This window comes from Triticum aestivum, chromosome 7B, assembly GCF_018294505.1.
Source record: "Triticum aestivum cultivar Chinese Spring chromosome 7B, IWGSC CS RefSeq v2.1, whole genome shotgun sequence".
Lineage (NCBI taxonomy): Eukaryota > Viridiplantae > Streptophyta > Magnoliopsida > Poales > Poaceae > Triticum > Triticum aestivum.
Window position 1 is genome coordinate 457,592,202 of NC_057813.1, and position 72,089 is coordinate 457,664,290.

Below are 72,089 nucleotides of genomic sequence, written 5' to 3' on the forward strand. Positions count from 1 at the left end.
CATCATGCTTGTTGTGCATCATGTCTTGTCTATGTGTGGTGTGTTTACTATGTTGTGTGCTTCTTCTCGATAGTTCCCGTTTCGTTGCGATCGTGAGGATTCGTTCGTCTACGTGTGGTTCGTCTTCGTGGCTTCATCTTCTTCATGGACTCGTTCTTCTTCCTTGCGGGATTTCAGGCAAGATGACCGCTACCCTGGATCTCACTACTATCATTGCTATGCTAGTTGCTTCGTTCTATCGCTATGCTGCGCTACCTATTACCTGTTTATCAAGCCATCCCAAATTGCCATGAACCTCTAACCTTTGACACCTTTCCTAGCAAACCGTTGCTTGGCTATGTTACCGCTTTGCTCAGCCCCTCTTATAGCGTTGCTAGTTGCAGGTGAAGTTGAAGATTTCTCCATGGTGGACAGGGTTATGTTGGGATATCACAATATCTCTTATATTATTAATGCATCTATATACTTGGTAAAGGGTGGAAGGCTCGGCCTTATGCCTGGTGTTTTGTTCCACTCTTGCCGCCCTAGTTTCCGTCATACCGGTGTTATGTTCCAGGATTTTGCGTTCCTAACGCGGTCGGGTGATTTATGGGACCCCCCTGACAGTTCGCTTTGAATAAAACTTGTCCAGCAAGGCCCAACCTTGGTTTTACCATTTGCCTCACCACCACCTACCTTTTCCCTTGGGAGTAATTAACCCAAGGGTCATCTTTATTTTAGCCCCCCCGGGCCAGTGCTTGTCTAAGTGATTGGTCCGAACCGAGCCACCTGCGGGGCCACCTCGGGGAAACTCGAAGTCTGGTTTTACTCGTAGCCTGTCTCATCCGGTGTTGCCCTGAGAACGAGATATGTGTAGATCCTATCGGGATTGTTGGCGCGTCGGGTGGCTTTGCTGGTCTTGTTTTACCATTGTCGAAATGTCTTGTAAACCGGGATTCCGAGACTGATCGGGTCTTCCTGGGAGAAGGTCTATTCCTTCATTGATCGCGAGAGCTTGTCATGGGCTAAGTTGGGACACCCCTGCAGGGTTTAAACTTTCGAGAGCCGTGCCCGCGGTTATGTGGCAGATGGGAATTTGTTAATGTCCGGTTGTAGATAACTTGACACCAGATCCGAATTAAAACGCATCAACCGCGTGTGTAGCCGTGATGGTCTCTTCTCGGCGGAGTCCGGGAAGTGAACACGGTTTCTGGGTTATGTTTGACGTAAGTAGGTGTTCAGGATCACCTCTTGATCATTGCTAGCTTCACGACCGTTCCGCTTGTTTCTCTTCTCGCTCTCATTTGCGTATGTTAGCCACCATATCATGCTTAGTCGCTGCTGCAACCTCACCACTTTACCCCTTCCTTTCCCATTAAGCTTTGCTAGTCTTGATACCCATGGTAATGGGATTGCTGAGTCCTCGTGGCTCACAGATTACTACAACAACAGTTGCAGGTACAGGTTTATGCGATGATCATGACGTGAGAGCGATGCTTGCTTGCGTTGAGTTCTTCTTCTGCTTCTTCTTCGATCAGGGGATAGGTTCCAGGTCGGCAGCCTGGGCTAGCAGGGTGGATATTGTTTGAGTTTCTGTTTATGATTCATCCGTAATTGGATGTTGTTCTTGTATGTTGTATTGTTGTATTCATGTGACATTGTATGTATTGGATGTATCCCCACTATTATGTAATGTTGATGTAATGATATCCACCTTGCAAAAGCGTCTTCAAGATGCGCTTCTATCCTTGGTGGGACCTTCGAGTTCCTTTAGGATAGGGTCGCATCTTGGGCGTGACAAGTTGGTAATCAGAGCCTCGACCGACCCTAGGAGCCCCCTTGATTGATCGTGTAGTTTGGCCGTTGTTGAGTCTAGAAGAAAACTATTTTCGGAGTCTAGTTATATCGGAGAGTAGGAATTCTTTTTACTCCTCTGCCCCTTGGTCGCTCTTGTGAGGAATCTTGACGTAGGTGTTTTGAATTACTCCTCTTCCCATTCAAATTTTTCTTTAGGTTCACGCAGTTGGTTTTCCGGTAGTTGTTCCCCAGCTCTTTTATCTGGTGCATTTCTCGTCAAGTTGACTCGAGTCTCTTCATCTTTGAGTTCAATCCTCAGTTGTTTTTTTCCCACCCGCCCTCCCTTCTTCTTATTGGAACCGGAGTACGTAATCGAGTATCCTTCCTACTCGTGCGAAGTCTTTGCTTTCTCTCCTCAATGATTTCAACCGGTGTTTCCCCTTCAAGTTATTCGTCGGTTCTCCCTTCCAGTTGCCTGTGTTTTCCCGCCCTCCCACCCTTTTTCTTCCCGGAGTCTGACTCTCTCGACCATCAATTCCATTCGTGTGGAGCCTCTTCAGTCTTCCCTCAATTATTTCAACCGGTGAATTCTCGTCCCGTTCATCATTCTTCATCCCTTTCTTTTTCCGGTGCACTCGATTCAAGTTTTCTGGGTTGATCACATTCTTTTCCTTGGATCAAGTGTTTCCTTGCTCGTTCGCCTCTCGCCAGTTTATCCTTTCGGAGTGTTCAAGACATCTCAGAAGATTCGTCTGTGTTCCAATTAATTCGAGGTTGTCACCGCATTCGAATATTTCAATCGTTCCGGTGCATCTTCTCTCTCTTCAACAATCCTTTCCAACGGTGTTTTTTCTTTTTAGTGCGCCCTAACCCACAGGTCTTTTTCCAGGATCTTACCTGACTCTTCTAATTTCCCCGGAGTTATTCTCAATTCTTTTCAAGTGTGATGTAAGAATGAATTTCATCAGTCACATGCCTTTTCCAAGATCGATTTTAAATCATTTCATTGTTGGCTCAACCTCTTTGTTTTTCATTCTTCCGGAGTATCTCAGTAATTTCGGTGGTGTTTCTCGTCGTCATTCTCAACTTTGAACACCGAAGAAGAGGTTTTCCTCTAAATCTTGCCTCCTCTCCCGAAGATTCGTGGTTCCAGCTTCTTGTTATCATCTCGAATTATTCCATTTGTCAGTTATTCTTTTCATCCATCCGGAGTATGTCAGAAGCTGTTTTTCCTTTTCTTTTCACCGGAGGCCATCATTCTAGTTATCGTTCTCTAATTATCCCGATGCTTCATTCAAGTGTTCTTTTATCAGCTCAGGATCTCTTCGTTCTTTTGCATCTAAATTCCCTCAAGCATATTTGTTCTTCTAATTCTTCCCGGTGATTCTTTCTCTTTCATCAGTCATTTTCGAATTCTTACGGTGGTTCGTTCAAGATTCTTTTTCCTTCATTATCATTTTTAATCCATTCGTTCTTTTCAATCCTACCGGTGATTCATGAAGACCTTCTCAAGTTTGCGATATATCACTTCTCAATCCTTTTCAGAAGAATAAGTAATATGCAAAATCCATTGCTTGTCATCAATTTAATTTGATGAAGGATAAGCATACAATAAATCTTATTCTTATCTCATCCAAGTGGTTAATCCCTTCCTTCGGAGTTTGTTCTTGATGAATAAATTCTAGTTTCAAGTGTTTCATCTTTTCTTTTCCCGAAGTTCAAATTTCCTCGGCCATCTCGTCGGAACCTCCATCTAAATCACTGCAAGGCTCATCTTATTCTTTCTTCCTTCTTTCTATCTCATCATCCTTTTGTCATCGGAGTTCTTCATGGTGGTTCGTCATGATTTAATTCATTCCTCAAGAGTTCATCAAGTATCATTCCATCCTCTCAAGCTCGTGTTCTATTCCCCCATGTTTCAGCCGAAGTGCTGCCTAAATCCTTTCAGTCTTATTCGTTTCTTATCTCGTTCTACCCAAAATGGTTTCATAGTCTATCTGATTCCGTGAGCTTTCGATTCTCGTCATTCTCGTCATTCCTCTCTTCTTCTCGAGTGCTCTCGATTCTTTGCTTCTTCTCTTGAGTTCTTGTTTCACCTCATCCCTTTTCCCTTCCGTCTCGGTCCTAAGATCTCGGGACGAGATCTCTTGTTAGTGGAGGAGTGTTGTAACGCCCCGGATTTGATGCGCCAGGTGTCTGCCAGTTATTCGCCGTCGTTGCCATGTCATTTGCTTGCGTGTTGCACTTTGCCATGTCATCATCTGCATTTCATATCATGTCATCATGTGCATTCATTTGCATACGTGTTCGTCTCATGCATCCGAGCATTTTCCCCGTTGTCCGTTTTGCAATCCGGCACTCCTATGTCATCCGGCGTCCCCTTTTGCCTCTTTCATGTGGCGGGTATTAAACTTTCTCGGAATGGCCCGAGGTTTGCCAAGCGGCCTTGGTATAGCACCGGTAGACCGCCTGTCAAGTTTCGTGCCATTTGGAGGTCGTTTGATACTCCAACGGTTAACCGGGTAACCGTAAAGCCCTCTTTTGTTGCAGCCCAACACCCCTTCCAAAGTGGCCCAAAACCCATCAAACTCCCCTCCATGCTCTCGGTCGTTCGATCACGATCGCGTGGCCGAAAGCCACACCTCATTTGGACTCTCCTAGCTCCCTCTACCTATAAATATGTGGCCTCCCCCAAAATTCCCGCAGTCCAACCCTAGCCCTCTCCCTCCTCGCGCCGCCGGACGCGTCCGCCCGCGCCGGACACGTCCAGCCTCCACGTCGCTCCGACAAATCGGAGGCCGCCACGTCACCCCACTGGTCGCTCCCGGCCAACCGGAGCGCGCCACCTCAGCCGCGCCGACCCTCTCTCTCCTCCGCCGCCGCCAGGGCCCGCGGGGCCCAGATCCGGCCCGCGGGACCCGAGCCGCCACCCGCCGCCGCCCGTGCGGGCCCGCGTCTCTCGCGCCGCTGCGCCCGCGGCTCCGGCCGCCGGCGACCCCGCTCCGCCCGAGCGCTCTGCCCCGCCGCCTGCTCGCCGCCGCCGCCGCCCTGCCCGGCCGGCGTCGCTGCGCGCCCGCTGGCCGCCTGCACCGGCCTGCGCCGCCGCGCCCGCGCCTCGCCGTGGCGAGCCGCCTCCTCCCGCCGCCGTGGGCACCGCGCCTCCCCAGCCCGACCTCCGCCGTCCGCCTCGCCGGAGGCCAGAGCTCCGGCCGGCTCAGCTCCTCCGCCCGGCCCCGTCGTCCCCCGCCCCGGCCTCCTCCAGATCTGGCGCCCCCGCGTCGACCCCGGCCGGATCCGGCCGTCTCCATCATCTCCGGCCTCCTCCAAGCCATCTCCGGCGAGATCCGCGCCGCCTCGGCATCCGTGCCCGGAGGTTGATTTTCCCCTTCCCCGAATCGCCTAAGTCCCCAGTTTTTCACATAATCATGCCATGTTTGACCTGCTGTATCTCTGCATCCGTAGCACTGTTTTGCATGTGTAATATGTCAAATTGTTCGCCTCGACGAGTACTTCATTTCATTCCATTGCATCATTTTCATTTGGGCTCATCTTGATGCCCGAAATGCTGTTGGAAGAGTGCATGTTGATGTTAATCTGCTGAAACTGTTATAACTTGCTCATTTATCATTTTTGCCATGATTGATGTGTGCATCCTATGAGGTTGATGTCTACATGTATGTTGATCTATGCCATGCCATCTTTCCAGGGGTGCCAACCATGTATTTTTGTGAGTTGTGTGCTGAGTGCATCAAGCTTGCTAAGTAGGGTAGTTCATGTTGCTGTTTTCCTGACAGATTCTGTTATATTTTGTTGCCATGTTAACATGCTTCTACTAATCATTCTATGCATAATCTGGAGATGTCCTATAAATATGTTTTGATATACATGTAATGCTCTATGCATTCATGCCCTTGGTTGCAATTATAGCCTGCTGGATCATGTTCATATCTTGCTCCAAAGTTGCTTGATAATGTTGCTGTCAGCCTGTTAACATTAAGATCACTTATTCCCATGTGTTTTCCTAGTGATCCATGCACCCTATGACCTTGCTCTTGCCATGCTTAGCTTCATAAACATGCCTTCTTACTGTTGGTTGCCTTTCCATGCCATGTATTGCTCTGTAGTGAGTGGTTCAAGCTCACGAACATGCCTACTTATTGTTGTTCCTGCCATGTATGAATCTGTAATATAACTTGCCATGTTTACATGGGTGCCATCATATTTTCCGTGCCTTTTTGGCTCATGGTCAGTAAGGGACTCTTGTTCTATGCATTTAGTATATTCATGCCATGCCTTTGTTTGCCATGATATGTTCCTGTAACATGTTGTTTGTTAGCTCTAAACATTGCAACCTGATGTTATTTCTGCTAAAGTCTGAAACTGTTATTATTTGCAATCTTTCCATGTCTTTTTGAGCATGTTCTAGTTGTTTCTGGAGATAGCTCAGTGTTCATGTTTTGTTATGCTTTACGTGTACTTCATGCCCATGCCTTTTGTTGTTATGTTGGGATGCTGTAGCTTACTGTTTTGATGCTTGCAAGATGCCTAGTTGTTGTTATGGACAGATTGTTGTTATGACTTGTATAGAGTGTATGTGTCGCACCGTTGCTCCGTTTTGAGTGTGCTCTATATGAAACTTGCTTGATTTTGCATGTAGTTCCATATTATCATGTTGCATCCTTGTTTTGAGGTGTTTGCTTGATGTTTGTATACATTTTGCATCAATGCCATGTTTAACTTGTTTTGCTCATATCTTTTAGGCCGTAGCTCCGAATTAAATGAACTTTATATGTAACTTGACTAGAATTTCGTGTAGATCCTCTTGGTGCTCTTTAACTTGCTGTTTAACAACTTCAACTTAATGTTTGTTCAGTTCTGGACCAATTTCGAAATATGCATATGAGGACTTACCGGAATTGTTATATGTTGTTCCCGGCCTCATTTAAACTTGCCTTGATGTGTTGTTCTTGTTTGCATCATCTCTCTACATGAGTAGCTTCATGTAGCTTGGTCATGCATCATGCTTGTTGTGCATCATGTCTTGCCTATGTGTGGTGTGTTTACTATGTTGTGTGCTTCTTCTCGATAGTTCCCGTTTCGTTGCGATCGTGAGGATGCGTTCGTCTACGTGTGGTTCGTCTTCGTGGCTTCATCTTCTTCATGGACTCGTTCTTCTTCCTAGCGGGATTTCAGGCAAGATGACCGTTACCCTGGATCTCACTACTATCATTGCTATGCTAGTTGCTTCGTTCTATCGCTATGCTGCGCTACCTATTACCTGTTTATCAAGCCATCCCATATTGCCATGAACCTCTAACCTTTGACACCTTTCCTATGCAAACCGTTGCTTGGCTATGTTACCGCTTTGCTCAGCCCTCTTATAGCGTTGCTAGTTGCAGGTGAAGTTGAAGATTTCTCCATGGTGGACAGGGTTATGTTGGGATATCACAATATCTCTTATATTATTAATGCATCTATATACTTGGTAAAGGGTGGAAGGCTCGGCCTTATGCCTGGTGTTTTGTTCCACTCTTGCCGCCCTAGTTTCCGTCATACCGGTGTTATGTTCCCGGATTTTGCGTTCCTAACGCGGTCGGGTGATTTATGGGACCCCCCTGACAGTTCGCTTTGAATAAAACTTGTCCAGCAAGGCCCAACCTTGGTTTTACCATTTGCCTCACCACCACCTACCTTTTCCCTTGGGAGTAATTAACCCAAGGGTCATCTTTATTTTAGCCCCCCCAGGCCAGTGCTTATCTAAGTGATTGGTCCGAACCGAGCTGCCTGCGGGGCCACCTCGGGGAAACTCGAAGTCTGGTTTTACTCGTAGCCTGTCTCATCCGGTGTTGCTCTGAGAACGAGATATGTGCAGCTCCTATCGGGATTGTCGGCACATTGGGTGGCTTTGCTGGTCTTGTTTTACCATTGTCGAAATGTCTTGTAAACCAGGATTCCGAGACTGATCGGGTCTTCCTGGGAGAAGGTCTATTCCTTCGTTGATCGCGAGAGCTTGTCATGGGCTAAGTTGGGACACCCCTGCAGGGTTTAAACTTTCGAGAGCCGTGCCCGCAGTTATGTGGCAGATGGGAATTTGTTAATGTCCGGTTGTAGATAACTTGACACCAGATCCGAATTAAAACGCATCAACCGCGTGTGTAGCCGTGATGGTCTCTTCTCGGTGGAGTCCGGGAAGTGAACACGGTTTCTGGGTTATGTTTGACGTAAGTAGGTATTCAGGATCACCTCTTGATCATTGCTAGCTTCACGACCGTTCCGCTTGTTCTCTCTTCTCGCTCTCATTTGCGTATGTTAGCCACCATATCATGCTTAGTCGCTGCTGCAACCTCACCACTTTACCCCTTCCTTTCCCATTAAGCTTTGCTAGTCTTGATACCCATGGTAATGGGATTGCTGAGTCCTCGTGGCTCACAGATTACTACAACAACAGTTGCAGGTACAGGTTGTACGATGATCATGACGTGAGAGCGATGCTTGCTTGCGTTGAGATCTTCTTCTGCTTCTTCTTCGATCAGGGGATAGGTTCCAGGTCGGCAGCCTGGGCTAGCAGGGTGGATATTGTTTGAGTTTCTGTTTATGATTCATCCGTAGTCGGATGTTGTTCTTGTATGTTGTATTGTTGTATTCATGTGACATTGTATGTATTGGATGTATCCCCACTATTATGTAATGTTGATGTAATGATATCCACCTTGCAAAAGCGTCTTCAAGATGCGCTTCTATCCTTGGTGGGACCTTCGAGTTCCTTTAGGATAGGGTCGCATCTTGGGCGTGACACAGGAGTAGGGTTTTACCTCCACCGAGAGGGCCTAAACCTGGGTAAAAACATCGTGTCCCTTGTCTCCTGCTACCATCCGCCTAGACGCACAGTTCGGGACCCCCTACCTGAGATCCGCCGGTTTTGACACCGACAGTATGTACTCATTGAAAAAACTTATCAAGCGTCTTGATCTATCTCTATAGATCTTGATGCTCAATATGTAAGAAGCTTCACCAAGGTATTTCTTTGAAAAACTCCTTTCAAACACTCGTTTATGCTTTCCAGAAAATTCTACATCATTTCCGATCAACAATATTCCATTCACATATACTTATCAGAAAGGCTATAGTGCTCCCACTCACTTTCTTGTAAATACAGGCTTCACCGGAAGTCTATATAAAACTATATGCTTTGATCAAGTCATCAAAGCGTATATTCCAACTCTGAGATGCTTTGCACGAGTCCATGGATGGATTGCTGGAGCTTGCACATTTTGTTAGCACCTTTAGGATCGACAAAGCCTTCTGGTTGCATCATATACAACTCTTCTTTAAGAAATCCATTAAGGAATTTAGTTTTGACATCCATTTGCCAGATTTCATTAAAAGTGGCAATTTGCTAACATGATTCGGACAGACTTAAGCATTGCTACGAGTGAGAAAATCTCATTGTAGTCAACACCTTGAACTTTTTCAAAAACCTTTTTTGACAAGTCTAGTTTTGTAGATAGTAACACTACTATCAACGTTCGTCTTCCTCTTGAAAATCCATTTATTTTCTATGGCTTGCTGATCATCGGGCAGGTCAACCAAAGTCCACACTTTGTTCTCATACATGGATCCCATCTCAGATTTCATGGCCTCAAGCCATTTCACAGAATCTGGGCTCATCATCGCTTCCTCATAGTTCGAGGTTCGGATCGTACTCTGGTTGACCTACGAGGTTCGGTAGTAACTTGATCTGGAGTTACATGATCATCATAAGTAGCTTGTTCACTAATTGGTGTAGGAATCACAGGAACAGATTTCTGTGATGAACTACTTTCCAAGAAGGGAGCAGGTACAGTTACCTCATCAAGTTCTACTTTCCTCCCACTCACTTCTTTCGAGAGAAACTCCTTCTCTAGAAAGGATCCATTCTCGGCAACGAATATTTTGCCTTCGGATCTGTGATAGAAGGTGTACCCAACAATTTCGTTTGGGTATCCTATGAAGATGCACTTCTCCGATTTGGGTTCGAGCTTATTAGGTTGAAACTTTTTCACATAAGCATCGCTGCCCCAAACTTTAAGAAACGACAGCTTAGGTTTCTTGCTAAACCACAAGTCATACGGTGTCGTCTCAACGGATTAGACGGTGCCCTATTTAACGTGAATGTAGATGTCTCTAATGCATAACCCCAAAACGATAGTGGTAAATCGGTAAGAGACATCATAGATTGCACTATATCCAATAAAGTACGGTTACGATGTTCAGACACACCATTACGTTGTGGTGTTCCAGGTGGCATGAGTTGCGAAACTATTCCGTATTGTTTCAAATAAAGACAAAACTCGTAACTCAAATATTTTTCTCCATGATCAGATCATAGAAACTTCATTTTCTTGTTACGATGATTTTCCGCTTCACTCTGAAATTCGTTGAACTTTTCAAATGTTCCAGACTTATGTTTCATCAAGTAGATATACTCATATCTACTCAAATCATCTGTGAAGATCAAAAAATAACGATACCCACCGCGAGCCTCAACACTTATCAGACCGTATACATCAGTATGTATTATTTCCAATAATTCAGTTGTTCGCTCCATTGTTCTGGAGAACGGAGTCTTAGTCATCTTGGTCATGAGGCATGGTTCACAAGCATCAAGTGATTCCAAAAGCCCATAAGCATGGAGTTTCTTCATGAGGCATGGTTCGCAAGCATCAAGTGATTCATAATCAAGTGATTCCAAATTATTCTCTGACTTTAAATGAATAACTGTATTGCAATAAACATGATCAAATCATATTCATGCTCAATGAAACACCAAATAACATTTATTTAGGTTCAACCCTAATCCCGAAAGTATAGGGAGTGTGTGATGATGATCATATCAATCTTGGAACTACTTCAAACACACATCGTCACTTCACCCTTAACTAGTCTCTATTCATTCTGCAACTCTCATTTCAAGTTACTACTCTTAGCAACTGAACCAGTATCAAATACCGAGGGATTGCTATAAACACCAGTAAAGTACAGATCAATAACATGTATATCCAATATACCTTTGTTCACTATGCCATCCTTCGTATCCACCAAGTATCTAGGGCAGTTCCACTTCCAGTGACCATTTCCATTACAGTAGAAGCACTCAGTCTCAGGCTTAGGTCCAGACTTGGGCTTCTTCACTTGAGCAGCAACTTGCTTTCCGTTCTTCTTGAATTTCCCCTTCTATCCCTTTGCCCTTTTTTTGAAACTAGTGGTCTTGTTAACCATCAACATTTGATGCTTTTTCTTGATTTCTACCTTCGCCAATTTTAGCATCACGAAGAGCTTTGGGAATCGTTTCCGTTATCCCTTGCATATTATAATTCATCACGAAGTTCTAGTAACTTGGTGATAGTGACTAGGGAACTCTGTCAATCACTATCTTATCGGGAAGATCAACTCCCACTTGATACAAGTGATTGTAGTACTCAGACATTCTGAGCACATGCTCACTCGTTGAGCTATTCTCCTCCATCTTGTAGGCAAAGTACTGTCACAGGTCTCATACCTCTCGGTATGGGCATTAGTATGAAATACCAATTTTAAATCCTGAAATCTTATATGCTCCATGGCATTCAAAACATTTTGAAGTTGCGGTTCTAAGCCGTAAAGCATGGTGCACTAAACTATCAAGTAGTCATCATACCGAGCTTGTCAAAAACGTTCATAACGTCTGCATCTGCTCCTGCAAGAGATCTGTCACCTAGCAGTGCATCAAGGACATAATTCTTCTATGCAGCAATGACGATAATTCTCATATCACGGACCTAGTCCGCATCATTGCTACTATCATCTTTTAACATAGTTTTTCTCTAGGAACATATAAAAAATAAACGGGAAGCTACATCGTGAGCTATTGATCTACAACATAGTCATGCAAATACTATCAGGACTAAGTTCATGATAAATTAAAGTTCAATTAATCAAATTACTTAAGAACTCCCACTTAGATAGACATCCCTCTAATCATCTAAGTGATCACGTGATCCATATCAACTAAACCATGTCTGATCATCACGTGAGATGGAGTAGTTTTTAGTGCTGAACATCACTATGTTGATCATATCTACTATATGATTCACGCTCGACCTTTCGGTCTCAGTGTTTCGAGGCCATATCTGCATATGCTAGGCTCGTCAAGTTTAACCCGAGTATTCCGTGTGTGCAAAACTGGCTTGCACCTGTTGTATGTGAACGTAGAGCTTACCACACACGATCATCACGTGGTGTCTCGGCACGACGAACTTTCACAACGGTGCATACTCAGGGAGAACACTTATACTTTGTAATTTAGTAAGGGATCATCATATAAAGCTACCGTCGTACTGAGCAAAATAAGATGCATAAAAGATAAACATCACATACAATCAAAAATACGTGACATGATATGGCCATCATCATCTTGTGCCTTTGATCTTCATCTCCAAAGCATCGTCATGATCTCCATCGTCACCAGCATGACACCATGATCTCCATCATCTTGATCTATATCAATGTGTCATCACATGGTCGTCTCGCCAACTATTGCTCTTGCAACTATTGCTATCGCATAGCGATAAATTAAAGCAATTATTTGGCGCTTGCATCTTGTGCGACAAAGAGACAACCATAAGGCTTCTGCCAGTTGCCGATAACTTCAACAAAACATGATTATCTCATACAACAACTTATATCTCATCGTATCTTGACCATATCACATCAAAACAAGCCCTGCAAAAACAAGTTAGACGTCCTCTATTTTGTTGTTGCAAGTTTTACATGGCTGCTATGGGCTAAGCAAGAACCGTTCTTACCTACGCATCAAAACCACAACGATATTTATTCAAGTATGTGGTATTTTAACCTTCACAAGGACCGGGCGTAGCCACACTCGATTCAACTAAAGTTGGAGAAACTGACACCCGCCAGCCACCTATGTGCAAAGCACGTCAGTAGAACCAGTCTCGCGTAAGCGTACGCGTAATGTCGGTCTGGGCCGCTTCATCCAACAATACCGCCGAATCAAAGTATGACAAGCTGGTAAGCAGTATGACTTGTATCGCCCACAACACACTTGTGTTCTACTCGTGCATATAACATCTACACATAAACCTGGCTCGGATGTCACTGTTGGGGAGCGTAGTAATTTCAAAAAAAATCCTACGCACACGCAAGATCATGGTGATGCATAGCAACGAGCGGGGAGAGTGTCGTCCACATACCCTCGTAGACCATAAGCGGAAGCGTAATATCAATGCGGTTGATGTAGTCGTATGTCTTCACGATCCGACCGATCCAAGTATCGAACGCACGACACCTCCAAGTTCAGCACACGTTCAGCTCGATGACGTCCCTCATACTCTTGATCTAGTTGAGGCTGAGGGAGAGTTTTGTCAGCATGACGGCATTATGACAATGATGATGATGCTACCGACGTAGGGCTTTGCCTAAGCACCACTACGATATGATCGAGGTGGATTATGGTGGAGGGGGGCACCGCACACGGCTAAAAGATCAACTGATCAACTTGTGTGTCCATGGGGTGCCCCCCTCCCTGTATATAAAGGAGTGGAGGAGGGGAGGGGCCGGCCCTCTCTATGGCGCGCCCTGGGGAGTCCTACTCCCATCGGGAGTAGGATTCCCCACCTTCCAAGTAGTAGGAGTAGGAGAGAAGGAAGGGGAAGAGAGAAGAGAAGGAAGGATGGGGCGCCGCCCCTCCCCCTAGTACAATTCAGACTAGGCCTTCGGGGGCGTGCGGCCTGCCCTAGGCAGCCCCTCTCTCTGTCTTCCCTAAAGCCCAATAAGGCCCATATACTCCCCGGCGAATTCCCGTAACTCCCTGGTACTCCGATAAATACACGAATCACTCGGAACCTTTCCGATGTCCGAATATAGTCATCCAATATATCGATATTTACGACTCGACCATTTCGAGACTCCTCGTCATGTCCCCGATCTCATCCAGGACTCCAAACTACCTTCGGTACATCAAAACACATAAACTAATATTACCGATCGGCACCGAACGTTAAGCGTGCGGACCCTATGGGTTCGAGCACTATGTAGACATGACCGAGACACGTCTCCGGTCAATAACCAATAGCGGAACCTGGATGCTCATATTGGCTCCTACATATTCTACGAAGATCTTTATCGGCCAAACCGCATAACAACATACGTTGTTCCCTTTGTCATCGGTAAGTTACTTGCCCGAGATTCGATCGTCGGTATCCAATACCTAGTTCAATCTCGTTACCGGCAAGTCTCTTTACTCGTTCCGTAATGCATCATGCCGCAACTAACTCATTAGTTGCATTGCTTGCAAGGCTTATAGTGATGTGCATTACCGAGAGGGCCCGGGGATACCTCTCCGACAACCGGAGCGACAAATCCTAATCTCGATCTATTCCAACTCAACAAGTACCATCGGAGACACCTGTAGAGCACCTTTATAATCACCCAGTTACGTTGTGACGTTTGGTAGCACACAAAGTGTTCCTCCGGTATCCAGGAGTTGCATAATCTCATAGTCATATGAACATGTATAAGTCATGAAGAAAGCAATAGCAATGAAACTGTAACGATCATAATGCTAAGCTAATGAATGGGTCTTGTCCATCACATCATTCTCCTAATGATGTGATCCCGTTCATCAAATGACAACACATTTCTATGGTAGGAAACATAACCATCTTTGATAAACGAGCTAGTCAAGTAGAGGCATACTAGGGACACTTTGTTTTGTCTATGAATTCACACATGTACTAAGCATCCGGTTAATACAATTCTAGCATGAATAATAAACATTTGTCATGAAATAAGGAAAAAAATAATAACTTTATTATTGCCTCTAGGGCATATTTCCTTCAGGCACAACCCACCTGGGCGCGGCTGGGGCCCCAGGCGCGCCCTGGTGGGTTGTGCCCCCCTCGGGGCACCCCCAAGTTGCTGCTCTGGCCCATTGGTGGTCTTCTGGTCCATAAAATATCCACAAAAAGTTTTGCGGTGTTTGGACTCCGTTTGATATTGATTTCATGTGATGTAAAAAAACAAGCTAAAAACAGCAAATGGCACTAGGCACTGGGTCAATAGGTTAGTCCCAAAAATGATATAAAGTTGCTATAAACTGATAGTAAAACATCCAAGAATGATAAATAACAGCATGAATACTTCATAAATTATAGATACGTTGGAAACGTATCATTGAGCAGTCCATCATGCACTGTCCGCTTGTTCACTGTTTGCATGCGAACCTTGCCTCAACTGTTCAGAGCAATCTCCCTGGCTGTCGCACCTCCCATCCTTCTGCCTTTCCAAAACAGCACCTTATTATCGTCCCCAAGTTTCCAATGAACCACACTGTCAAAGGCCGCCTGTCTTGTGGATCCTTGGCCATCGGGAGCCCATGCCATGGTCGGCTTGAATCAGTGCACCTAAGCCACTCCCAACACAATATTAAGGCCAGGCCTTGACAGTTTAAGTCTAGAAGCCCAAGACCACCTAGATCCTTCAGCCTACACACTCTTTGCCAGGCCACTAGGCACTTTCCTCCGTGGATCGCTTCTGATCCTTCCCAAAAAAAATGCTCTGCATCATTTGTTCACTTGCTCGATAGCCCATTTGGGAGCTTCTGCTATAATAAGGTGGTGAGTGGGGAGCGCCATCACCACGTCATGCACAAGCACCAGCCGTCCTGCTCTAGTGATTAGCCCTTTCTGCCAGCCTCGCATGAAGTTGAGCACACTGTCCATTACCGGTTGCCATTCAGAGCGCGTCAGTTGCCAAATTGAGATTTGTAGCCCCAAGTATTTGCAGGGAAAGGACTCCATGCTCCACGACATTGCACCCTGAACCAGCTCCTTATCGCCATCCTCATCTCTGATCATGATGTCCATGGATTTTGTATAATTGATGTGCAGTCCAGATGCAATCCCAAAAATGTACAGGGCCTCCATAACAAACCTAAGATCCGAGAAGGTGGGCCCGATGAATAAGATGACATTGTCTGCATAGATAGAGAGTCGTTGCATGGGGGTGCAGCCCGACATTCTACTCAACATGCCACACTCCTGGGCTTTAGTGATGAGGGATGTGAGGACATCCATGGCAATGACAAACAGTAGCGGCGAGACCGGGTCTTCCTGTCGTAGCCCTTGAGCGTGTGAGAATTTCTGCCCCATATGTCCATTAACCACCACTCAAGAAGAGGCCATGGAGAGTAAGGTCGCTATCCAGGACAACCAAGTATCTGAAAACCCATTGGCACGTAGAGCCTCAAATAGGAACGGCCAAGACAGAGTGTCAAACGCTCGCGAGATATCCAACTTGAGGAACGGCCAAGACAGCATGACTACTTCCGGCGGTGGAGTGATCGAGCCACCTGTCTGACGAGCATGAAGTTGTCGTGAAGATTCCTCCCCTTGATGAACGCCGGTTGATTGGCTTGGACGAGCTCATTCATACGTGGCCGCAATCTGTTGGCGAAAAGCTTGGAGCCAATCTTGGGCAAGCTATGGACCAGGCTAATGGGTCGGAAGTCCCCCACACGGCATGTGCCAGCCTTTTTGGGAATAAGCGTGATCAGGGCCTGATTTAGTCTTCCAAAACCGCGACCATTTCCTAGAAACAGATGGTGGAGGGCTGCCATCAGATGGCCTTTGATGATACTCCACGCCTTCTGAAAGAAAAGGCCGATAAAATTGTCCGGCCCTGGAGCACGATCCGCAGGCATATCGTTGATCATGGCCCACACCTCATCCTCTGTGAACAACACGTCCTAGTACATTAAGTTTATAGGCTGGATCTCAAGGAAATCCAAGTCAATAGTGTTCTCACGCCTTCTTGCCGTGCCCAGTAAGTCTTTGTATGTTTGTAAGAAGATTTGCTCCTTGCCGAACTAGTCCGTGATCAGATTGCCGTTGTGCATGATTGACGGGATGAAGTTTCTCATCTTTCTTCCATTAGCCACGAGGTGAAACAGCTTGGTACCGGCATCACCCTCCCGCAGCCATCTTATGCGTGACCTTTGCCTAGCAATCATGTGCTCGAGCGAGGCCAGGCCTAGCGCAATGAGCTTAAGCGTTCTGCGCAACCACCTCTCCCCTTCCGTGAGCAAGCGTCGTTCCTGCGCCACGTCAAGCTGGAAGATGATCCAATTAGCCATCGCAATCTGCAGCTTGACGTTGCCAATCCTCTTTTGTCCCCAGGCAGTTAGATGCCGAGCAACATTCCTGAGCAGGACATCAAGTCGTTTAAAGGGATCATGTATGTTAGGGTCACAAACCCAAGCCTCCTTGGCCGCATCTTCAAATCCGTCGAGCCTAGTCCAAAACACCTCGAATCTGAAATGTCGCTGCAGGTGTATGTGCTCGTTCAAGGCAAGGTGCAACGGGCAGTGATCCGAGGCCGACATTGACATAGCTTGGAGCAAGAAGTCCGGATAAGCAAGCTCCCAATCCACCGAAACAAGCGCCTTATCTATTTTTATAAGCGTGGGAACCTCCCTTTCATTGCTCCATGTAAATGCACGCCCATGCATATACACCTCTTTGAGCCCATTGCCATTAACAAACTGAAGGAATCTATGCATCATCCTCCTGTCCAGAAGCGAGTTATTCTTGTCTGAGGCTTGTAGTATCATATTGAAGTCACCGATTACCATCCAAGGACCCGGGCACAGCTCCCTCCTAGCTGTGAGCTCCTCAAGGAACAACATCTTTTCCTGATCCTCCTGTGGCCCATAGACCGTTGTGAGCCACCAAGGCGTACCATCAATCGGAGAGATGTACCCTGTGATGCAATGTGTGTCTCTGACACAGTTCGTAATGTTAGCCAGCACTGAATTCCAAGCTAAGAGGATCGCACCCCTCGCATCCGAAGCCGGTAAGTCATAAAACCCATCATACGACGGGCCAAGGCATTGCATAACCGTAAAAGTGTCAATACAAGCTAGCTTAGTCTCCTGGATACAAAAAATAGCCGGGTGCGCCGAGTCCGCAAATTCACGCAACGCCTTCTTCTTCGCCGGGCTGTTCAAGCCGCGCACATTCCAACACACCAACTCCAGTTTGATCGACGATATGATGTCGACATGGAACTCTAGAGCTTGCCATTTAGGCAAGCAAAGTAACCCTCGGGGCATCCTCCTGGCCAAGGTCGAACGGAATAGCGTTGCCGAATATGGACGCAATCGCGCGTAGCTGAGGCTCCTGGATTGGTGAATCAAACATCTGTCACAGCTGTCCAAGGGCCTCATTAGTAATAGCCAAACCCTCCGGCGAGATGCCAAGTGCTTTGAGAAGAACCGTCTCTACCGCCATCACTTTAGACTTCCTTGGCGCATTCACTGTCGCGGATCGAGTGTTACGGCGAGGCGTGTACTCTGGCCCTGTGCTCTTCCCACGTACTACTTCAATCTCCTTAAGCAGCGGCAGTGCTAATTTTTTCAACAAGCCCGCGTAGAAGGCCTTAATATTGGCTACCGCGATCTGCTCCTTGGGTGGAAGGATAACGTCACTGGGAGCGTGGGGTACGTGCATGTGCACGTCCACATCCATGCAAACTGCACGGTCCACTAGGCGCGTCCCCTCCATGCAATATGTCTCCTCCCCGCCAAACTTTCCCTCCCTCACATCGCTGTTTCCAGCTGGGGCCCCAGGCCCCACCTCCGCATGCGAGGTAGGGGGGGAGGGGGCAGCAGTTCTTCCACCAGGTCCCACCCAGGTGCCGTCTCATGGCCCGAGGATAAGGATACCGTGCGCTTCGAACTTCGTGCCTCACAGACTGGCCCACTCTCCTGGGGCTGGGATTGACCGGTCTCCACAACGGTCAGAACTCCCACTTGATGTCCCGCTAGGCCTTCCTCCAGGCCTGCTGTGGCAGTCGAAGCTGCAACCTCAGCCAGGATCGTCATCGCATTGGCTGGCCTGCTCTCCAAGGGCATGGACAAATCAGATTCCTTGGTGATCCCCACGCCCTTTCCCCATGCTACCTCGTTGGGCATCTCTTGTCTTCCCGATGCGACCACCTCGGAATCCGCCGAAACTACCACGAAAGCATCTGCTGCCTCGCCCTGCTCGCCAATAGGAAGGGGGAGACTGGTCTGGTGCATGGGAGAGCAACCGTGGGGCCTCTGCCACCACCAAATCCTGGCCCAAAGCAGCAGCCCGGCAGGCCGCTTTGTCCGCTCCCATCTGAGCTAGGCGGCCGCAGCCATCCCTGTGGCCCGGCGTGCTCTCTGACCCTGCCAATATGAATGATTGTCTTGTGCTCCAGCAGCTGACAGGAAGTTGGTTGGCGAGCCGCCGGGATGAACTCCGTCTCTGGCTCCGGCACCCACAGCGTTCTCGTAACCGGCACCTCATCAGGGTCAACGCACCATGCCTGTAGCATGAACATGGAGAGGTCCTCGTGGTTGGCTGTCTCCGGTGCCAACCTCTCCACCAGGCTGCCTGAGCCCAGGAGCTCCGCGGCTGTGTCCCTCGTCCAAACATGGGACGACACTCCCTCAATCATCAGATCCACCTGAGAACGCATCATTTTTGTCACTGCTTGGGCTTGCTACAGCCAAGGCCTAAAGAACATCTTGAAGAAGCCATGCTCGATGGAGTCCGCCGCCAGGGCCTGGTTCTTGAGCTCCGGAGCAGCAAAGACCACAAGAAAATCCTTCGGGAAGAACTTATGAACTGAAAAATTGTGCCTGGGAATATCCAACTGAGCCGCGATGGCCTCGGCCGCCTCCACAGACGAAACCGCCGGCCTGGAACCACCAATGCACGCAACCACCGCCATCCTGAGACGCTGCTCCATGTCATCCATCTCTTGCGTCCGCGAGATGACGCAGATGTCCATGGCCGCTGGAGCCGCGGCCGCCGCAGGCAGCCCCAGCCAGGCTCCCGCAGGTACGGTGTCGGCCGGGACTAACGAGGGCCTCCCCTGAGGAGAGACCTGCCGAGTCGTCGGCGACAGCCTGCGCGCGAGCCCTGCTGGCGGCTACTGCTGACCAGTCCGCGCCACCTTGTCCATGGCCTCACGCCGGAGCTCCTCCTCCAGCCGCGGGCTCCGAGGACGCGAGCACTCCGAAGAGATGTGTCCCTCAAGCCCGTATCGGAAGCGGAGAGGCTTAAAGGTGCAGTCTTCCCTGCGGTGCCCTTCCCTGAAACACTTGAAGCAGAGACCAAAAAGATCTGACGGGATTTCACGCCTCTCCTGCGACGAAGCCGGCGAACGCGACCTGGGACGCTCCGCCGCCACCAGCTGCCTCTGCCTGAGCTCCCACTTCCGGCGACGCCAAAGCGCCTTGCGCGAGGGGGCTGGCCTTCTCCACGGAGCCGCCGCAGCCGCAGCCGCACCCGCAGCGGGATCTGTGGCCACCAGGCCGGCAGGGGGAGGCGCGCCCGTGGAGCCCGGCAACTCGGAAAGGCCGAGGCCGGACACCACAGGCTGCAAGCGGGAGGAAATCAAACCCGGGCTGCCCGGGCTGGAGGCCATGGTCAGGCGAGGAACCGGGGCCGGGAGGTGGGCGCCGGTGCGAGGGGGTGGACGCCGGGGCCGAGTGGCCGCCGGCGGGGGAAGCGGGAGGGAGTGGGGGAGAAGCGTTCCGGGCTTCCCCTTCCGGCCCGGCCTTCCTTCAGCAGTTAAAAAGTGAATATGGCGCGATCGCGCCGCACTGGCCAGAGGGCGGTACAGCCTCTGCATCGAGAGGATCAAAGGAATTACGTAACGCTTGGTAAAACATTACGTAGGTGTAGCATTTTTGGCATCGAGATTCGAGAGTCATGCATATGAACCAACAGCAATGAGTGCGTTCAGGCTGGAACCCAAAAATCCAATATCAGGGCATGTACAATGGTACTATCTTAGGAGTGCCACGTAGGATAGATGATGAGGTGGAGGAGAGAGAACTCGTAAGAAAAGGCTTGTCTTCTCTTATTTAAGAGAAGACAAGAGGTGATCTCTTAGCATAATTTGTCTCACCATATTTTTAGGAATTGCTAATTATTGAAGATAAGGCTAAGAGATGACCCATTGTAGACAATTTTTTTTGTCATATCTAAATCACATGCAAGACTTAAGATAAAACTATCTTATCAACCATTGTACATGCCCTCAGATTTTTATTGTTCCGATAAAAAAAACTCATCTTTAAAAGTAGAGATACCTTGTGCATAGCCAATTTAACGGCACAATAACCCTTATTATCAGATTTTTGTCAGGTAAGTTACATACACATGAATCAACCTGATAAGGAATTAAGAAAGTGCGACTTGAACGCGTCCATGTGATCCGGGTGCATGCACACGGATGCCTGCACGCTGCCGCCGCCGGCCCTGGCGGCCACGAGTACCACCTGCCCGCAGTTGTTCATGGTGATCAGCTCCGTCCTACTCGGGGCGCCCCACCCGAAGTCGGCCACCTCGTACGCCGGGTACCGAGGCGACCCGGAGATGTTCACCAACCGGTCCATCGGCATCCACGACAGCAGGTCCATCCAGTCCCAAAGGGCGAGCGGGTCCTCGGCCGCTCGGCGGACCTCCCGCTGCACCGCCGCCGTGGCGGCTGCGAAGCCCTCTACGGCGAGGAGGTCTCGCGCCGTGGCCTTGGCGAGGCACCCGGTGATGCACGTCCCGAAGTAGTTCTCGCTCACGGGCGGGTCGATGCCGCGCCGCCCGCGGCAGTCGATGAAGAAGAAGACGTAGACGTCGTGGTCGGCGGAGATGACGGCCGGGTGCTTAGCCCGGACGAAGGACACCCAGGCGAGCGCCACGACGGCCACGAAGCTGGACGGCGCAGGCGTGGAACCGGCCTGCGCGGGGGTAGTGTGGCCGGAAACGCATTGCTTCAGGCGGTGAATCTGCTGCGAGGTGACGGTGAACGTCCGGCGAGGGAGATTAATTTGGGCGCTCGGAAACAGGTTGATGTCCTGCAATGTGGAGTGTCCGAGAGTGTTAGTATGAGAGCAGGCCTCGACGAGTAACACAGGTTGCAGGCTTGCAGCTAATTTGAGAGGGAAAAGGGTAAAATACAAATGAAAGCTACTCCCTCTGCAAACTTTTATAAGACTGTTTTAGATCACTAAAATATATTGTATAAGTATATAATATATAATATATTGGTAGAGCCATTGGCTCTGGATGAAGATCTACTGTCACGCCGACTATTCATAGCTTCAGACTGTCAATCTGTGGGGAGAGATATTTCAGAGAATTCAGGTGGACTGTCAATCTGTCATCCGGGACATTTTGAAGAATGCAGGTACAGCCATGAACCTCACAGTTGTGAGTTGTAACATTGAAATCTCATAGTTTAGCAAAGTTTGTCTTATCTCTTAAAGGTTGGCCGTCATGTTTGGGTTGGAGTGCCACACGATATTGTAATCATCCCTATGAATGCAGTTATTTGTCAATAAAGCATAGCATGTTCTCTTAAAACAATTACTCCCTCTGTATCACGATACTTGTTGTCAGGGAACTTGTATTAGTTTTCCTTAACTACAAGCATTTTGGTATAGAGGGAGTGTGTTAGTAGAGCCTTAAAAAGTCGTATACACCAAGGCTGTGCTTCGGTTAGACCCCAGGATTGTACTTATAGGCTCGTGACCTTAGCATAGCATGTTCTCTTAAAACAATTACTCCCTCTGTATCACGATACTTGTTGTCAGGGAACTTGTATTAGTTTTCCTTAACTACAAGCATTTTGGTATAGAGGGAGTGTGTTGGTAGAGCCTTAAAAAGTCGTATACACCAAGGCTGTGCTTCGGTTAGACCCCAGGATTGTACTTATAGGCTCGTGACCTTAAAGCATAGCACGTGAAAGAGTTTATATCAATTGGATACGCTAAGCCAGTACTGGGTAGAATAGCTTGTGAGTTGTGCCTTGTGAGTCATCAGTGTATGATGAACAACTTAAAACGAGTATGCCTATATGTGGCTTTACAATTTTAGTAGAGCATAGCCTCACCCTCCTCCTCGGGCGACACGGGGAAACCTAGCCGCCACACAGCAGGACCCCCTCCACCGCCCTCTCCCGCGTGCCGCGCCGGACCCAAGGATTGTGGCGGCGGGCGGATCTGACGCGCTCCCGGAGCTCCCACCCATGGCGGCGCGTGCTTCTTCCCCGAGCTCCTCCCGTGGCCACGCGAGCACACACCCCCTTGGCCGCTAGCTGCTCCGACGGATGCCGTGCGGCTGCCTTCAGGGCCCCTCCTCGCGCCATCATGCGACCGCGTCCCTCCCCTGGTCGGGATCTGGAGTTTGTTCCCCGGCCGGGTGCGATGTTCCCCGGCCAGATGCGGCTCCTCCGGCGGCCGGGCGCACCCACTGCCGTGCGGCTCCTCTCCCCCATCCCCTCGCGAGCATCGGGACGGCCCCCCTCGGGCGGCGGCCTTGGAGGCACGGGCGGGATTTGGCTGCGCGCGTGCTCACCACCACCACCCCCCACCCGGCAGGGGCGAGTTCTGCCCGCCGGACATTGACTTGCGCCCCTTCCGGTGTCCATGGCCGGCCGGGGCGGCTCAAGGCCCGGCGCACCCTGGGATCTGCGCTTCTTCCGGCTACCTTGGCTCGCCGGTTCCCCCTTTTTGGGAAGCCATCCTCCACCCCTTCATCCACCCTACTCCACTATAAATAGAGGTGGAGTGGTGTTCTCCAACTCATCTCAAAGTTTTACCACAGAGGCACACAATGATCTGCACACCCCTCTCTCTCTCTCTCTCTCTCCAAGAAATAGTTTTGTTCTGCGGGAAGGCTGCCTAATCTCCGGTATCGATTGGTTCTGGATGGTGAAGCGCCACTAGATAGGTGACAACATATGTGTGCATCCGATAGAGATATCGTACATTCGATCTTCTGTTCGAGGGAATGTCCAAGGTTATGTCCGAGGGACTGTTCGAGGAGAAAATTCTCATGGTTAGGAGGTTGTAAATCCTAGCCGCGGGAATCTGCCCCAACGATCTTCATCAACTATTCTTTCGTTGCGCCACGAGTTGGTGATGATCAGATCGAACCTTGTATGCATCTTCATAATGGTCCGGGCTTGGTGCGCAGGATGGAATTTTATGTTTTCTTCAGCGTTACCCTACAGTCCTCCCATGCTAGCCCTTGCTTTGCGTCCGCACCCTCCTCATCTGACGCTGCCACTGTACCTCTCCGGCCGTCACCCAGGCATCGTAGGATGTCCATCCCCACCAACGCCACCGCCACCCTTAGACTGCGTTGCCGTCCACCCAGGATCCCTTCGTAGATTGGTACCCTTCGCCCCACTGCCGACGACGTCGATGGTGTACACCATGCCCGGAAGGTGTTCGGTCAAATGCCATTGTGCTTATTTTTGAACTTCATGTTATTTTCTAGAGTAAGCATGATGGTGGGGTAGTCTAGAAGGAGCAATATCTGCGGACTTGTAGGTAGGAACTCAAGGGGCTCAGTCTTTTGGCGGCGCGTTCATGGTTCATTTCATGTGCAAAAGCACTTTGCGTCCTACAACATGACATCATACATGAATGCAATGTGAGCTCGTTAGGGCATCGATGGTACACCATCCAGGACTCCGACCTGAAGTTGTGCAGTGCGGTTGAAAGCGTGGAGGCAATGTGGCCATTACGCGAGTCAACCATGAAGATCGTAAGTTTTCCTTCTTGTTGCTCTACATGTTTGTTAATTCATTCATTCACTTAAATGTCACTCTACACGTTATATACCTTGCATGCTCTGCGGTGACGTACTACAGGACCGAGGGCAGGCCATTCACGCACATGCATTGTTGGATGAACCTCAAAGGGCAACCTGTGTGGGAAGACATGTGAGCTCTGGTTATTCTAGTATCGTTGTATTTGAAATCAAAAAATGAAAAAAAACTTGTTGAACATCTGGTTATCTCGTTGAATTTAAACTATTGTTGTACTAGAGATATTTGCATGCTATTTATGGGTGAATTGTGCTATTTTCTATAGTTACTATGAGTGTGGCTAGCTTGGTTTAGTTAGACGAACAAAATATCATCTGTTTTATGTAAATTATATCCGAACTATGCTAAATTCCGTCGCGTTTGATGAATTTCGTCCGCTTCCTTCAAATTTGTTTTGAAATGTATGCGGGCATGGTTGGATAATCGGCTTCCGCATCACTGTCCTCGGTCTAGTACCCACCAGTCTACGAAGGATACGATGTCCGATTTAGGGGTGTATGTTTGAGATGCTAGGGGTGGAGTTAGTGGTGTCGGCCGACTCCTCCATTTCTCCTCGACAATTGGGGCCAAAAAGAGACATGCATCAATGAAAATGTGTTTGCGGATAATTAGGCGAAAAAGGGGGGATTTTGACGACGGGCCCGCATCGGCATATTCCCACATCGACAGTCTTCGGCGCTAAGCCGAGTGCAGGCGCAAAGTGTCATCTTCCATAGTTTTTTCGCGGGAAATCTTCCATATTTTTTCCATGTAGTGTCATCTTATATTTAATATATATCTAGTAATAAAGGAAATAGGTACACTTGGTTCGTCATGCTATTTTGCAGAAAACCACATTATGTTTATGATAATCAACCCGCAGTGCAGTTTAAGTCGGATTTTAGCTTTTGCAGAAAACCCCCTGTTATTTTTGGTAATTAACCCGTGGGCTAGTTTTAAGTCAAAAATCCACTTTTATAGAAAAACCCCCAATAATTGGGACAATCAACCCGCAGTATATATCAAATGTTTTTTAAAATATCCATATCTTTTAAGCCCTAACTTAAAATTTAACAAGTTATATTTGGAATTTGATTACAAAAATGTGTAAAATCTGAATATTTTGTTATTTTACATGTTAACCATGTCAAAAGTGCTATTTAGGGTGCAACCTTAATCAATAGGGCATGATTCATTTTTCTTTCATGCCGATGCCGATCCAGATTGGAAATGAAACCAAAACCAGGATTGGAGACGAAAGAAAGCATCACATGCACGGCTCACCAAAACCTCACAAAAAAAGTTGATTTCTTATCTTATACCGAGAGAGGCGTCTCAGGATTGAAAACATTCAGACGTGTTATGATTATGTGAGCACTGAGGCCAATGTTGATGAGGGTGGAAAAGAGTATAAGTGGCAATACAGATGGGATGCCATGTGTTAAAAAGAAAGTACATGGACCTATCGGGGTCTTGACTCATGCTTATTGTGTTAGAGTGTGGTATTTTATTCACTCATTGCAACGCACATGCTCTTTTGCTAATTTATAATTAAGAATGTTTTGCTATTTATAAAATAAAATTTTACTCCTCTAACCCGCACCCAGCCGATCCCCTAAACCAATAGTGGAGTAAATTTTTTTACTCCTCCTGCTATCCGACACCTAAAAATACTCGGCCGCGACCGCGCGGAGTAAATTTTCTGGCCTCTTTTGCACCTCCCCATCCCCACTGTCTCGTCGTCGACGCACCTCCCAGCGACCGCCCGCCGCCCCTGATCCTACCTCGTCGCCTTCCTTGGCCCTTGCCGCCCTTCAACCCAAGACTGCGCCCTTCGCCAGTCATTGTCATCGTGGGAATCGAGGTGAAATGTTGTTGCTACCGCCTTAACCGATTCATCGGATTGCTCTCGAGTCTTCTTACTCGTTGACAGCCGTCACATCGGACCGTGCTTACGCACCGTTGCAGGTCATTCCCACGTGTCGACGCCCGCTGGTATGGCCTAAACGTCGCATGCTGGCCCGTCACCGCCACCGCCTTGCAAGTGTTCGACGATTTGCGTGGGTGAGTTTTTATTTATTTATTTATTTTCTTTCATTCTGTGTTGTTCTGTACAATTGAATTGAACCGAGCCGTTTGAATTGAAGATGAAGAGGTTAAGAGAGATGATAGGACTCACTAACACCCAAAGAGAAAGGAGACGACGAAGACTTTGAAACTCTTGTTGGCAAGATTTTAGTGATGATATGCGGCGGTTGATGAGAAGATCACAGTTTGGCCACATACAACTCAACCGTGATAAAGCGGAGGGTCATGCCAAGATCATGAGAGATTACTTGATCCGAATCCAACCTATCCAGAGAAGTACTTTCACCGACGCTTTCGGATGCGCACAAGTCATTTTCTCACCATTGCAAAAGTCGTTACAATGTTACGTGTGTGTGTGCGTGTGCGTGCGTGCGTGCGTGCGTGCGCGTGTGTGTGTGTGTGTGTGTGTGTGTGTGTGGTGTGTGTGTGTGCGCGCGCGCCCGCGCGCCATTATGTAGTTGCAATGTAATCTAGTATTGCATAAGTCGAAAAAACAAGTATACTCCGTTATATTTAGGGGATCAGCTAGGTCCGGCCAAAAGTTACTGAAGTAAAAGTACTTCACTAAGAGCATCTCCCAAAACCTCTGTATATTTGCACTCAATTGCTATTTTGTCAATCTTGACCAAAAAAAAACTTCTCCAACAGTCTTTGTATAAGTCGCCCCCCCCCCCCCCCCCCCCCCCCCCATTTTTTTTACAAAGCTGCTATACTTGCATCTAGACTTTGTATATTTGCAAAGTGGAGAGGCCACTTGTTATAATTTTACAAATCCTCCTAAGGTGGTTTCCTTCATATTTTTGTCTCAATGACCGGTGGGTCATGTATGTGCTGTGCACGTGTGTTGTGTGCACCTGTACTTGTACGTTGCGGTGTGCGCGTGTCCGTGTGCTGTGTGTACCTATTTTTGCATGGTTTTTTTGTATGCCACGTGTGTGTTGTGTTGTGTACGTTCTTTTTGCATGGTATTTTCGTGAAGTGTATACGTGTACGTGTACGTGTACGCGCGTGTGTATGACGGTGAGTTATGGCAGTATATATATATTCATGAACGTAAACTAGTGTTTAGTGTGTATGACAAACTGTCTCCACATATCATTGTGTGTTTTGTCCAAATATATAGCAATCCAATATATAAAGGATGCGGAACTTGATTTTCCTTTTTGAAAAGGAGGAGGACCCCCGGCCTCTGCATCTAGAACGATGCATGCAGCCACTTTAATAATTATTCACACAAGACCTTACAAAGTCATACAACAGTAAGACTAAAGCCACCGTCTAGGCAACATATGTCGCCACTCCTATCCTGTTGATGTAGGCATGCTGATAGTCTGGGCCTAATACCAAACAAACCTTGTAGCCAAACCTAACATCTAAGACCTGAGGTCCCAACCAGGACGTCTGCCGGGTATGGGCACCCACCAGTCCGGCACACTCCTCAACCAGGACGCCTGCCGGTTATGAGGCCGCCGCAGCCACCTGCCATTATCCATCTTTACTGTTGTACTGCTGCATCTACCTTGCCCGGTCTAGCTGCCGTCGACGCCACCACGACGCCAGACAACGCCACCATCCTGCGCTCGTCCATCATCACACGCCCACCGGCGAGACCCCGCTGCTCCATGCCGCTGAGACCTGCCGTTGTCGACGTGCCAGATGTCACACCGCTCCTCCGACGCGAAACACCACCTATTGCCACTAGTCCCATCCCCTCCGCCTGTAGTTCCTCAAACCGAGCACCCAAACGCCCCAGGCGGCGCCTCCAAGAAGGGTACTACACACACAGTGCTATTGCCGCCCAATCTAAGAAGATTTAGGGTTTTCATCCGGGCATGAGGTCAGGGTGGAGGGCAGGGACCTCGACGGCGCCTGCAAGGAAGAGAATGGCGACCCTGGTTGTTGCCACCGTCGGGATGAGCGAGTCATCCAATGTTTCCTCCGGCCGATGTCACCTCTACCAGCCCCCGCGAACGCACCGAGGCCGACGACCGCGATCATAAGCCACCAAGTGCAGCGGGAGAGAGCCTGCAGCGCGGAGGAGATCCACCGACAACTCACCGCCCACACGGTCAACACGCCGTCCATCCACCCCCCGTGAACGTCGCCAGCCGAGGGTGCCGTCGCCATGCCTAACGCCATGCAGAACTTGATTTGGATTGTTAAACCTTCTCTCCTCTTTTTATCACCACTTTTTAGCCATCAAATACACAAAGGCTGAGATGCTCCAATATATAAAGGATGCAAAACTTGGCAACACTGTTTTAAAAAGCTATAGTAATTCAAAACTTTAGTTTTACAATATGTGGACAATGAATACTTCGGTTTCCAAAGACTGTAGTTTTTCTCTGTTTTGACAAAACAGCCGATGCGTTTGGCAAATGCTATTTTACCATAGTTTTGACTCATTGCACCAATCTCAGCTACAATCAATTAGATGATTTGTGTGTAGAAACACTCGCCCAATACAAACATCGATGCCATGCACGTTTGGCCGCATAGAACCGACAACTAGCTAGCTTTTAGCCTGCTGCGTACGAGTGTGCTTGATCAACCACGAATTGATCTACTCCACGAGCGAGCTTCGTCCGAGTCATGTGTAATGGGCAGACATCGACCGGATATAAGGGTACAAGATCGCTAGAAAAGTAACATGTGCCCGGCCGCCGCCGACAGCGGCCATAGGACTAATGACCTAACTAAAACACTAATAATCAGAAGATAGATTAAACTTCGTTTAACGGATATACAACATATTGAGGAATCGAAAGAGGCTAAGCGCTCCCCCAAATTCTTTCACCTCAGTCTAGAAAAAAGAGGCCGGGGTCTCTTTTCTAGATACAGCAAAAAAACTGCAGTATGAGAGATACTAGGGTATTCTAGACTGGAGTATTTGTTCCACCCAAGCATCTCAAAGTATTTTATACCAAAGTTTTTAAGAAACCACGGTATTCTAGAAAAACTGCAAAAATATTTTGCATCCAAACGCACCCTAAGTTTTACTCGGCCCGATACGTCTGTATTTTAGCTGGACTTGCTCTTAACGTATAAATAGGTGTCATTTGACTATCGATCGACATGGATTTTGATTTTGCCCGAACATGGTCTCAAAAAAATGATTTTGCCCGAACATAGAAAGTTCGGTCGCTTTAGATCTATGTGAAAATCGAAAAGGAAATATGGTTTCCTTATGTGTGTTTCATCCGTGGAAATAGACGTTGAACGTGGTGCGATGGCATGTGAAGAGCGATCATGCAACTTCCCGAAAAACAGAAGCGATCATGCAACGACGTGCCGCCTCACGTGGTGCTCGGCTAGACACGGCTTCGATAGATTCGCCTGCTTTGTTTGTTTTTTTCGAAGCAAACGCACGCTGCCAGCTTAGTTTGACCGCGCACTAGCTTGCTCGCCGGCCGGCGGCGGCCGAGACGAACGGACTGAGCAGGGAAGTAAGGGGGAAGGAACATACCAGCGGCAGATTGGGCGCGTACTTACGCAGCGTGCTCCTCGCGCCGGGGAGCGCGATCACCGCGCGGTCGAACGTCAGGCCGGCCACAACCGCCTCTGCGGCAGCGTCGTCCCCGCGGCAGGCCGCCGCCCAAGCCTGGAAGAACCTCCACACCGACCGGCCGTCGACCACTGCGTGGTGCATCGCCACGCCGACCGCTACCCCACCCTTCAGCCGTGTGACCTGCACAGCCAGCACCTCCGCGGGGAGCGAGTCGACCTTGAGCTTCGGTACGAACGCCTTGAACGCGTCCACGTCGTGGTCCGCGTCCCCGGCGAGCCGCCCTGCGTCCGCCTCGTCGCTCTCCGCGACGATGAACCGCACGCCGCTTCCCTCCGAGGCGGAGCAGTCGATTGCGGCGTCGCCGGTGGACGGCAGGAAGACGATCCTGCCGGCGAGCGGGGGAAGCCGCGCGAGCGTGGCCGCTAGTGACGCGCGGAGGGAGCCGACGAGAGATGCGAATGGCGGGTGCTGGCCGCCGGCGTCGTCGAAGAGGAACACGCGCTGGATTACCGGGAGCACGATCCACGGTGCTTCCAGCGCGGACAGCCTGAGTAACAAGTCCACCGGCGGCGAGGCGACGCTGCCGAATTCGACGATCTTGACCGTCGGCATGACTAGCGACGAGAGAGACGACCTTGGTGGAGGTGCGACGCGGTGCGTGCCGATCTGCCCTGAACTGGAGGTGGCAGCGCCTAGATAGTCTGAACGAGATTAATCGACGCCCAGTGGTAGTGGAGGGGAAAAGTAAGCGTTGGAAATAGGGTAGATATCAGGTGCTGCCACACTTGCGCTTCGTTTGTTTAAGCTTTGGTTACGTGGGGATTCGCTTAAGTGCATATGATAGTATTGTACACCCCCCGTCTGAAAATAAATGTCTCAACCTTAGTACTAATACTTTCTCCGTCTTAGATATATAAGTCATCTTACGAAAACCAAATAATCACAAAACGCTTAGGCATGATGCATTAACTCCATCGTTGTTTCTTGTTTTTTGACATATCAACTAATAAAAGATGTGAGACGTGTATGTTTTCAATGACTCAAGACTATACCAAACACGACATGCAGTGGTTAGTTTATTGCATGCAATGCTATTAATTAGCAAATAAACATTAAGTTTTCTCGTTTTCCCTTCTTCTTGGTCACGGTGCACAATCTAAAATGAATTATTCACCTAGACGAAGGGAATACAACTTTTTACTAAAATTAATACAAACTTGAGACACTTATTTTAGGATGAAAAAAATACTACTTTCATAGTGCATATTATCATACTACTTCCGAAGATAATAAATATTTGACATATACCTAGACCGACGGAGAATAAAAACTATTTTGTGTGGCAATAAGTATTACCTAAAGTAGATTAATACTACTCCCTCCGTCTAGATGAGTAAGTCATCTTACGAAAACCAAATAATTCCAAAACACTAAGGCGCAGTGCATTAACTTCTACCTCGTTTCTTATTTCTTCACATATAAACCAATAAGAGACGAGGGATGTGCATGCTTTTAATGACTTGAGACTACCAAACACGACATACACTGGTTAGTTCATTGCATGCAATGCTATTAAATAGCAAATAAACATTAAAGCCTCTCGTTTTTCTCTCCTCCTTGGTCATCGTGCACAACTAAGATGACTTAATCACCTAGACGGAGGGAGTATAAATGATTATATTTATTTCTATGCATGACGCAAAGTAACACAATATTTAACATGATACAATATTTATCTATGTTATTCTATTTTTTCTTTAATTCTCTATTACATCATCATGTTTGGTATTTTCGAATGCATAATGCTCTCTCCGTCCGATTCCTCTGGGCAACAGGAGGGTGTCCCTATTTACAAGGACCCCATGCAACCGCATTATTTTCTCGACGCCTCGTTTCCATCATTAGAACTTAATAAGGCAATAAATCGCTTGCTGTTTCTTTGTCTGCTGGTGCATGTGTACATCGTATTGGGCAGGAACCGCTGCATTAAATTGAGCATGGGGCTGTATGCAGGTAGGTGCGCGCATGCAGCGGGATTGCATTGTTTTGGCAGTTAATTGGCATAGAAGTTGACGTATAGTACTACTAATTCCAGAAAATTAATCGCTCTGCCTCGTTACCTGTGTTTTGGTCTTCCTATGGAGATGTCTGCATAATGCTATCCCTGTTTTTGTGTTCTTGCAAACCGTCACATTGGCAGTATTTCCCAATGCCCAATTTGCAAAGGAGGAGAAGATATCAAGCATGCTTTATTTAACTGCGTGAGAGCAAAGGCAGTATGGGCTGCCCTTGGGATTGAGAGGGTTGTACATGATGCGTCGCTTGTTGATTGCTCGGGTTCCGGTGTGCTGGAATTTCTCTTGTGTGATCAATCGACACAACACAATTATGACGACTCGATAGAGCTTCCAGAGTTCATAGCTACCGCGAGTTGGTTCGTATGGTGGCAGCGTAGACAGCTGGTCAGAGGAGAGGAAGTGCAGACATCGTTGCGATCTGCGCTAGCCATCCATGCATTGGCTCTTAACTTCACACGAGCGGCAGCAAAACAAACTACTGCACCTAGACGGAACTGTTGGGGAACGTAGTAATTTCAAAAAAATTCCTACGCACACGCAAAATCATGGTGATGCATAGCAACGAGAGGGGAAAGTGTGTCCACGTACCCTCGTAGACCGAAAACGGAAGCGTTAGCACAACGCGGTTGATGTAGTCGTACGTCTTCACGATGCGATCGATCAAGTACCAAACGCACGGCACCTCCGAGTTCTGCACACGTTCAGCTCGATGACGTCCCTCGAACTCCGATCTAGCCGAGCTTTGAGGGAGAGTTCCGTCAGCACGATGGCGTGGTGACGATGATGATGTTCTACCGACGCAGGGCTTTGCCTAAGCACCGCTACGATATTATCGAGGTGAACTATGGTGAAGGGGGGCACCGCACACGGCTAAGAGATCTCAATGATCAATTCTTGTGTCTATTGGGTGCCCCTTCCTCCGTATATAAATGGGGGAGGAGGAGAGGGCCGGCCAAGGGGAGAGGCGCGCTCAAGGGGGGCAATCCTACTCCAAGTAGGTTTGCCCCCCCCCCCTTTCCTATTCCAAGTAGGAGAAGGGGCAAGGAGGAGGTGGAGAGAAGGAAGGAGAAGGGGGGCGCCGCCCCCTTCCCTTTCCCAATTCAGATTGGGGCAAGGGGGGCCGCGCACCACCTCCTGGCCTCCCTCTCTCCTTTCCACTAAGGTCCATAAGGCCCAATAGCTTCCCGGGGGGGGGGGGGGTTCCGGTAAACCCCAGTACTTCGATATATATCCGATAACCCCTGGAACTATTTCAGTGTCCGAAAATAGTCGTCCAATATATCAATCTTCATGTCTTGACCATTTCGGGACTCCTCGTCATGTCCGTGATCACATCCGAGACTCCGAACTTCCTTTGGTACATCAAAACACATAAACTCATAATATAACTGTCATCTAACTTTAAGCGTGCGGACCCTACGGGTTCGAGAACTATATAGACATGACCGAGACACGTCTCCGGTCAATAACCAATAGCGGAACCTGGATGCTCATATTGGCTCCTACATATTCTACGAAGATCTTTATCGGTCAAACCGCATAACAACATACGTTGTTCCCTTTGTCATCTCTATGTTACTTGCCCGAGATTCGATCGTCGTTATCTCAATACCTAGTTCAATCTCGTTACCGACAAGTCTCTTTACTCGTTCCGCAATACATCATCTTGCAACTAACTCATTAGTTACAATGCTTGCAAGACTTATAGTGATGTGCATTACCGAGTGGGCCCAGAGATACCTCTTCGACAATCGGAGTGACAAATCCTAATCTCGAAATACGCCAACCCAATAAGTACCTTTGGAGACACCTATAGAGCACCTTTATAATCACCCAGTTACGTTGTGACGTTTGGTAGCACACAAAGTGTTCCTCCGGTAAACGGGAGTTGCATCATCTCATAGTTATAGGAACATGTATAAGTCATGAGGAAAGCAATAACAACATACTAAACGATCAAGTGCTAAGCTAACGGAAATGGGTCAAGTCAATCACATCATTCTCCTAATGATGTGATCCCGTTAATCAAATGACATCTCATGCCTATTGTTAGGAAACTTAACCATCTTTGATTTACAAGCTAGTCAAGTGGAGGCATACTAGTGACACTATGTTTGTCTATGTATTCACACATGTATTATGTTTCCGGTTAATACAATTCTAGCATGAATAATAAACATTTATCATGAAATAAGGAAATAAATAATAACTTTATTATTGCCTCTAGGGCATCACTACTAGGGAAAAGCCTATACACAGAATCTTACCAGCAGCGCTCTTCAAAATACCACGCTACTGCTACTTAGCAGCAGCGCGTGTTATCAAAATGCGCTGCTGACAGGAAAATAGCAGTAGCGCGTCCACCGCATACAACGCTACTGCTATAGTTGCCATGACCTTGCCCCCGCTAGTTATAGCAGTAGCGCACTATACTAAACAGCGCTACTGCTATTCAGATTAGCTATAGCGCGTTTTGGCAAACGCGCTACAACTATCCCTACCTTATCCCCACGCGCACGACCGGACCTCTCACTCACACTCTCACTCTTGCCCGCGTAACCGTCGTCGTGCGTCGTCGCCGCCGCCGCCTTCGTCCGTCCGCCGCCGAGGTACTCCCCTCCTTCCGTCCCTCCTCCCTCCTCCTCGCACATCCTCCCTCCGCCTGCGGCCGCCCCTCCCTCCTCCGCCGCCGCCCTCCTCCCTCCGCCTGCGGCCACCCCTCCTCCCTCCTCCGCCGGCAGCCCTCCTCCCACCGCCCTCGACCTCGCCGCCCCTAGCTACCTCTCCGTCGCCCCCCACCCCCTGCCACTAGTTAGTACTAGATTTAGTAGTAGTAGATGTTAATTTAGGGTTCATAGCTAGTACTAGATGTTGCTTAGTTAGTACTAGATTTTTAGTAGTAGTAGTGGTAGTTGAACTACTTTAGTTGTAGTTGAACTAGTTTAGTAAGTAAATTAATAAACTAGTTGAACTAGTTGAATTAATAGAACTAATGTATTTTTAGTAAGATAATTAATATAACTAGTTGAACTACTTTATTTTTAGAAAGAACTAGTTTTTTTTCTATTTATAGTAAGTTTATATTTAGTAAGAACTAGTTGAATTAATAAAACTAGTTGAACATGTCATATTTGTTGTTATTTTTTAGTTTAAGCAATTATTCGGGATGTATTAGTGATAACTTATATGGTTTCAGGTGACCACCGTCGTCCCCGTCACCGACCCCCTCCGACATCCCCGCCGTCGTCCCAGTCACCGACCCCCTCCGACATCGAGGTGAGACCAGCCAAATATCCTTGTATATCTTGTGTTGTTGCTCAAATAGGATATGTGGTTGCCCAAGTGGCCGTTCATGTTCAGTTTACATCTCCGAGTGGCCTATGTTTTGCCGGAGTGTTGATTAATTTCCGTTCCGGCAAATTTCAGGCGCTCGATATGTCCTTTTTTAGCAAAGGTCATGCCGGATTTTGTCGTGAATTCTGGCATGACTTGTGCTAGAATATGTACAAGTTTAATCTTTGAATTATGATTGTAGGAAATGTCGTACTCGGACGACGACGGTCTCCCGGGGGAGTGTAGCTGGTGCCACGACGATCGAGGTATGTGCGACAGGTTCGTTCGGCTGGACGAAGATCGGCGCTTCAGCATTAAGCTCGAGGAGACCTTCGATTGTGAAACGGTACGCAACAACGACAAGTGTTTTTTTCGTAATTAAGCATGACTTCAACTATTTCAACGTCTAATTTTCATATTTTACAATTCGACTAGCTTATCCCATGCCATGCAAGACGCTATGTCTTGGAGAGGATGGGTTTTGAAGACCATGAAAATTTCGAAACAAAGAAAATACACCTAAGGACCCATCATGATATGGATTTTGAAGTAAATCTGTGCAATGCTCAGAGCGTAACCCATTTTGGTTGCCAAAATTGGGAAGCACTTTGCAAAATGTATGGTTTTTATGAGGGTATGATTGTCACCATGGATCTTGGTGATCCTGACAGCGAGGAAGACAATATGGACATTTGGGTCCTTGTTGATACGCTTCCGATTGTACCGCTATGTGAGTTTCTCAAACATAGTTATTAACTAATTTATATTGTTTATTTCAAAATAGTTGATAGCTTATTTCCATTGACAGCTTATTTTGATTCTTCAAAGACTGTGCGGAAGATGGTAGATAAAACCCACTACACCGATGGCACCGAATTAACGTATAAGGAGAAAAATCATCTGATCGCATTTTGTACTCTTCTTGAGAATTACAATGACTATTATCGAACTCCTCCAAATTATGGTGAATACGTGCCACTAGTGCATGTGTTGAACCACGATAACTTCTCTGGAGATACCCTGGTAAGATTTTTTACTATTACGACATCCGTGCATCTTTTGCATACTTCTAAAACTAGTACATCATTGCTAACTACGAAGTTATTATTATGTTTTTCAACAGAAACTCCCGATGGATTGTGTGCCTCATCTGATGTCTCTGCATGGTCGCCTCTCAGTTCTGAACATACTGCCAGGTAAATCTACGGAGCTCACCTGTGCATATCGGATTTCTAAAACCCGTGAACACATGATCATCAAAGAATGGAAGAAATGTATGGACATTCGCAAGGAGGTTCTTGGAAGTAACATTCAGCGAAAGGCAAGAATTGGAGACAGGCTAATCTCCATTCTCCATAATGGAGAGTCAGGGGCTATCTTGTTTTTTGCTATTTTACCTTAGAAAATGTAGTAGGTCTTAATCGAATGTAATAGGTCCTATGAGGTACAATATGTTTATTATGTGGTAATGTGTTAGAGTTGATAATGATGATCTTGAGGAGGTGTTATGTGATGTCAATGATGAAAACGATGATCTTGAGGAGGTGTTATATGACAATGATGTATTATGATGATAAGTTGTTAATGATATGATGATGATGATGATATTATTATATCATTGGGTGAAAGAACCGCGGATTAGTTTCAAGTGGATGGACATCCACTTGAAACTAGTCCACGGTTCTTTCACCCCATGATGTAATAACTCATTATGATGTAAAAACAATCTCTAAATTCCTGTTGTATGAAAACTTGTGTAAAGGTGTATGAATACAACATGAAATAGAAAAAAAAATACTAAATAATAGTAGTAGCACGGGAGAGGAGAAGCGCTACTACTAATTACCAGTAATGATATTCTGAAGAAGCACTACTACTAAGTCAATTTAGCAGTAGCGTGGGTCCAGACGCACTATTGCTAAGCATTAGCTGTAGCGCTTTATCAGTAGCGCTCCTGCCCGCGCTACTGATAGGCCCAAAACCCGCGCTGCTGCTAGGCTTTTCCCTAGTAGTGCATATTTCCTTCAGTCTCCCACTTGCACTAGAGTCAATAATCTAGTTCACATCGTCATGTGATTTAACACCAATATTCATATCTGTATATGATTAACACCCATAGTTCACATCGTCATGTGACCAACACCCAAAGGGTTTACTAGAGTCAATAATCCAGTTCACATTGCTATGTGATTAACACCCAAAGAGTACTAAGGTGTGATCATGTTTTGCTCGTGGGAGGAGTTTAGTCAACGGGTCTGTCACATTTAGAGCCGTAGGTATTTTGCAAAAATATTCTATGTCTACAATGCTCTTTACGGAGCTACTCTAGCTAATTGCTCCCACTTTCAATATGTATCCAGATTGAGACTTAAAGTCATCTGGATCAGTGTCAAAGCTTGCATCGACGTAACCCTTTATGATGAACCTCTTGTCACCTCTATAATCGTGAAACATATCCTTATTCCACTAAGGATAATTTTGACCAATGTCCAGTGATCTACTCCTAGATCACTATTGTACTCCCTTGGCAAACCAGGGCAGAGTATACAATAGGTCTGGTCCATAGCATGGCATACTTTTATAGAACCTATGACTGAGGCATAGGGTATGACTTTCATTCTCTTTCTATTTTCTGCCGTGGTCGGGATTTGAGTCTTACTCAATTTCATACCTTTGCAACACAGGAAGAACTCTTTCTTTGACTGTTCAATTTTGAACTACTTCAAAATCTTGTCAAGGTATGTATTCATTGAAAATCTTATCAAGCGTCTTGATCTATCTCAATAGATCTTGATGCTCAATATGTAAGTAGCTTTACTGAGGTCTTTCTTTTAAAGAACTCCTTTCAAACACTTCTTTATGCTTTCGAGAAAAATTCTACATCATTTCTGATCAATAATATGTCACTCACATATACTTATCAGAAAGGCTGTAGTGCTCCCACTCACTTTATTGTAAATACAGGCTTCACTGCAAGTCCGTATAAAACTATATGCTTTGATCAACTTATCAAAGCATATATTCCAACTCCGAGATGCTTGCACCAGTCCATAGATGGATTGCTAGAGCTTGCACATTTTGTTAGCACCTTTAGGATTGTCAAAACCTTCTGGTTGCATCATATACAACTCTTCTTTAATAAAACCATTAAGGAATGAAGTTTTGACATCCATTTGCCAGATTTCATAAAATGGGGCAATTGCTAACATGATTCAGACAGACTTAAGCATCGCTATAGTTGAGAAAATCTCATTGTAGTCAACACCTTGAACTTGTCGAAAACCTTTTTGCGACAAGTCGAGCTTTGTAGATAGTAAGACTACTATCAACGTCCGTCTTCCTCTTTAAGATCCATTTATTTTCTATGGCTTGCCAATCATCGGGCAAGTCCATCAAAGTCCACACTTTGTTCTCATACATGGATCCTATCTCAGATTTCATGGCCTCCAGCCATTTCGCGGAATCTGGGCTCATCATTGCTTCCTCATAGTTTGTAGGTTTATCATGGTCTAGTAACATGACTTCCAGTACAGGATTACCGTACCACTCTGGTGCGGACCGTACTTTGGAAGACCTACGAGGTTCTGTAGTAACTTGATCTGAAGTTTCATGATCATCATCATTAGCTTCCTCACTAATTGGTGTAGGAATCACTGGAACTAATTTATGTGATGAACTACTTTCCAATTCGGGAGAAGGTACAATTACCTTATCAAGCTCTAGTTTCCTCCCACTCACTTCTTTCGAGAGAAACTCCTTCTCTAGAAAGGATCCATCTTAGCAACGAATATCTTGCCTTCGGATCTGTGATAGAAGGTGTACCCAATAGTTTCCTTTGGGTATTCTATGAAGATGCACTTCTCCGATTTGGGTTCAACCTTATCAGGTTGAAACTTTTTCACATAAGCATCGCAACCCCAAATTTAAGAAACGACAACTTTGGTTTCTTGCTAAACCACAGGTCATAAGGCGTCGTCTCAACGGATTTTAATGGTGCCCTATTTAAAGTGAATGCAGCTGTCTCTAATGCATAACCCCAAAACAATAGTGGTAAATCGGTAAGATACATCATAGATCGCACCATATCCAATAAAGTGCGGTTACGACGTTCGGACACACCATTACGCTGTGGTGTTCCATGTGGCGTGAGTTGTGAAACTATTCCACATTGTTTTAAATGAAGACCAAACTCGTAACTCAAATATTCTCCTCTATGATCAGATTGTAGAAACTTTATTTACTTGTTACGATGATTCTCCACTTCACTCTAAAATTCTTTGAACTTTTCAAATGTTTCAGACTTGTGCTTCATTAAGTAGATATACTCATATCTGCTCAAATCATCTGTGAAGGTCAGAAATAACGATACCCGCCACGATCATCAACACTCATTGGACCGTATACATCGGTATGTATTATTTCCAACAAGTCAGTAGCTCGTTCCATTGTTCCGAAGAACGGACTTTTAGTCATCTTGCCAAAAAGGCACGGTTCACAAGCATCAAATGATTCATAACCAAATGATTCCAAAAATCCATATTTATGGAGTTTCTTCATGCGCTTTACACCGATATGACCCAAACGATAGTGCCACAAATAAGTTGCACTATCATTATCAACTTTGCATCTTTTGGTATCAATATTATGAATATGTGTATCACTACGATCAAGATCCAACAAACTATTTTCATTGGGTGTATGACCATTGAAGGCTTTATTCATGTAAACAAAACAACAATTATTCTCGGACTTTAAATGAATAATCCTATTGCAATAAACATGATCAAATCATATTCATGCTCAACGCAAACGCCAAATAACATTTATTTAGGTTTAACACTAATCCCGAAAGTATAGGGAGTGTGCAATGATGATATATCAATCTTGGAACCACTTCCAACATACATCGTAACTTCACCCTCAACTAGTCTCTGTTTATTCTGTAACTCCTGTTTCGAGTTACTAATTTTTAGCAACCGAACAAGTATCAAATACCCAGGGGCTACTATAAACAGTAGTAAGGTACACATCAATAACCTGTATATCAAATATACCCTTGTTTACTTTGCCATCCTTCTTATCCACCAAATATTCAGGGCATTTCCACTTCCAGTGATCATTTCCTTTGCAATAGAAGCACTCAGTTTCAGGCTTTAGTCTAGCTTTGGGCTTCTTCACGGAAGTGACAACTTGCTTGCCATTCTACATGAAATTCCCTTTCTATCCCTTTGCCCTTTTCTTGAAACTAGTGGTCTTGTTAATCATCAACACTTGATGCTCTTTCTTGATTTCTACCTTCATCAATTTAATCATCATGAAAAGCTCAAGAATCGTTTTCGCCATCCCTTGCATACTATAGTTCATCACGAAGTTCTTCTAACTTGGTGATGGTGACTAGAGAACTCTGTCAATCACTATTTTATCTGGAAGATTAACTCCCACTTGATTCAAGCGATTGTAGTACCCAGACAATCTGAGCACATGCTCACTGCTTGAGCTATTCTCCTCCATCGTTTAGCTATAGAACTTGTTAAAGGTCTCATACCTTTCGACACGGGAATGAGTATAAAATATCAATTTCAACTCTTGGAACATCTTATATGCTCCGTGGCGTTCAAAACATTTTTGAAGTCCCGGTTCTAAGCCGTAAAGCATGGTGCACTAAACTATTAAGTAGTCATCATATCGAGCTTTGTTAAATGTTCATAACGTCTGCATCTGCTCCTGCAATAGGTCTGTCACCTAGCGATGCATCAAGGACATAATTCTTCTGTGCAGCAATGAGGACAATCCTCAAATCATGGATCCAATCCGCATCATTGCTACAAACATCTTTCAACACAGTTTTCTCTAGGAACATATCAAAATAAACATATGAAAGCAACAACGCGAGCTATTGATCTACAACATAATTTGCAAAATACTACCAGGACTAAGTTCATGATAAATTTAAGTTCAATTAATCATATTACTTAAGAACTCCCACTTAGATAGACATGTCTCTAATCATCTAGGTGATTACGTGATCCAAATCAACTAAACCATAACCGATCATCACGTGAAATGGAGTAGTTTTCAATGGTGAACATCACTATGTTGATCATATCTACTATATGATTCACGCTCGACCTTTCGGTCTCAGTGTTCCGAGGCCATATCTGCATATGCTATGCTCATCAAGTTTAACCTGAGTATTCTGCGTGTGCAAAACTGGCCTGCACCCGTTGTAGATGGACGTAGAGCTTATCACACCCGATCATCACGTGGTGTCTGGGCACGACGAACTTTGGCAATGGTGCATACTCAGGGAGAACACTATTATCTTGAAATTTAGTGAGAGATCATCTTATAATGCTACCGTCAATCAAAGCAAAATAAGATGCATAAAAGATAAACATCACATGGAATCAATATAAGTGATATGATATGGCCATCATCATCTTGTTCTTGTGATCTCCATCTCCGAAGCACCGTCATGATCACCATCGTCACCAGCACGAAACTATTGCTTCTACGACTATCGCTACCGCTTAGTGATAAAGTAAAGCAATTACACGGCGATTGCATTGCATACAATAAAGCGACAACCATATGGCTCCTGCCAGTTGCCGATAACTCGGTTACAAAACATGATCATCTCATACAATAAAATATAGCATCACGTCTTGACCATATCACATCACAACATGCCCTGCAAAAACAAGTTAGACGTCCTCTACTTTGTTGTTGCAAGTTTTACATGGCTGCTACGGGCTTAGAAAGAATCGTTCTTACCTACGCATCAAAAACCACAACGATAGTTCGACAAGTTAATGTTGTTTTAACCTTCTCAAGGACCGGGCGTAGCCACACTCGGTTCAACTAAAGTTGGAGAAACTGACACCCGCCAGCCACCTGTGTGCAAAGCACGTCGGTAGAACCAGTCTCGCGTAAGCGTACGCGTAATGTCGGTCCGGGCCGCTTCATCCAAAAATACCGCCAAACCAAAGTATGAAATGCTGGTAAGCAGTATGACTTGTATCGCCCACAACTCACTTGTGTTCTACTCATGCATATAACATCAACGCATAAAACCTGGATCGAATGACACTGTTGGGGAACGTAGTAATTTCAAAAACGTTCCTACACACACACACAAGATCATGGTGATGCCTAGCAACGAGAGGGGAGAGTGTGTCCACGTACCCTTGTAGACCGAAAGCGGAAGCGTTAGCACAACACTGTTGATGTACTCGTATGTCTTCACGATCCGACCGATCAAGTACCGAATGCACGACACCTCCGAGTTCTGCACACGTTCAGCTCGATGACGTCCCTCGAACTCCGATCCAGCCGAGCTTTGAGGGAGAGTTCTTTCAGCACGATGGTGTAGTGACGATGATGATGTTCTACCCACGCAGGGCTTCGCCTAAGCACCACTACAATATTATCGAGGTGAACTACGGTGGAGGGGGGCACCGCACACGGCTAAGAGATCTCAAGGATCAATTGTTGTGTCTATGGGGTGCCCCCTTCCTCCGTATATAAAGGGGGAGGAGGAGAGGGCCGACCAAGGGGAGAGGCGCGCCCAAGGGGGGGCAATCCTACTCCAAGTAGGTTTGCCCCCCCTTTCCTATTCCAAGTAGGAGAAGGGGGAAGGAGGAGGTGGAGAGAAGGAAGGAGAAGGGGGGCCGCCACCCCCTTCCCTTTCCCAGTTCGGATTGGGGCAAGGGAGGTCGCGTGCCACCTCCTGGCCTCCCTCTCTCCTTTACACTAAGGCCCATAAGGCCCAATAGCTTCCCGGGGGGGGGGGGGTTCCGGTAACCCCCGGTACTCTGATATATATCCGATAACCCCCGGAACTATTCCAGTGTCCGAATATAGTCGTCCAATATATCAATCTTCATGTCTCGATCATTTCAAGACTCCTCGTCATGTCTGTGATCACTTCTAAGACTCCAAACTACCTTCGGTACATCAAAACACATAAACTCATAATATAACCGTCATCTAACTTTAAGCGTGCGGACCCTACGGGTTCGAGAACTATGTAGACATGACCGAGACATGTCTCTGGTCAATAACCAATAGCGGAACCTGGATGCTCATATTGGCTCCTACATATTCTACGAAGATCTTTATCGATCAAACCGCATAACAACATACGTTGTTCCCTTTGTCATCGGTATGTTACTTGCCCGAGATTCGATCATCGGTATCTCAATACGTAGTTCAATCTCGTTACCGACAAGTCTCTTTACTCGTTCCGTAATACATCATCCTGCAACTAACTCATTAGTTACAATGCTTGCAAGGCTTATAGTGATGTGCATTACCGAGTGGGCCCAAAGATACCTCTCCCACAATTGGAGTGACAAATACTAATCTCAAAATACGCCAACCCAACAAGTATCTTCGGAGACACCTGTAGAGCACCTTTATAATCACCCAGTTATGTTGTGACGTTTGGTAGCACACAAAGTGTTCCTCCGGTAAACGGGAGTTGCATAATCTCATAGTTATAGGAACATGTATAAGTCATGAAGGAAGCAATAGCAACGTACTAAACGATCAAGTGTTGAGATAATGGAATGGGTCAAGTCAATCACATCATTCTCCTAATGATGTGATCCCATTAATCAAATGTCAACTCATGTCTATGGTTAGGAAACTTAACCATCTTTGATTTACGAGCTAGTCAAGTAGAGGCATACTAGTGACACTGTTTGTCTATGTATTCACACATGTATTATGTTTCCAGTTAATACAATTCTAGCATTTATAATAAACATTTATCATGAAATAAGGAAATAAATAATAACTTTATTATTGCCTCTAGGGAATATTTCCTTCAGGAACACATGGCCCATTGTCTTGGCAGCGCAACAAATTCTAAACGTTGATGCATCTTTTATTGAGGATCTGCATACGGGGACATGTGAGGCGATAGTTAGAGACCACAGAGGTAATTTTATTGCTACTTCAACTTCTCGCCTTGAGAATGTGGTAGATGTCATCTCTGCGGAAGCGGCGGCACTACTTGAAGGTTTAAAGTTACTTCAGAGTATGGGGTGCAATAATGTCTTGGTGAGGATAGATAATTCTGTTGTGGTCGATGCTATCATCTGAATGAGGGACATGCTATGGTGGCGGCTCCAGTTTTAGATGATTGCAGAGAGTTATTGTGAGAGTTTGGGAAGGTTACTATTGAGCACCGTAATAGAGAATCAAATGTAGTTGCACATGAACTAGCTGAGTGGGGGCGTGTAAACACCCCTTCTTTATGGGGGATGCACCTCCGATTACTATTGCTAAATTTTTAGCAGATGATGTAAGCATTATTTGATGTTAATAAAGCTAGCCATGAAGGCTTTTTCATAAAAAAACCATGTGTTTTGGTCGAAGGGCCTAAGGCTGGTCATAATGCGGAGTAACTTAGACTAGTGTCATGTATTCCCTTTGTCCGATGAAGAGTGTACATCTAGAAATTTTAGGACAAATTATGAAGTTGAGTAAAAATTCTTTGGAAAGGTGCAAGCCACTGTCTCTCTCCTCTTTAATTACCCATTCTCCAATGAGCTAAGAGCATGTAGAAATTAAGAAGACCATGCGTAGATTGCTATTGGTCTTGATTACCGTGTGACGAAAGAGAAGTATTATTTTTACTTTAAGGTGCATTGGAAATATAGAAGTACACTCTTTTGTGGAAATTTTTTGAACCTAGATGTACACTCTTCACCGGACAGAGGGAGTATATGACACTAGTCTAAGTTACCATCTTCATAGTGCAAACTAACATAGTAGTAGTGTCATAGATGGCTGAAGGAATATGCCCTAGAGGCAATAATAAAGTTATTATTTATTTCCTTATTTCATGATAAATGTTTATTATTCATGCTAGAATTGTATTAACTGGAAACTTGATACAAGTGTGAATACATAGACAAACAGAGTGTCACTAGTATGCCTCTACTTGACTAGCTCGTTGAATCAAAGATGGTTAAGTTTCCTAGCCATAGACACGAGTTGTCATTTGATTAATGGGATCACATCATTAGAGAATGATGTGATTGACTTGACCCATTTCATTAGCTTAGCACTTGATCGTTTAGTATGTTGCTATTGCTTTCTTCATGACTTATACATGTTCCTATGACTATGAGATTATGCAACTCCCGTTTATCGGAGGAACACTTTGTGTGCTACCAAACGTCATAGGTGTATCCGAAGGTACTTGTTGAGTTGGTGTATTTCAAGATTAGGATTTGTTACTCCGATTGTCGGAGAGGTATCTTTGGGCCATCTCGGCAATGCACATCACTATAAGCCTTGCAAGCAATGTGACTAATGAGTTAGTTGCGAGATGATGCATTACATAACGAGTAAAGAGACTTGCCGGTAACGAGATTGAACTAGGTATTGAGATACCGGCGATCGAATCTCGGGCAAGTAACATACCGATGACAAAGGTAACATCGTATGTTGTTATGTGGTTTGACCGATAAAGATATTCGTAGAATATGTGGGAGCCAATATGAGCATCCAGGTTCCGCTATTGGTTATTGACCGGAGATGAGTCTCGGTCATGTCTACATAGTTCTCGAACCTGTAGGGTCCACATGCTTAAAGTTCTGTGATGATTGATATTATGAGTTATGTGTTTTGATGTACCGAAGGTAGTTCGGAGTTCCGGATGAGATCGGGGACATGACGAGGAATCTCGAAATGGCCGAGACATAAAGATCAATATATTGGACGAGTATATTCAGACATTGGAAAGGTTCCGAGTGATTCGGGTATGTTTTGAAGTACCGGAGAGTTACGGGAATTTGTCGGGGAGAAGTTATGGGCCATAAGAAGGAAGCACACCAGCCCACAAGGGGCTGGTGCGCCACCCTTTGGGCAGGAGGCCGAATAGGAATAGGTTTTGGGGGGGGGGTGCGGCCCACCTTTCCTTCTCTCCTACTCCTCCTTCCCTTCCCTCTCCTACTCCAACTTGGGAAGGGGGAATCCTACTCCAACCGGGAGTAGGACTCCCCCCTTGGGCGCGCCTAAACAGGGCCGGCCCTTCCCCTCCTCCACTCCTTTATATACGGGGGAGGGGGGCACTCCATAGACACACAAGTTGATCTGTTGATCTCTCCCAGCCGTGTGCGGTGCCCCCCTCCATCATATTCCACCTCCGTAATATCATAGCGGTGCTTAGGCGAAGCCCTGCGTCGGTAGCATCATCAACACTGTCATCACGCGGTTGTGCTGACGGAACTCTCCCGCAAAGCTCTGCTGGATCGGAGTTCGTGGGACGTCATCGAGCTGAACGTGTGCTGAACTCGGAGGTGCCGTACGTTCGGTACTTGGATCGGTCAGATCGTGAAGACGTATGACTACATCAACCACGTTGTCATAACGCTTCCGCTTTCGGTCTACGAGGGTACGTGGAAACACTCTCCCCGCTCGTTGCTATGCATCACCATGATCTTGCGTGTGTGTAGGATTTTTTTTTGAAATTACTACGTTCCCCAACAGTGGTATCAGAGGCAGGTTTATGCGTAGATGTTATATGCACGAGTAGAACATAAGTGAGTTGTGGGTGATACAAGTCATACTGCTTACCAGCATGTCATACTTTGGTTCAACGGTATTGTTGGATGAAGCGGCCCGGACCAACATTACGCGTACGCTTACGCGAGACTGGTTCTATCGACGTGCTTTGCACACAGGTGGCTGGCGGGTGTCAGTTTCTCCAACTTTAGTTGAACCGAGTGTGGCTACGCCCGGTCCTTGAGAAGGTTAAAACAACATTAACTTGCCGAACTATCGTTGTGGTTTTGATGCGTAGGTAAGAACGATTCTTTCTAAGCCCGTAGCAGCCACGTAAAACTTGCAACAACAAAGTAGAGGACGTCTAACTTGTTTTTGCAGGGCATGTTGTGATGTGATATGGTCAAGACGTGATGAGATATAAGTTGTTCTATGAGATGATCAACTTTTGTTGAAATTATCGGCAACTGACAGAAGCCTTATGGTTGTCTCTTTATTGCATAATATGCAAGCGCCAAATAATTGCTTTACTTTATCGCTATGCGATAGCAATAGTTGCAAGAGCAATAGTTGGCGAGACGACCATGTGACGGCACATTGATATAGATCAAGATGAGGGAGATCATGGTGTCGTGCTGGTGACGATAGAGATCATGACAGTACTTTGGAGATGGAGATCAAAGGCGCAAGATGATGATGGCCATATCATGTCACGTATTTTTGATTGCATGTGATGTTTATCTTTTATGCATCTTATTTTGCTCAGTACGACGGTAGCTTTATATGATGATCCCTTACTAAATTACAAAGTATAAGTGTTCTCCCTAAGTATGCACCGTTGTGAAAGTTCGTCGTGCCGAGACACCACGTGATGATCGTGTGTGATAAGCTCTACGTTCACATACAATAGGTGCAAGCCAGTTTTGCACACGCGGAATACTCGGGTTAAACTTGACGAGCCTAGCATATGGAGATATGGCCTCGGAACACTGGAGACCGAAATGTCGAGCGTGAATCATATAGTAGATATGATCAACATAGTGTTGTTCACCATTGAAAACTACTCCATCTCACGTGATGATCGAACATAGTTTAGTTGATTTGGACCACGTGATCACTTAGATGATTAGAGGGATGTCTATCTAAGTGGGAGTTCTTAAGTAATATGATTAATTGAAACTTAATTTATCATGAACTTAGTCCTGATAGTATTTTGCAAATTATGTTGTAGATCAATAGCTCGCGTTGTTGCTTCCCCGTTTATTTTGATATGTTCCTAGAGAAAAACTATGTTGAAAGATGTTAGTAGCAATGATGCGGATTGGATCCGTGCTCTGAGGATTATCCTCATTTTTGCACAGAAGAATTATGTCCTTGATGCACCGCTAGGTGACGGACCTATTGCAGGAGTATATGCAGACATTGTGAACATTTGGCAAAGCTCGGTATGATGACTACTTGATAGTTTCGTGCACCATGCTTTACGGCTTAGAACCGGGACTTTAAAAATGTTTTGAACGCCATGGAGCATATAAGATGTTCCAAGAGTTGAAATTGGTATTTCATACTCATGCCCGTGTCAAGAGGTATAAGACCTCTGACAGTACTTTGCCTAAAAGATGGAGGAGAATTGCTCAACTAGTGAGCATGTGCTCAGATTGTCCGGGTACTACAATTGCTTGAATCAAGTGGGTGTTAATCTTCCAGATAAGATAGTGATTGACAGAGTTCTCTAGTCACCATCACCAAGTTACTAGAACTTCGTGATGAACTACAGTATGCAAGGGATGACGAAAACAATTCCCAAGCTCTTCGTGATGTTGAAATCGACGAAGGTAGAAATCAAGAAAGAACATCAAGTGTTGATGATTGACAAGACCACTAGTTTCAAGAAAAGGGCAAAGGGAAAGAAAGGGAAACTTCAAGTAGAATGGCAAGCAAGTTGTCACTCCCGTGAAGAAGCCCAAAGCTGGACCAAAGCCTGAAACTGAGTGCTTCTACTGCAAAGGAAATGGTCACTGGAAGCGGAAATACCCTGAATATTTGGTGGATAAGTAGGATGGCAAAGTGAACAAGGGTATATTTGATATACATGTTATTGATGTGTACCTTTCTAGTGTTTATAGTAGCCCCTGGGTATTTGATACTTGTTCGGTTGCTAAAAATTAGTAACTCTAAACAGGAGTTACAGAATAAACAGAGACTAGTTGAGGGTGAAGTGATGATGTGTGTTGGAAGTGGTTCCCAGATTGATATGATCATCATCGCACACTCCCTATACTTTCAGGTTTAGTGTTGGACCTAAAATAAATGTTATTTGGTGTTTGCGTTGAGCATGAATATGATTTGATCATGTTTATAGCAACACGGTTATTCATTTAAGCCAAAGAATAATTGTTGTTCTATTTACATGAATAAAACCTTATATGGTCATACACCCAATGAAAATGGTTTATTGGATCTCGTGATACACATATTCATAATATTGAAGCCAAAAGATGCAAAGTTAATAATGATAGTGCAACATATTTGTGCCACTGTCGTTTAGGTCACAATGGTGTAAAGCGCATGAAGAAACTCCATGATGATGGGATTTTGGAATCACTTGATTATGAATCACTTGATGCTTGCGAACCATGCTTTATGGGAAAGATGTCTAAGACTCCGTTCTCCGGAACAATGGAGCGAGCAACTGACTTATTGGAAATAATACATACTGATGTATGCGATCCGATGAGTGTTGAGGCTCGCGGTGGGTATCGTTATTTTCTGACCTTCACAGATGATTTGAGCAGATATGGGTATATCTACATGATGAAACGTAAGTCTGAAACTGTCGGTGTACTAAAGTAGGGGCACACCTTTGTACCCCTTAATTGTGCCCAGGCAGCCAGAGCCACGGGCCGAAGCCACACTTAGCAGGGCAAAAGGGAGGAGTCTAAGACACAAAAACAGTCAGCGCAACGCCAGAGAATGAGACCACACAGAGCAGATGGACGAAGCAGGTTTCCCCGGCAAGACCCTTGCCGGGGCAGCCTCGGCAAGGCCCTTGCCGGGGTGGCTCGCCCACACCGGCGGAGTGAGCCACCCTCAAACCCACGGTCTCCAACACCATCAACTACGTTGAGCCAGGGCTCAGGAGGCACCTCCATGGTGGCATGCAGATCTTTGTGAAGACAAAGAATATTCAAGATCATATGAGGATTGGAAGGCAACGATCCTCGACAAGATCCTTGCAAAGGAAGCCCGCAAGACCCCCGGCAAGATCCTTGCCGGGGACGACAGCGCGCCACAGCAAGACCCTTGTTGGGCCACCCGGCAAGGCCCTTGCCAAGGGCGTCAGCGGGGCCACTGCCAGGCCCGCGCCAACCGAGTCTCCACCGCCGTTCACATGCAGCTGCCAGCCCAACCAGCTGGGCAGGCACCTGCGTGGCAACATGCAACTTCCAGGCCAACCCAGCACACACCTGCGTGGCGGCATGCAGATCTTCGTGGAGGCTCCACCACCACGCCACCTCAGCTGCTTGCCTGCCTACATGGCGCCGCATGCATCGCTGGCCATGGCGCGTGTCGAAGCGAGGAGAACAGTGATGGACGGGACGGGCCTCGCTCCCATCCCCGACAAAGCAAGAGGACACCTAAGCTATGCATTAAATGCTCCTTGTCCTGCAATACGAGTGATAATCTCATAGCACTGTAGGCCTTTCCACCTCCTGTGTGCCACTGTGGCAGCCCCTTTCGACTATAAAAGGAGGCCCATGGCGTACTGGAGAGGGATTCGGCTCTTTTGAACCATGCAGCCACCGTAGCTAGTTCAAGAGCTCAAGAACACTCAACACATCCACCAAAGCAAGACTAGGGTTTTACACATCCTCGCAGCCCAAACCTGGGTAAACGATCCCTGTGCCGATTGCTAATCATGCTCTTCTCACAGCCCTGCGCCCCGACAATCGTAGTAGGGATTCTTGTTATCCCATAGGTGTCGTTTCCTACCGACATCTTTGGCGCGCCAGGCAGGGGGCGCAATTGTGAGAATCTGGTCTAGTAGTTGGCGTAGCCGTTCTTCATCGCCATGGCTCCTAAGAAGATTCTTCATCACCATGGCTCCTAAGAAGAAGACGACCACGGCGATCGGTTCATCTAGGATCGGACAGCCAGTACCGGTGTGGACCAGTAGCGGGCCAGCCGCGGAGAGAACCCGTGGTGCGGCCTGCCAACATCCACATCCCCCTGGCAGTCCAGGCCTGGTTAGCGGCGTCGTTCGTATGCTAGGCGACGAGCCACACGTCGCGAGCTCTAGAGACGGAGTCGGGCCCCCCGCAGGCGGCACGGGGCCCTCCAGGGGCGGCGTCGTGCCGCCAGACGGCGGCACGGCGACCTCCAAGACACCAACATCGGCGTGCACGACTCGCTCTTCTCAGGTCGTGCGCGATGAGCAGCGCCGCCCTGCTGGTGACCCTGGGCGCCGCCATGGGAAGTGTCCCATGCGCCCTTCACATGATGAGGAGGGCCAGCATGCGCGCCGAGGTGCTGGCGGAGGTGGCGGACGGCTACGGGGCCGTGATGGGGCTCCTTCTAACGCGGTTAGAAGTCAAAGCGCATCGCGGTCCACACAGCTTTCGCCGCCGCCCACGCCAGCAGAAGCGCTAGCACGCGCGAATCTGCTCCTCGACTTTCCTCCTGCTGCGGAGAAGCTTGACGAATGGAGGGCCATGCTACCTCTTGATCATTGCGTTGGATTTTCCCAAAGTGGAGAGGATGATGCAGTAAAGTAGCGTAAGTATTTCCCTCAGTTTTTGAGAACCAAGGTATCAATCCAGTATGAGATCACGCACAAGTCCCTCGTACATGCACAAAACGATAGCTACTCGCAACCAACGTGGTTAGGGGTTGTCAATCCCTTCACGTCACTTACGAGAGTGAGATCTGATAGAGATGATAAATAATATTTTTGGTATTTTTGATAGATAGATGCAAAGTGAAAAGTAAAAGGCAAAGTAAAAACAAAGCAAATAATAAAGTGATAGAGATTGATATGATGAGAATAGACCCGGGGGCCATAGGTTTCACTAGTGGCTTCTCTTAAGAGCATAGATATTCTACGGTGGGTGAACAAATTACTGTTGAGCAATTGACAGAATTGAGCATAGTTATGAGTATATCTAGGTAATGATCATGTATATAGGCATCACGTCCGAGACAAGTAGATCGAAACGATTCTGCATCTACTACTATTACTCCACTCATCGACCGCTAACCAGCATGCATCTAGAGTATTAAGTTAAAAACAGAGTAACACCTTAAGCAAGATGACATGATGTAGAGGGATAAATTCATGCAATATGATAAAAAACATCTTGTTATCGTCGATGGCAACAATACAATACGTGCCTTACTGCCCCTGTTGTCACTGGGAAAGGACACCACAAGATTGAACCCAAAGCTAAGCACTTCTCCCATTGCAAGAACTACCAATCTAGTCGGCCAAACCAAAAAGGATAATTCGAAGAGACTTGCAAAGATAACTCAATCATACATAAAAGAATTCAGAGAAGATTCAAATATTTTCCATAGATAAGTTGGATCATAAACCCACAATTCATCGGCCTCAACAAACACACCGCAAAAAGAAGATTACATCGAATAGATCTCCATGAGAGAGGGGGAGAACATTGTATTGGGATGCAAAAAGAGAGAAGAAGCCATCTAGCTACTAGCTATGGACCCGAAGGTCTGAAGTAAACTACTCACACTTCATCGGAGGGGCTATGGTGTTAATGTAGAAGCCCTCTGTGGTGGATGCACCCTCCGGCGGAGCTCCGGAACAGGCCCCAAGATGGGATCTCATGGATACAGAAGGTTGCGGCGGTGGAATTAGGTTTTTGGCTCCTGTTCTGATTGTTTGGCGATACGTAGGTATATATAGGAGGAAGGAGTACGTCGGTGGAGCAACAGGGGGCCCATGAGGTAGGGGGGCGCGCCCAGGGGGCGCCCTCCACCCTCGTGACCGCCTCTTTTGTTTCTTGGAGCAGGGTCCAAGTCTCCTGGATCACGTTCGGTGAGAAAATCACATTCCCGAAGGTTTTATTCCGTTTGGACTCTATTTGACATCCCGTTTCTTCGAAACACTGAAAAGGCAAAAAACAACAATTCTGGGTTGGGCCTCCGGTTAATAGGTTAGTCCCAAAAAATAATATAAAAGTGGAAAATAAAGCCCAATATAGTCCAAAACAGTAGATAAAGTAGCATGGAGCAATCAAAAATTATAGACACGTTGGAGACGTATTAGGCATCCCCAAGCTTAATTCCTGCTCGTCCTCGAGTAGGTAAATGATAAAAAAGAAATTTTGATGCGGAGTGATACTTTGGCATAATTTCAATGTAAATCTTCTTAATTGTGATATGGATATTCAGATCCGAAAGATTCAAGACAAAAGTTCATATTGACACAAAAATAATAATACTTCAAGCTTACTAATCAAAGCAATCATGTCTTCTCAAAATAGCATGGGAAAAGAAAGTTCATCCCTACAAAATCATATAGTTAGGCTATGCTTCATTTTCGTCACACAAAGATGTTCCCAACTTCTATACCCCAGATGACAAGCCAAGCAATTGTTTCATACTTAAATAATCTCAAACTTTTTCAACCTTCACGCAATACATGAGCGTGAGCCATGTATATAGCACTATGGGTGGAATAGAATATGATGATGGGGATTGTGTGGAGAAGACAAAAAAGGAGAAAGTCTCACATTGACGAGGCTAATCAACGGGCTACAGAGATGCCCATCAATTGATGTCAATATGAGGAGGAGGGATTGCCATGCAACGGATGCACTAGAGCTATGAATGCTCAACAAAAGAAAACTAGTGGGTGTGCATCCAACTCGCTTGCTCATGAAGACCTAGGGCATTTGAGGAAGCCCATCGTAGGAATATACAAGCCAAGTTCTATAATGAAAAATTCCCACTAGTATAAAAAGGACAACTTTATGAGACTCACTACATGAAGAACAAGGTGCTACTTTGAAGCACAATATATGATACTCACTACATGAGGAACAAGGTGCTACTTTGAAGCACAAGTGTGGAAAAAGAGATAGTAGCACTGCCCTTTTTTTCTTTTCTTTTTTTCTTTCTTTTTATTGGGCCTTTCTTTTTTTTTCATTTGGCCTTTCTTTTTTTTCTTTTTTTTCTTTTTGGGCAATGCTCTAACAATGATGATCATCACACTTCTATTGATTACAACATAAGGATTACAACTCGAAACTTAGAACAAGATATGACTCTATATGAATGCCTCCGGCAGTGTACCGGGATGGTGCAATGAATCAAGAGTGACATGTATGAAAAATAATGCATGGTGGCTTTGCCACAAATACGATGTCAACTACATGCTCATGCAATGGCAATATGACAAAAGTAATGTATGTCATGATGATGATGATGGAAGTTGCATGACAATATATCTCGGAATGGCTATGGAAATGCCATAATAGGTAGGTATGATGGCTGTTTTGAGGAAGATATAAGGAGGTTTATGTGTGATAGAGCGTATCGTATCACGGGGTTTGGATGCACCGGCAAAGTTTGCACCAACTCAAGGTGATAAAGGGCAATGCACGGTACCGAAGAGGCTAGCAAAGGCGGAAAGGTGAGAGTGCGTATAATCTATGGACTCAACATTAGTCGAAAGAACTCATATACTTATTGCAAAAATTTAGAAGCCATCAAAAATCAAGTACTACGCGCATGCTCCTAGGGGGATAGATTGGTAGGAAAAGTCCATCGCTCGTCCCCGACCGCCACTCATAAGGATGCACAAGCCAGGTACACTTCATCTTTCAAATATGTTACACAACTTTAACCATACGTGCATGCTACGGGACTTGCAAAGTTCAACACAAGAATTTCTCAAATTCATAATCACCCAACCAGCACGACTTTGATATTATCATCTCCATATCTCAAAACAATTATCAAGCATCAATCTTATCTTAGTATTCAATTCACTCAAAAGAAAGTTTCACATATCTTGAACACTAAGTATATTAACATTAAGCAAATTACCATGCTATTAATGACTCTCAAAATAATCTAAGTGAAGAATGAGATATCAATAGTTTCTTTAAAACAAATCCACCACCGTGCTCTAAAAGATATAAGTGAAGCACTAGAGCAAAAAATTATCACGCTCAAAAAGATATAAGTGAAGTACTATGAGCAAAACTATCAAGCTCAAAAGATATAAGTGAAGCACATAGAGTATTCTAGAAAATTCCAATTCATGTATGGCTCTCTCAAAAGGTGTGTACAGCAAGGATGATTGTGGTAAACTAGCAAGCAAAGACACAAATAATACAAGACGCTCCAAGCAAAACACATATCATGTGGTGAATAAAAATATAGCTCCAAGTAAATTACCGATGGAAGTGGACGAAAGAGGGGGTGCCTTCCGGGGCATCCCCAAGCTTTGACTTTTTGGTGTCCTTAGATTATCTTGGGGGTGCCATGGGCATCCCCAAGCTTAGGCTTTTGCCACTCCATGTTCCACAATCCATCAAAAGAATTCACCCAAAACTTGAAAACTTCACAACACAAAACTCAACAAAAATCTCGTGAGCTCCGTTAGAGAAAGAAAACAAAGAACTACTTAAGGTACTGTAATGAACTCTTTCTTTATTTATATTGGTGTTAAACCTACTGCATTCCAAATTCTCTATGGATTATAAACTATTTTACTAGCCATAGATTCATCAAAATAAGCAAACAACACCTGCAAAACAGAATCTGTCAAAAACAGAACAGTCTGTAGCAATCTGTAACTAACACAAACTTCTGGAACTTTAAAAATTCTACCAAAATAGGAAGTCCTGGACAATTTTTTTATTGAACAGCAGCAAAAATAATCAACGTAAAAGCACGTTCCTGTGATTTAACAAAATTATATTCGTGCTTGCAAAGTTTCTGTTTTTCAGCAGAATCAAATCTACTATCATCGTAGGTTATAGGTTCTACTTGGCACAAACACTAATTAAAAGATAAAACCACATCCAAACAGAGGCTAGATGGATTATTTATTCCTAAACAGAAGCAAAAACAAAAAACACAAAATAAAATTGGGTTGCCTCCCAACAAGCGCTATCGTTTAACGCCCAGGCAGAAAAGCAAGGATAGATCTAGGTAGTGTCGTAGTAATAAGATAGATCGGTGAAACTCATTTCATATTCTCTACGTTTGGTAGAAAGTTTTCTTTGAGGTAAGCAAAAGTAACCAAAATGGCTAAATTTAATATGGCAAAAATCCCCAAGATCAACTTCAGGAGGTATAGGTTCCTCTTTCGTCCCTTCATAATGCACAACCAATTCATCATTATAAGCGTTCTTTTGACAGAACCTTGTGAGTCTACACTCAAGAGAGTATCCCAACTCATTATTTCGAATAGCCAAATCATCATTAAGTTCAGAGATTCTATCAATTAAAATGTTGGTTGGCACCCTTTTTCTAAGGTCTTCATTGAAAGCAGCATAATCAAGAGATTGAAAACACATAATTTCTTCTTGATCAAAGAGGATAGATTCTATGGGAGGACGACCAACGTCCACCCTATAATGCGCAAAGATTTCTTTGGCCTCTTTTATTATAAATCTGAATTCATGAGCCAAAAAGATAGTAGCGGCATGCTTAACAGAGGAGTGTTTGATATTAAAAAATTCTAGGAAAATCCTTTGTATAGAAGGGTGCATATGCATAAATTGCCTTTCAAGTTCCACATAAGCATGGCAATGGCATCAACAAGACTACTAGTTCTATGAAGAATAGAACTGCCCATAGAGGGCAAAGCACCAGCACAAGTAAAGAAATCTTGAATAACTCCTTTTCCAATAATATTACCACTACCGATTCGAAATCTTTTTGTATGAAAGGTAGGGGGTTCTTCAGCATGAGCTTCAGAATTTTCCATGATATTATTATCGCTCATGTTGACAATAATTTCCCCAATTTCAGACATAACGACAAGCAAGCAGACTAGCACACGAGCAAACAAGAGGACGAGGAAAAAGGCAAACGGGAAAGAGAGCGCGAATAAAACAGCAAGGGTGAAGTGGGGGAGAGGAAAACGAGAGGCAAATGGCAAATAATGTAATGCGAGAGATAGGGATTGTGATGGGTACTTGGTATGGTTGACTTGCTTGCGTGAGCCTCCCCGGCGACGGCGCCAGAAATTCTTCTTGCTACCTCTTGAGCACTGCATTGGATTTCCCCAAAGAGGAGAGGATGATGCAGCAAAGTAGCGTAAATATTTCCCTCAGTTTTTGAGAACCAAGGTATCAATCCAGTAGGAGACCACGCACAAGTCCCTCGTACCTGCACAAAACGATAACTACTCGCAACCAACGCGATTAGGGGTTGTCAATCCCTTCACGGTCACTTACGAGAGTGAGATCTGATAGAGATGATAAATAATATTTTTGGTATTTTTGATAAATAGATGCAAAGTGAAAAGTAAAAGGCAAAGTAAAAACAAAGCAAATAATAAAGTGATAGAGATTGATATGATGACAATAGACCCGGGGGCCATAGGTTTCACTAGTGGCTTCTCTCAAGAGCATAGATATTCTACGGTGGGTGAACAAATTACTGTTGAGCAATTGACAGAATTGAGCATAGTTATGAGTATATCTAGGTAATGATCATGTATATAGGAATCACGTCCGAGACAAGTAGATCGAAACGATTCTGCATCTACTACTATTACTCCACTCATCGACCGCTATCCAGCATGCATCTAGAGTATTAAGTTAAAAACAGAGTAACGCCTTAAGCAAGATGACATGATGTTGAGGGATAAATTCATGCAATATGATAAAAACCCCATCTTGTTATCACAATATGTGCCTTGCTGCCCCTGCTGTCACTGGGAAAGGACACCCCAAGATTGACAAAGCTAAGCACTTCTCCCATTGCAAGAACTACCAATATTGTTGGCCAAACCAAAAAGGATAATTCGAAGAGAGTTGCAAAGATAACTCAATCATACATAAAATATTTTAGAGAAGATTCAAATATTTTCCATACATAAGTTGGATCATAAACCCACAATTCATCGGTCTCAACAAACACAACGCAAAAAGAAGATTACTCGAATAGATCTCCACGAGAGAGGGGGAGAACATTGTATTGGGATCCAAAAAGAGAGAAGAAGCCATCTAGCTACTAGCAATGGACCCGAAGGTCTGAAGTAAACTACTCACACTTCATCAGAGGGGCTATGGTGTTCATGTAGAAGCCCTCTGTGGTGGATGCCCCCTCCGGCGGAGCTCCGGAACAGGCCCCAAGATGGGATCTCGTGGATACAGAAGGTTGCGGCGGTGGAATTAGGTTTTTGGCTCCTGTTCTGATCGTTTGGGGATACGTAGGTATATATAGGAGGAAGGAGTACGTCGGTGGAGCAACAGGGGGCCCACGAGGTAGGGGGGCACGCCTAGAGGGGTGCCCTCCACCTTCGTGACCGCCTCTTTTGTTCCTTGGAGCAGGGTCCAAGTCTCCTAGATCACGTTCGGTGAGAAAATCACGTTCTCGAAGGTTTTATTCCGTTTGGACTCCGTTTGATATTCCGTTTCTTCGAAACACTGAAAAAGGCAAAAAACAGCAATTCTGGGCTAGGCCTCCAGTTAATAGGTTAGTCCCAAAAAATAATATAGAAGTGGAAGATAAAGCCCAATATAGTCCAACACAGTACATAAAGTAGCATGGAGCAATCAAAAATTATAGATACGTTGGAGACGTATCAGGCCACCGTCCGGAGCCTCGTCGGCATCGCTAACAACAACGAGTTGTGGCCGGCGGGACCCGTAGGCCGTCGCTCCATCGAGCCACCGCATGCCAGCGGAGGATGGGCCGTAGGCGATGCGGCCACGGTGCATGATAACCCACAAGTATAGGGGATCGCAAGAGCTTTCGAGGGTAGAGTATTCAACCCAAATTTATTGATTCGACACAAGGGGAGCCAAAGAATATTCTTGAGTATTAGCAGTTGAGTTGTCAATTAAACCACACCTGGATAACTTAGTATCTGCAGCAAAGTGTTTATTAGCAAAAGTGGTATGATAGTAATAGTAACGGTAGCAAAAGTAAAGATAAATGTTTGGTTTTTGTAGTAGTTGTAACAATAGCAACGGAAAAGTAAATGAGCGAAGAACAATATATGAAAAGCTCGTAGGCAATGGATCAGTGATGGATAATTATGCCGGATGCGATTCCTCATGCGATAGTTATAACATAGGATGATATAGAACTAGCTCCAATTCATCAATGTAATGTAGGCATGTATTCCGTAAACAATCATACATGCTTATGGAAAAGAACCTGTATGGCATCTTTTGTCCTACCCTCCCGTTGCAGCAGGGTCCTTGCGGAAACTAAGGGATATTAAGCCTCCTTTTAATAGAGAACCGGAACAAAGCATTAACACATAGCGAATACATGAACTCCTCAAACTACGGTCATCACCGAGAAGTATCCCGATTATTGTCACTTCGGGGTTGTTGGATCATAACACATAATAGGTGACTATAGACTTGCAAGATAGGATCAAGAACACACATATATTCATGAAAACATAATAGGTTCAGATCTGCAATCATGGCACTCGCGCCCTAGTGACAAGCATTAAGCATAGAAAAGTCATAGCAACATCAATCTCAGAACATAGTGGATACTAGGGATCAAACCCTAACAAAACTAACTTGATTACATGGTAAATCTCATCCAACCCATCACTGTCCAGCAAGCCTACGATGGAATTACTCACGCACGGCGGTGAGCATCATGAAATTGGTGATGCAGGATGGTTGGTGATGACGACGGCGACGAATCCCCCTCTCCGGAGCCCCGAACAGACTCCAGATCAGCCCTCCCGAGAGAGATTAGGGCTTGGCGGCGGCTCCGTGTCGTGAAACGCGATGAAACTTTCTCCTTGATTTTTTTCTCCCCGAGACGGTATATATGGAGTTGGAGTTGAGGTCGGAGGGTGTCACGCCCAATATGCGATACTATCCTAAAGAGACTCGAAGGTCCACCAAGGATAGAACCACATATTGAAACGCTTTTGCAAGGTGGATATCATTACATCAACATTACATAATAGATGGGGATACATACAAGAGGCATACAATGCCACACGAAATACAACATCATACATACAAGGACAACATCCGACTACGGATGAATCATAAACAGACACTCAAACAATATCCACCCTGCTAGCCCAGGCTGCCGACCTGGAACCTATCCCCTGATCGAAGAAGAAGCAGAAGAAGAACTCAACGCAAGCAAGCATCGCTCTCGTGTCATGATCATCGCATAACCTATACCTGCAACTGTTGTTGTAGTAATCTGTGAGCCACGAGGACTCAGCAATCCCATTACCATGGGTATCAATACTAGCAAAGCTTAATGGGAAAGGAAGGGGTAAAGTGGTGAGGTTGCAGCAGCGACTAAGCATGATATGGTGGCTAACATATGCAAATAAGAGCGAGAAGAGAAGCAAAGGAATGGTCGTCAACTAGTAATGATCAAGAGGTGATCCTGAACACCTACTTACGTCAAACATAACACAGAAACTGTGTTCACTTCCCGGACTCCGCCGAGAAGAGACAATCACGGCTACACGCGCGGTTGATGCGTTTTAATTCGGATCAGGTGTCAAGTTATCTACAACCAGACATTAACAAATTCCCATCTGCCACATAACCGCGGGCACGGCTCTCGAAAGTTTATACCCTGCAGGGGTGTCCCAACTTAGCCCATGACAAGCTCTCGCGATCAACGAAGGAACAGACCTTCTCCCAGGAAGACCCGATCAGTCTCGGAATCCCGGTTTACAAGACATTTCGACAATGGTAAAACAAGACCAGCAAAGCCGCCCGATGCGCCGACAATCCCGATAGGAGCTGCGCATATCTTGTTCTCAGGGCACACTGGATGAGCAAGACGTCGGGTTGGCAAAGACCCTGGTTGCCCAGGGGGCGCCGGACATCGCTCGGTTTGGACCAACACTTAGACAAGCATTGGCCCGGGGGGGGGGGGCTAAAATAAAGATGACCCTTGGGTTAATTACTCCCAAGGGAAAAGTAGGTGGTGGTAAGGCAAATGGTAAAACCAAGGTTGGGCCTTGCTGGAGGAGTTTTATTCAAAGCGAACTGTCAGGGGGGTCCCATAAATCACCCGACCGCGTTATGAACGCAAAATCCGGGAACATAACACCGGTATGACGGAAACTAGGGCGGCAAGAGTGGAACAAAACACCAGGCATAAGGCCGAGCCTTCCACCCTTTACCAAGTATATAGATGCATTAATAATATAAGAGATATTGTGATATCCCAACCAAAATCCTGTCCACCATGGAGAAATCTTCAACTTCACCTGCAACTAGCAACGCTATAAGAGGGGCTTAGCAACGTGGTAACATAGCCAAGCAACGGTTTGCTAGGAATGGTGTCAAAGGTTAGAGGTTCATGGCAATTTGGGAGGCTTGAAGAGCAAAAGATAGGTAACGCAGCATAGCGATAGAATGATGCAACTAGCATGGCAATGATAGTAGTGAGATCCAAGGTAGCGGTCATCTTGCCTGAAATCCCGCAAGGAAGAAGAACGAGTCCATGAAGAAGATGAAGCCACGAAGACGAACCAAGCGTAGACGAACGAATCCTCACGATCGCAACGAAACGGGAACTATCCAGAAGAAGCACACAACATGGTAAACACACCACACATAGACAAGACATGATGCACAACAAGCATGATGCATTACAAAGCTACATGAAGCTACTCATGACAAGATATGATGCAAACAAGAACAACACATCAAGGCAAGTTTAAATGAGGCCGGAAACAACATATAACAATTCCGTTAAGTCCTCATATGCAAATTTCGAAATTGGTCCAGATCTGAACAAACCTTATGTTCAATTTGTTACACAACAAGTTAAAGAGCACCAAGAGGATCTACACGAAATTCTAGTCAAGTTACATATAAAGTTCATTAGATTCGGAGCTACGGCCTAGAAGATATGAGCAAAACAAGTTAAGCATGGCATAGATGCAAAATGCATACAAACATCAAGCAAACACCTCAAAACAAGGATGCAACATGATAATATGAAACTACATGCAAAATCAAGCAAGTTTCATATAGAGCACAACCAAAACGGAGCAACGGTGCAACACATACACTATACAAGTCATAGCAACAATCTGTCCAAAACAGCAACAAGGCATATTGCAAGCATCAAAACAATATGCTACAGCACCCCAACATAAGAACAAAAGGCATGGGCATGAAGTACAGGTAAAGCATAACAAAACATGAACACTGAGCTATCTCCATAAACAACTAGAACATGCTCAAACACACATGGTAAGATTGCAAATAATAACAGTTTCAGACTTTAGCAGAAATAACATCAGGTTGCAATGTTTAGAGCTATCAAACAACATGTTACAGGAACTTATCATGGCAAACAAAGGCATGAAATGAATCTATTAATTGCATAGAACAAAAGTCCGTTACTGATCATGAGCCAAAAAGAACAGAAAATATGATGACACCCATGTAAACATGGCAAGTTATATTACAGATTCATACATGGCAGGAACAACAATAAGTAGGAATGTTGGTGAGGTTGAACCACTCATCACAGAGCAATACATGGCATGGCAAGGCAACCAACAGCAAGAAGACATGTTTATGAAGCTATACATGGCAAGAGCAAGGTCATAGGGTGCATGGATCACTAGCAAACAATCATGGAAACATTGAACTTGATGTTAACAGGCTGACAGCAACATCATTTAGCAACTTTGGAGCAAGATTACAACAACCTACAGCAAGCTATAAATGCAACCAGGGGCATTAATGGATAGAGCAAGACATGTATAACAAAATATACTTAGTGAACATCTCCAGAATAATGCACGAAATGACTTGTAGGAGCAGGTTTACATAGCAACAAAATATAACAGAACCAGCCTAGCAAAACAGCAACAGCAAGTGCCCTACTTAACAAGCTTGATTCACTCAGCACACAAGCCACAAAAATACATGGTTGGCACCACTAGAAAGATGGCATGTCATAGATCAAAACACATGTAGGGCTCATGCTCATAGGATGCACACATCAAACATGGGAAAAATGACAAAAGAGCAAGTTATAACAGTTTCAGCAGATTAACAGCAACATGCACTCTTCCAACAGCATTTCGGGCATCAAGATGAGCTCAAATGAAAATAATGCAATGTAATGAAATGAAGTACTCGTCGAGCCTAACAATTTGACATATTACACGCATGAAACGGAGCTACGGATACAGAGATACGATGCAATGAACATGGCATGATTATGTCAGGGATTCGGGGACTTGTGGAAATTATACCTCCGGATCTGGGGTTGACCCGGGCGCAGATTACGAGGCTCGCCGGAGAACTCACCGGAGTTGATGGGGACGGTGGCCGGAGCTGCGGGAGAGGTCGGGGAGGCCCGGGGGAGGCGGATCCGGGCATGGGGCCCCCAGATCTGGCGTCAGAGGAGGCCGGAGGGGAGGGCGCACGGGAGCACGGTGGTGAGCAGCGGCAGAGGAGCCCCTGGGCGCGCGGTGGAGCTTGTGCTCCGGTGGTGAGGCGAACGAGGGGGCGGCGACGCTCGCGCGGGAGGCTGGCGAAGGCGCTCCGGAGCGCCAGCGAGCGGGCGCGGGGCTCAGGGCGCGGGACGCCGGAGGCGCTAGGGAGGCGCGGCGGCGGCGAGGACGGTCGCTGGCGGGAGGCGGCGCGGGAGCCGGCGGGCGGCGGCGGGCGCGGGAGGCACCGGGCGGCGGAGCACGCGCGGGCCGGCGGCGCGGCCGGATGGGCTCGGGCGGGCCGCGCCCGGGCCGAGCGGGCCGGCGGCGGCGGGGACGCGCGGGGCACCACGTGGCGTCCGCGGGTTGGACGGGAGCGGCGGCGCGACGACGTGGCGGCTCCTGATTGGCTGGAGCAACGCGTCCGGTGGACATGTCCGGCGCGGGCGGACGTGTCCGGCGGCGCGAGGAAGAGGAAGGCTAGGGCTAGACCGCGAATTCAGGGGAGGGGAACTAATTTATAGGTAGAGGGAGCTAGGAGAGTCCAAATGATGAGCGGTTTTCGGCCATGCGATCGTGATCGAACGACCGAGAGCATGGAGGGGGTTTGGATGGGTTTTGGGCCACTTTGGAAGGGGTGTTGGGCTGCAAAGAGAAAGGGGCTTTTGCAGTTACCCGGTTAACCGTTGGAGTATCAAACGACCTCCAAATGGCACGAAACTTGACAGGCGGTCTACTGGTGCTATACCAAGGCCGCTTGGCAAACCTCGGGCCATTCCGAGAAAGTTTAATACCCGCTCACAACAGAAGACAAAAGGGGAACGCCGGATGACATAGGAGTGCCGGATTGCAAAACGGACAACGGGGAAAATGCTCGGATGCATGAGATGAACATGTATGCAAAATGAAATGCACATGATGACATGATATGAAATGCATATGATGACATGGCAAAGTGCAACACGCAAGCAAATGACATGGCAACGACGGCGAATAAATGGTGGACACCTGGCGCATCGAATCCGGGGCGTTACAACACTCCTCCACTAACAAGAGATCTCGTCCCAAGATCGTAGGACCGAGACGGAAGGGAAAAGGAATGAGGTGAAACAAGAACTCAAGAGAAGAATCAAAGAATCAAGAACACTCGAGAAGAAGAGAGGAACGATGAGAATGTCGAGAATCGAAAGCTCACGGAATCAGATAGACTATGAAACCACTCGTTCTAACTGGAGTGGTTAGAATGAGAAAAGAAACGAATAAGACTGAAAGGATTTAGGCAGAACTCTGACTGACCATGGAAAGAATAGAACATGAACTTGAGAGGATGGAATGATACTTGATGAGAGGAACAACACAAAACCTCCGGAAGAACTGAAAGACTTGAATGAAAATAACTTAGAAGGAAGGGGTGAACGGAGTTTTTGAGAAAATAAACAACGAACGAATAAGCTTGTCGTGGACTTATAGGTAACATCTCAAGATCATAAGGTGATAACCGGCCACAAACGGAAATGATTGGATAGCTTAGAAGGACGAAGAAATGCAAAACTCCACTTCAAAGAAATTCGGAGAATTAATTGCACTTTGAGACGCGAGAAGAAAGATACTTGAACTCCACCAACAAAATCTTGATGAACTCTAGAAATAATGAATTAAATCATGAAGAACCACCGTGAAGAACTCCGGTATCGTAAAGGATGATGAGATAGAATGAAGTATGAAAGAATAAGATGAGCCTTGCGATGATTTAGATGGAGGTTCCGACGAGATGGCCGAGGAAATAATTGAACTCCGGAAAAGAAAAGATGAAAGCACCTGGAACTAGAATTTATTCCTCACAAACAAACTCCGAAGAAAAGGGATTACTCGCTTGGATGAAATAAGAATAAGATTTATTGTATGCTTATCCTTCATCAAATTAAATTGATGACAAGCAATGGATTTAGCATACTACTTATTCTTCTTGAAAAGGATTAAGGGAAATATGGCACACAACTTGAGAAAGTCTTCATGAACCACCGGTAGGATTGAAAAGAACGAATGGATTAATATGATGAACAAGGAAAAGAATCTTGAACGAACCACCGTAAGAATTCGAAAATGGCTGATGAAAGAGAATGAATCACCAGGAAGAATTAGAAGACAAATATGCTTGAGGGGGATTTAGATGCAAAAGAATAAAGAGATCATGAGCTGATTATGAACACTTGAACGAAGCACCGGGATAATAGATAATGATAACTGGAATGATGGCCTCCGGTGAAAAGAAATGGAAAACAACTTCTGACATACTCCGGATGGGTAAGAAAAGACTATCTGATAATTGGAATAATTCGCGAGGATAACATGAAGCTCGAGCCACGAAACTTCGAGAGAACAGACAAGATTTAGAGGAAAAACTCTTCTATATTTGAATGGCAACGAGAAACACCACCAAAATTACTGAGATGCTCCGGGAGAATGACAAGCTAAGAGGTCGAGCCAACAATGAAAGAATTTAAAAACGATCTTGGAGAAAGGCATGTGACTGATGAAAATCATACTTACGTCAAACTTCAAAATGATTTGAGAATAGCTCCGGAAAATTTAGAAGAGTCAGGTAAGATCCTGGGAAAATACCTGTGGGTTAGGGCCCACTAAAGCGATAACACCGTTGAGAAGGATTGTTGGACAGCTAGATGATGCACCGGAACAATGGAAATATTTGAATGAGGTGACAACCTCGAATCAATTCGAACACAGACGAATCTCCTGAGATGTCTTGAACTCCGGAAGGATAAACTGGCGAGAGGCGAACGAGCAAGGAAAACACTTGAGCCGAGGGAAAGAATATGATCAACCCGAAAAAACTTGAATTGAGTCCACCGGAGAAGAAAAAGAGATGATGAATGTCCACCGAGACGATAATTCACCGGTTGAGATAATTTACGAAAGGCTGAAGAGGCTCTGCACGAATGAAATTGATGCTCGAAAAAGACTCGGGCTCTGGGAAGAAGAGGGTGGGAGGGCGGGAAAACAAGGGTAACTTGGAAGGAAAAAAACGACGAATATCTTGAAGAGAAAACGCCGGTTGAAATCGTTGAGAAAAGAAAGCAAAGACTTCGCACGAGTAGGATGGATACTCGATTACGGACTCCGGTTCTGAGGAGAAAAAAGGGGAGGGCGGGTGGGAAAATAAAACAACTGAGGATTGAACTCAAAGATGAAGAGGCTCGAGTCAACTTGACGAGAAATGCACCGGATGAAAAGAGCTGATAACCAACGAACGTAAAACCAACTGCGTGAACCTAAAGAAAAATTTGAACGGGAAGAGGACTGATTCAAAACACCTACGTCAAGATTCCTTACCAGAGCGACGAAGGGGCAGAGGAGTAAAAAGAATTCCTACTCTTCGATATATCTAGACTCCGAAAACAGTTTTCTTCTAGACTCAACAACGGCCAAACTACACGATCAATCAAGGGGGGCTCCTAAGGTCGGTCGAGGCTCTGATACCAACTTGTCACGCCCAATATGCGATACTATCCTAAAGAGACTCGAAGGTCCCACCAAGGATAGAACCGCATATTGAAACGCTTTTGCAAGGTGGATATCATTACATCAACATTACATAATAGATGGGGATACATACAAGAGGCATACAATGCCACACGAAATACAACATCATACATACAAGGACAACATCTGACTACGGATGAATCATAAACAGAAACTCAAACAATATCCACCCTGCTAGCCCAGGCTGCCGACCTGGAACCTATCCCCTGATCGAAGAAGAAGCAGAAGAAGAACTCAACGCAAGCAAGCATCGCTCTTGCGTCATGATCATCGCATAACCTGTACCTGGAACTATTGTTGTAGTAATCTGTGAGCCACGAGGACTCAACAATCCCATTACCATGGGTATCAATACTAGCAAAGCTTAATGGGAAAGGAAGGGGTAAAGTGGTGAGGTTGCAGCAGCGACTAAGCATGATATGGTGGCTAACATACGCAAATAAGAGCAAGAAGAGAAGCAAAGGAACGGTCGTCAACTAGTAATGATCAAGAGGTGATCCTGAACACCTACTTACGTCAAACATAACACAGAAACCGTGTTCACTTCCCGGACTCCGCCGAGAAGAGACCATCACGGCTACACACGCGGTTGATGCGTTTTAATTTGGATCAGGTGTCAAGTTATCTACAACCGGACATTAACAAATTCCCATCTGCCACATAACCGTGGGCACGGCTCTCGAAAGTTTATACCCTGCAGGGGTGTCCCAACTTAGCCCATGACAAGCTCTCGCGATCAACGAAGGAATAGACCTTCTCCCAGGAAGACCCGATCAGTCTCGGAATCTCGGTTTACAAGACATTTCGACAATGGTAAAACAAGACCAGCAAAGCCGCCCGATGCGCCGACAATCCCGATAGGAGCTGCGCATATCTCGTTCTCAGGGCACACCGGATGAGCAAGACGTCGGGTTGGCATAGACCCTGGTTGCCCAGGGGGCGCCGGACATCGCTCGGTTTGGACCAACACTTAGACAAGCATTGGCTCGGGGGGGGGGGGGCTAAAATAAAGATGACCCTTGGGTTAATTACTCCCAAGGGAAAAGTAGGTGGTGGTGAGGCAAATGGTAAAACCAAGGTTGGGCCTTGCTGGAGGAGTTTTATTCAAAGCGAACTGTCAGGGGGGTCCCATAAATCACCCGACCGCGTTAGGAACGCAAAATCTGGGAACATAACACCGGTATGACGGAAACTAGGGCGGCAAGAGTGGAACAAAACACCAGGCATAAGGCCGAGCCTTCCACCCTTTACCAAGTATATAGATGCATTAATAATATAAGAGATATTGTGATATCCCAACCAAAATCCTGTCCACCATGGAGAAATCTTCAACTTCACCTGCAACTAGCAATGCTATAAGAGGGGCTGAGCAACGCGGTAACATAGCCAAGCAACGGTTTGCTAGGAATCGTGTCAAAGGTTAGAGGTTCATGGCAATTTGGGAGGCTTGAAGAGCAAAAGATAGGTAACGCAGCATAGCGATAGAACGAAGCAACTAGCATGGCAATAATAGTAGTGAGATCCAAGGTAGCGGTCATCTTGCCTGAAATCCTGCAAGGAAGAAGAACGAGTCCATGAAGAAGATGAAGCCACGAAAATGAACCAAGCGTAGACGAACGAATCCTCACGATCGCAACGAAACGGAAACTATCGAGAAGAAGCACACAACATGGTAAACACACCACACATAGACAAAACATCATGCACAACAAGCATGATGCATGACAAAGCTACATGAAGCTACTCATGGCAAGATATGATGCAAACAATAAAAACACATCAAGGCAAGTTTAAATGAGGCCGGAAACAACATATAACAATTACGGTAAGTCCACATATGCAAATTTCGAAATTGGTCCAGATCTGAACAAACCTTATGTTCAAGTTGTTAAACAGCAAGTTAAAGAGCACCAAAAGGATCTACACGAAATTCTAGTCAAGTTACATATAAAGTTCATTAGATTCGGAGCTACGGCCTAGAAGATATGAGCAAAACAAGTTAAGCATGGCATAGATGCAAAATGCATACAAACATCAAGCAAACACCTCAAAACAAGGATGCAACATGATAATATGAAACTACATGCAAAATCAAGCAAGTTTCATATAGAGCACAACCAAAACGGAGCAACAGTGTAACACATACACTCTATACAAGTCATAGCAACAATCTGTCCAAAACAGCAACAAGGCATATTGCAAGCATCAAAACAATATGCTACAGCACCCCAACATAAGAACAAAAGGCATGGGCATGAATTACAGGTAAAGCATAACAAAACATGAACACTGAGCTATCTCCATAAACAACTAGAACATGCTCAAACACACATAGTAAGATTGCAAATAATAACAGTTTCAGACTTTAGCAGAAATAACATCAGGTTGCAATGTTTAGAGCTATCAAACAACATGTTACAGGAACTTATCATGGCAAACAAAGGCATGAAATGAATCTATTAATTGCATAGAACAAAAGTCCCTTACTGATCATGAGCCAAAAAGGCACAGAAAATATGATGACACCCATGTAAACACGGCAAGTTATATTACAGATTCATACATGGCAGGAACAACAATAAGTAGGCATGTTGGTGAGCTTGAACCACTCACCACAGAGCAATACATGGCATGGCAAGGCAACCAACAGCAAGAAGACATGTTTATGAAGCTATACATGGCAAGAGCAAGGTCATAGGGTGCATGGATCCCTAGCAAACAATCATGGAAACATTGAACTTGATGTTAACAGGCTGACAGCAACATCATTTAGCAACTTTGGAGCAAGATTACAACAACCTACAACAAGCTATAAATACAACCAGGAGCATGAATGGATAGAGCAAGACATGTATAACAAAACATACTTAGTGAACATCTCCAGAATAATGCATGAAATGACTTGTAGGAGCAGGTTTACATAGCAACAAAATATAACAGAATCATCCTAGCAAAACAGCAACAACAAGTGCCCTACTTAACAAGCTTGATTCACTCAGCATACAAGTCTCAAAAATACATGGTTGGCACCACTGGAAAGATGGCATGGCATAGATCAAAACACATGTAGGGCTCATGCTCATAGGATGCACACATCAAACATGGGAAAAATGACAAAAGAGCAAGTTATAACAGTTTCAGCAGATTAACAGCAACATGCACTCTTCCAACAGCATTTCGGGCATCAAGATGAGCTCAAATGAAAATGATGCAATGGAATGAAATGAAGTACTCGTCGAGGCGAACAATTTGACATATTACACACATGAAACGGAGCTACGAATACAGAGATACGATGCGATGAACATGGCATGATTATGTCAGGGATTCGGGGACTTGGTGAAAATTATACCTCCGGATCTGGGGTTGACCCGGGGGCGGATTACGAGGCTCGCCGGAGAACTCGCCGGAGTTGATGGGGACGGTGGCCGGAGCTGCGGGAGAGGTCGGGGAGGCCCGGGGGAGGCGGATCCGGGCATGGGGCCCCCGGATCTGGCGTCGGAGGAGGCCGGAGGGGAGGACGCACGGGAGCACCGCGGCGAGCAGCGGCAGAGGAGCCCCTGGGCGCGCGGTGGAGCTTGTGCTCCGGTGGTGAGGCGAGCGAGGGGGCGGCTACGCTCGCGCGGGAGGCTGGCGAAGGCGCTCCGGAGCGCCGGCGAGCGGGTGCGGGGCTCGGGGCGCGGGACGCCGGAGGCGCTAGGGAGGCGCGGCGGCGGCGAGGACGGTCGCCGGCGGGAGGCGGCGCGGGAGCCGGCGGGTGGCGGTGGGCGCGGGAGGCACCGGGCGGTGGAGCACGCGCGGGTCGGCGGCGCGGCCGGATGGGCTCGGGCGGGCCGCGCCCGGGCCGAGCGGGCCGGCGGCGGCGGGGACGCGCGGGGCGCCACGTGGCGTCCGCGGGTTGGACGGGAGCGGCGGCGCGACGACGTGGCGGCTCCTGATTGGCTGGAGCGACACGTCCGGCGGACAGGTCCGGCGACTCGAGGAAGAGGAAGGCTAGGGCTAGACCGCGAATTCGGGGGAGGGGAACTAATTTATAGGTAGAGGGAGCTAGGAAAGTCCAAATGAGGAGCGGTTTTCGGCCACGCGATCGTGATCGAACGACTGAGAGCATGGAGGGGGTTTGGCTGGGTTTTGGGCCACTTTGGAAGGGGTGTTGGGCTGCAAAGAGAAAGGGGCTTTTGCGGTTACCCGGTTAACCGTTGGAGTATCGAACGACCTCCAAATGGCACGAAACTTGATAGGCGGTCTACTGGTGCTATACCAAGGCCGCTTGGCAAACCTCGGGCCATTCCAAGAAAGTTTAATACCCGCTCACAACAAAAGACAAAAGGGGAACGCCGGATGACATAGGAGTGCCGGATTGCAAAACGGACAACGAGAAAAATGCTCGGATGCATGAGACGAACATGTATGCAAAATGAAATGCACATGATGACATGATATGAAATGCATATGATGACATGGCAAAGTGCAACACGCAAGCAAATGACATGGCAACGACGGCGAATAACTGGTGGACACCTGGCGCATCGAATCCGGGGCGTTACTGTCCAGGGGGCCCACGAGATAGGGGGCCGCGCCCTAGGGGGGGGCCCCTGTCTCGTGGACAGGCCATGGGCCCCCTGGCACTAATTCTTTCGCCAAAAATTCTTATTAAATCTGAGAAGTGCCTCTGTGGATTTCCAGGACATTTCGAGAACTTTTCTTTTCTACACATAAAACAACATCATGACAGTTCTGCTGAAAATAGCGTCAGTCCGGGTTAGTTTCATTCAAATCATGCAAGTTAGAGTCCAAAAGAAGGGCAAAAGTGTTTGGAAAAGTAGATACGTTGGAGACGTATCAACTCCCCCAAGCTTAAACCTTTGCTTGTCCTCAAGCAATTCAGTTGATAAACTGAAAGTGATAAAGAAAAACTTTTACAAACTCCTGT

General features: G+C 46.1%; 1 protein-coding gene across 1 annotated transcript; it reads right to left on the reverse strand.

The window, feature by feature from the left end:
• Nucleotides 1-20,948: 20,948 nt before the first annotated feature.
• Nucleotides 20,949-30,884, reverse strand: LOC123162205 (anthocyanin 5-aromatic acyltransferase). Its single transcript, XM_044579992.1, has 2 exons — nucleotides 30,002-30,884; nucleotides 20,949-21,706 (listed from the first exon to the last, which is right to left on the reverse strand). Exons 1-2 carry the CDS (start codon nucleotides 30,653-30,655, stop codon nucleotides 21,020-21,022), a joined length of 1,341 nt encoding a protein of 446 aa, XP_044435927.1. The 5' UTR covers nucleotides 30,656-30,884; the 3' UTR covers nucleotides 20,949-21,019.
• Between the last annotated feature and the right edge of the window lie 41,205 nt (nucleotides 30,885-72,089).

Bases quoted from the DNA above. Each gene is read 5' to 3' on its own strand.
- LOC123162205 (XM_044579992.1), bottom strand. From the start codon at position 30,655: ATGCCGACGGTCAAGATCGTCGAATTCGGCAGCGTCGCCTCGCCGCCG. The intron at 21,707-30,001 runs GTATGTTCCTTC...TCCACATTGCAG, and splicing joins ACGCGCCCAATCTGCCGCTG to GACATCAACCTGTTTCCGAG.